The 72,089-nt window shown below is 40.5% G+C and overlaps 3 protein-coding genes and 1 long non-coding RNA gene across 5 annotated transcripts in view; 1 reads left to right on the forward strand and 3 right to left on the reverse strand.

Moving 5' to 3' along the window:
• Window positions 1-4,121: 4,121 nt before the first annotated feature.
• On the reverse strand, window positions 4,122-9,512 carry LOC124279923 (monocarboxylate transporter 14-like). Its single transcript, XM_046715803.1, has 3 exons — window positions 9,294-9,512; window positions 8,030-8,080; window positions 4,122-5,371 (listed from the first exon to the last, which is right to left on the reverse strand). Exons 1-3 carry the CDS (start codon window positions 9,505-9,507, stop codon window positions 5,223-5,225), a joined length of 414 nt encoding a protein of 137 aa, XP_046571759.1. The 5' UTR covers window positions 9,508-9,512; the 3' UTR covers window positions 4,122-5,222.
• Window positions 9,513-10,615: 1,103 nt separating this feature from the next.
• LOC124279932 lies at window positions 10,616-43,709 on the reverse strand. Of its 2 annotated transcripts, XR_006899532.1 has the most exons (4): window positions 43,633-43,709; window positions 28,336-28,431; window positions 25,281-25,499; window positions 10,616-10,699 (listed from the first exon to the last, which is right to left on the reverse strand). It is a non-coding gene; the product is annotated as an uncharacterized LOC124279932 (long non-coding RNA). The 2 variants fall into 2 exon arrangements; XR_006899533.1 differs by lacking the exon at window positions 28,336-28,431 and having other exon boundaries at window positions 43,633-43,697.
• LOC124279931 (putative nuclease HARBI1) lies at window positions 17,468-22,638 on the forward strand. Its single transcript, XM_046715808.1, has 3 exons — window positions 17,468-18,391; window positions 19,214-19,512; window positions 20,716-22,638. Coding segments are annotated over exons 1-3 (810 nt in total). The 5' UTR covers window positions 17,468-17,882; the 3' UTR covers window positions 20,718-22,638.
• A 24,465-nt stretch (window positions 43,710-68,174) lies between the features above and the next one.
• Window positions 68,175-72,089, reverse strand: part of LOC124279963 (monocarboxylate transporter 4-like) — a 20,741-nt gene continuing 16,826 nt past the window's right edge. Inside the window, exons 5-6 of the mRNA XM_046715847.1 lie at window positions 70,879-70,929; window positions 68,175-68,820 (exon numbers count right to left, since the gene is read on the reverse strand). Of these exons, the coding sequence (XP_046571803.1) occupies window positions 68,672-68,820; window positions 70,879-70,929 (200 nt within the window). The 3' untranslated portion in view covers window positions 68,175-68,671. The remainder of the gene's footprint in view (window positions 68,821-70,878; window positions 70,930-72,089) is intronic.

Here is a 72,089-nt window from a genome sequence, read left to right on the forward strand (position 1 = left end):
AATCGTGGGGGATACCATGGCTCCCTTACTGATGTATGTTCCGGTGTCGCGCCAGATGATGGAAGACAGCGTCGTGATCAAAACCCCTCAGCACCTAAGCTACATGGGATTGTCAGGGAACCACGGATGCCATTCGAATCTATTTAACGGATGACGTAGGACGTCTCGTGCCATTCCAGAGTGGGAAGACCATCGTGACACTTCATTACCGTCCCCGTCGCCTTGGTACGTACTGAGAATCAGCATGGTAGGACATCAGTGTATCAGACTCCGCAGCGGCAGCGGCTTGGGTGGACAGCAGCGAGGAGGAGGCGGCTTAACCGTGTACCGAGGACGCATTCATCAACGAGGGAGAGGTTTCGGTAACATCTTGGGAAACTTGGGACGTTCAGCACTCTCCATCCTCAAGACGGTGGGAAAATCAGCTCTCAAATCAGGCGTCAAGATGTTGCCGGGATTGGTGCATGATATCAGTTTAGGACACTGAAGTGTGGGGGACAGTTTGAAACATCATGGAAAACAAGCCTTACTCGCCACCTTGCGACAGCACCCACTACCACCACCAGGATCACCCGCTCGCAAACGAAAACGGAAACAGCCTGTGGGATCCACCAAGAAACGTAAACCCTTGTTTTGAGAGAAAGAGATAAAGGCCCACCCCGATGGGAAAGGAGTTCAGTTCAACACCAGACACCGTAGGGTCAAGACCTGTTGTGCAGACCTGTGGTCCAGACCTGTAGTCCAGATCAGCGGTCAAGATGATGCGCCGAGATGCCTGTGAATGCTCCAAGGCCCAACTGGATCTCTTTTCTGTGCCCCCTGTGGTGACTTCCGTCCAAGAAGGTCAGTGGATTCGATACAGCCCTCTGGCACCCCCTTCGGTCGCGGGCCCTGTCAATGCCTACATCGATTTGAGCCAGTGTTACCTCCGCATCTGCCTCAAAATCAAGAATACAGATGGTACGAATGCAGTTCATGATGGCGATGGGGCACTCGCCGTGTCCACGGTGAACAACATGATGCATTCCCTCTTTCGTGAAGTGCGTGTGCAAGTGGGACACAACCAACTGGAAATTACTCCTTCCATGGGTACCTATCCCTACCGAGCCTATTTGGAAACGTTGCTGAGTTATGGGAAGGCAGCCAAAGGGACCCATCTCCAGTGTCCAGGATGGTACACGATGAAGCTGGAAAAATGGAGCACTTTAATGCTGTCGCCAAGAATGCCAACGCCGGACTTGTCGCACGACGAGGGGTCATTCTACCCACCCGAGACGTGGAACTGACAGGACGTCTCCACTGTGACCTGTTTCTCCAAGACCGGTACCTGGTGGATGGAGTCCCCATGAAACTAGAACTGATTCGCAGCCCGAGTGATTTCTACTTGATGAGTGCTGGAGACGTCGAGTGTCGATTTGAACTGACCAAAGCCGAGTTTTACGTGCGCCAAGTCAACATTGATCCTACCATATGGGAACAACACGTGAAACACATGTCACCAGGAGTCACGGCCAAATATCCTTTGACCCGAGTCCAAGTCACAGCCCACGACATATCAGGAGGAGGACGCGATTTCCACAAAGATCAACTGATTGGAGGCCAACTGCCCAAACGAGTGGTGTTGGGATTGGTGGACAATGATGCTTTTGCCGGCAGCAAGGAATAGAACCCCTACCATTTCAAGCACAACAACGTGACCAGTCTCAAGCTGAAACTCAATGGGCAAGAAGTGCATGGCACCGAAATCAAAAGCGACTTTCAGGACAACAGTGCCTCGCTCAAACAGTTGTACATGAACCTGTTCCGCAACACGGGACACCTGTGGCAAGAACATCCCTGCAACCTCACCCTGGACGAATTCAGGAACGGATTCACTGTGTGGGTGGTGGATCTGACGGCGGATCTGGGCGCAGATGAAGGGTATAACTACCCACGACAGACGGGCAAGTTGGGACTTGAACTTCAGTTTGCAGAACCCCTACCACGCCCCGTCACGCTCGTCTGCTACGAGGAATACGAAAGCGTTTTGGAAATTGATCGGTTCCGCAACGCTCTGATGGTCTAAGGATGGACGACGACGACAGTGGCTTGACGACCAGACACTTGAACGCCTCACGCACAACAGGATCCCCTGCTGCGACCCCTCTACCAAGGTACCTTTGCCCGAGATCACTTTGCCACCACCGTGCTGTGTGAACAGCAGGAGGGACATTATCCTAAAGCCTACATTGTCAACACGGACCCCAGCCATCTCCCAGGACAACACTGGGTGTGTGTGTATCGTCCAGTACCAGGTGCCATGGACTACTTTGACAGTTATGGACTCCATCCTTACCAACAGCATCCAGACTTTCGAAATGTCATGACCTTCGCCGGATGGCTCCAACAACAGTGGAATCATCAATCACTTCAACCCTGGTTCAGTGCCTCTTGTGGGATGTACTGTTTGTATGTACTGGCTCATCGTGCCCGTGGATGGTCTTTTGACGAAGTGATGGAACAGTTTGATCCCTACAATACCCCCGTCAATGAAGATCGTGTAAGACGTTGGTTTCAACCCACACACCTGACAGACAACAACGCTGGCCATGATCCACACCCCTGCCAAAGGACACAACCTTATCGTTCTGATGTGATGATGTTACAGTGATGATGTTACAGTTATGATGTTACAGTTCATACCGTTTGTAAACAAAAGATCAGGGACGCCCCTAATCCTGTCTCTTTCGTCAAAGTGTTCTTGTTAGCGGGGGAAATAAAACGTTTGAAAAAATGTCAACCTAGTGTTGTTATTATTGTTGTTGGCATTGAAATGAACGCTTCTTTTGAGAGAGATGGATGGCCCTGAAAAGGGCCGTTTTTTTAGAGTGTACTTCACTCCAGGGACCACAGCTGGGTCATACATTGGCAGGGATGGATGGTCATCTTTGTTTTCACGGGGCACTTGCTCCCATGAGTTAAACGCCTGATATAAGTGTCCTTCAAGACAGTGCCACAGTAGACACATTGAAAGGTGGCATTGTACTCAATGGTGCCATTGGCGTAGACGGGTAGACAACCATAACATCGTTGGCACTGCCATGCCGGCAAGGGGGTTGGTGATGCTGTCTCCAACGACATGAGTTCCAGATCCCAGTTTTCTCCAGACATGATTGCTGGTTGTAACACTGCTTCCGTCACCCCTCTCATCATATATAGTGAGAGCTCACGATCATGACGTCACCGGTGCCACGTCATTACCCTCACGCGCGACCATGACGTCATCGATACCACGTCATTACCCTCACGCGCGACCATGACGTCATCGATACCACGTCATCGATACCACGTCATCGACGACACGTCATCGCTGTCTCGTCGCCCATATATAAACTCCAGCATGGATCAGTGAGGGCTATCTTCATGCAACATGGATACAAGAAAAGTGGAAGTCATGCGACCGGTGCCTTACAGGAAAAATTGTGGTAGACGGCAATGCTTGCGATGCAGCCCTACCTTACAAGGGAAGGCTGATATCAAAATGGAAGAGGCAGCAACAACACCTGCAGAACCGATACCCACAACGGTAACAGCAGCGGCACCCACCTCGCTCGAAAGAAGGCTACATCCAATGTTTTTTAACCACACACACACACACACACACTTCTCTACCCACGCCATCGTCCGCCTCACCCCCTCTCTCCCTCCTTCCCTCTCCTTTCCTCTCCTTCCCTTCCCTTCCCTCTCCGTCCCGTCACGTCCGCCGCTCGTCCGTTCCGCCATCTTGAAAGGCGTCTACGCTCGCGAGATCCCGCGAGAATCCACGAGATCTCGCGAGATCTCACCCGATCCCACCGGATGGGACGCCATCTTGAAACGCGTCCGCCATCTTGGCCCGGAGGTGACGTCATCGTCATGCGCTCGCACCCACCGGAACCGGACGTGACGTCATCGCCATGCGTACGCACCCACCGGAACCGGAACCCGAGTGATCTCCCCCTGATGGCGGCACATCCGGTCCCCGTGGGGGCGCCATTTTGATCCAAGATGGCGGCGCCCATGGGGACCGGATGTGCCGCCATCTTGAAAAACACGCCAGGGAGACACTGTACACTACTGTCACATCATATTTTGTAAAGTAATAGCAGTACAACAATACTTTCACTTACAATTTGTGTATGTAATATTAATGTTCAAGATGATGTCTGGCTAATATATAAAGGGCCTTAATACATGTACGTACTTATCATGAACGTGTCTCATCCATCTACTCCTCCGAAATAGCAGTTTTTGATTATATTTGTTCAAAACTTTACATATGATATACCATTATAGCTGAAGCATTACAATGTCTTCTTTCCTTAATTTGTTATACTTTACAATAAATACACATTTTCATTAACGATTGTATTGGATGTGAAGGTGTGTACACAATATTCTACTTGATCAACACCAACAGGTGCTATTTATATGTCACCACAATGTTTTCATTGGATTTCGAAGTATTGTGGTTTGTTATAATATTTCATTCTAATACACATCTGTTCAAATAGATTTCAACTCATTAACATCAGGTTTTACTGTATACCCGACAGTAATACGTCTTATCCCTCTCAATTGGTAATCTTTAGTTGCAAGTTTTAAACAATAAGGATGGTAGACGTAGGTAAGTAGTCTTATTGTATGAAGCGTACTATAAATACAAGCGTATACAGACGTCAGCACTGACGGGAGAGGAGTGTTCGTAAAGGTATACTTAATCTACAGCACGGTCGTCAACAAGTATTATATTACTTAATGGTTGTAAAGATAACACCAATTATTTGTTATAACATTTACGATACCGATATGTTATTAAGATTGGCAACAGTTAATTGGCATAAGGTCTCACTAAAATATTATACTTACTATCAAATAGTAAACTTTGATTTCTATTTGTAAGATTTACAGATGGCATAACTTAGGTGGGAGACGTCGGGTCATCAGTGTCATGCAGTGCAAGCTTAACTTGAGGAAGCCCCACGTCCCGATCCTTGATCACAATAATAATCACTGTTTGGGATGGTTTGCTAGATTTATCAATGCCAAGAGAAGATAGTTCACTATTTGCCTCAAAGGGCAGACTTCTGACCAATAATATTTATGCATGAGTTGGTCACAGTCATTTAAGGCTCAAGTGATTACGCAAAAAAACGTCTGTTTTAACTGTCTTCTAACAAAACAAAAACAATGGTAACAAACTATCACAGCATGCTGTCGTCCTTTGATTTGCGCTCTTCTAGGGTGATGGCTTCAACTTCACTTGGGTCCGCAGTGTCATGGAGAGTCTTTGGTGACTTTCTGAAGGTCGTAGAGAGGAATCCACAGAAGGTGCAAGAGAGGAACATCACACCTGATGGAACAAGAGGCACAGTGAGTGAGTGAGTGAGGGTGTGAGTGGGTGGGTGGGTGAGTGAGTGAATAAGTGGGCGGGTGGGTGAGTGGGTCGGTGGGTGTGTGAGTGAGTGAGTGAGTGAGTGTGTGAGTGTGTGAGTGTGTGAGTGAGTGAGTGAGTGAGTGAGTGAGTGGGTGGGTGGGTGAGTGAGTGAGTAGGTCGGTGGCTGGGTGAGTGAGTGAGTGAGGGTGTGAGTGGGTGGGTGAGTGAGTGTGTGGGTGGGTGCGTGGGTTGGTGGGTGGGTGGGTGAGTGAGTGAGGGTGTGAGTGGGTGGGTGAGTTGAGTGAGTGAGTGAGTGGATGGGTGCGTTGGGTGGTTGGTGGGTGGGTGAGTGAGTGAGGGTGTGAGTGGATGGGTGAGTGAGTGAGTGGGTCGGTGGGTGAATGAGTGAGGGAGGGTGTGAGTGGGTGAGTGAGTGTGGGGTGTGTGAGTGAACAGTATTCCAGTTCTATCACGGCGTGTCGCCGTTATGAATGGTGACATTCCGACGTGATGCGGGCGTTTAGCAATTTGATGAAAGCATTGTCAGAAAAGTGAGTGAGTGAGTGAATCATTGCAACGGTATCACACGTCAAACGAGCCAGGCAAATGCATCATTAAGAGGGAGGATCATTCAGTTTACTTGGGAGAGGAGTCATTAACCATTTCTTTGATGGTCAGACCTGACTGAGGGACACACACAGGTTACAAAATGTCCATATAAAGGACAAGCGTGGGCAGATTACAAAGTGAAACTCTTGAACAAGAGCTGACGACACGCAATAAAGTCAAAGCCACACATAGTTATGGTGTGCCCATTCTCTCTCATTCTTTTGGCGTTGTTGATTTTATGAAACAGGAAATGTAGGCACACGAGTTTATATGCAGTGTGGTGAAAAGCAGAGCGACCCTGCACTATACTTCGTTTGGATTAAGACGGCTGGCTTGAAAAGTGAAACAAAACGTTTTCTGTTTGCTGTTCAGGTCCGGTGTCGTAGCTGTCAGTGTATGATTTGGCATAAAAATGTTAATATGAAATGTAGATTATGTGATGAATGTAACGAGACTGTGCAACACCTTGTCAGTGAATTCCCAGTGTCTTCATCAAGTCATCTTAAGTGACCTGAAAGCAGTGGCTGGTTCCTTGTATTACCGTCTTTGCCATGCTTGTGGATTTGGCCCAGATGCACAACCCACAATGTGCAGAGGGCGTCATGGTAAATGACCATTATTTGGGCTACTACCATATACCGCATCAGACGTGTAAAAGGCAGCACAAATTTACTTCCCATCAAAAGTTTAGACTCACTTAAAGCAGTCACTATATGTTATGTATAAACATATGGTTACATCTAAGATAAATTTCGCCACTAACTTGGGGGAACCAACTGCAGACCTTATGCAGATGAATTGCACGAGGATCATCCATCAAATTGCTGAAAAGCATGTGCAAATATCGTACATGTGAACAGCTGCGTTTTGGTGTAAAGTTTTGTTAAGAAGCATAATCATTTATTGAACTCATGATAATAATCTTTTCGTTACGAATTTGTTTTACAATGCATCCTTCAACACTGGGATAACACTTAGACGTTTTGCTAATTTCACGTATTCTCAAGAATCGACTTACGACCTCTTTGACCTTTTGGGGTTTCGGGACGTTTTTATGTGCGTTAACGTTTTTATGTGCGTTAACGTTGTACAACATAATCGTTTCAGGTTTGGGTCAGTTATAGTATGGGGCGGCATCCCAATGACTGGCCGAACTGCGCTCAAAACTTTCCATTGGCAGAGTAACTGGATATTACTACCGAGACAACATCAGTGCACATCGTGTTGGGTGAGGTGAGGTGAGGTGAAATTGGGTTTATCGTCATGCTTGAGAATATTTCGCTCATATGACGACGTGCATGCGTGTGTATGTGCGGCTGCTTGTACTAGCCCAGAATGAAGCTGGTTTCATAGTGCTAGCCCACTGAGACACCATGCCGCAGTGAAGCATGGATACCCCACTCAGACACATTATACTGACTCCTAGCCGACCAATCCGTGTTGTACCAATTAATGCCGAGCTCAGGCAGAGACCAACAAGTACCATATTTTAACGTCTTTTGGTATGACGCGGTCGAGGATCGAACCCGCGACCTTCCGCTCTCCTGGCGGACGATCTACCCACTACACCACGGAAGCGGTTACATCGTGTTGGGCAGGACGTCATCTCTTAATATGCATGTACTCATCATGCCATGCCATGCCATATGCTATGACATGTCTTGGCATGGCCAGCACTCACAAGTTTAACCCCTCTGAACACGTCACCTTCTCGGTGACCTTTTGTCGCTCTCAGGGACAGAACAACATTGATCTATACATTGTCGTGAAGCATCGATCTACGCAACTGGGATACGATGACATGTGTCAACCAAGTCAGCGAGCCTGATCACCCGATCCCCTTAAGACAACCATGGGTTGTTGAAGACCAATTCTAACCCGGATCTTCACTGGTCTAACTGGGATTTCTATACATCACTTCCGGTTTACTCACATGTACCTGATTGACAACAGTTGATCAATCTGAAAAGTTTTAAAACAGTTCAATAGTCTTGGTTTATGGTTTATCTCCACTACACAACGTACCTGCAAATATGTAGATACCATAATATTCCTGGAATATTTTGAAGACATATCCTGGAAGACAGAAACATGAATGTAATGTATTGGTTTGGACATTAAGGAATGGTGTGTCACGGTTGCAGCTGATGCTAAGCAGCACTCAACAAGTATGTGACACCACGTCTAATCCCCTACACGAGCTATAAACCTATCGTTAGATGTTACAATTGAGATAAAAATGAAGTGTTACATCCAAGTAGGTATCAGTTCGTTATATTAAATTAATCCGACTTAGGATTATACTATCGGTTTCACTTATTTGGGTCGTCAGGCCAGATTTGAAAAGGTCATTATGCGACGATGTCGTATTGGCCATTCAAGCCATACTCACAGAATAATCCTCTGTAGCCCGTGCTTACCCCAATGGCTAACTCCTGAGGATCGAAGTCATTCAAGACATACTCATAGAGTAATCCTCAGAAGCCCGTGCTTACCCCAAGGGCTAACTGTTGAGGATCGAAGTCATTCAAGACATTCTCATAGAGTAATCCTCGGACGCCCGTGCTTACCCCAAGGGCTAAGTGTTGAGGATCGAAGTCATTCAAGACATACTCATAGAGTAATCCTCAGAAGCCCGTGCTTACCCCAAGGGCTAACTCATGAGGATCGAAGTCATTCAAGACATACTCATAGAGTAATCCTCGGAAGCCCGTGCTTACCTCAAGGGCTAACTCCTGAGGATCGAAGTCATTCAAGACATACTCATAGAGTAATCCTCAGAAGCCCGTGCTTACCCCAGGGGCTAACTGTTGAGGATCGAAGTCATTCAAGACATACTCATAGAGTAATCCTCGGAAGCCCGTGCTTACCCCAAGGGCTAACTCATGAGGATCGAAGTCATTCAAGACATACTCATAGAGTAATCCTCAGAAGCCCGTGCTTACCCCAAGGGCTAACTGCTGAGGATTTTGTTTTTAGGCCTGTGTGCTGTACAATAAACTACGAACTCAAAGGTACCACAAATGTTAGTTCGTTATAACCGTAGTTTGTCATTTCGGTTAACATATACAGTAAGTAGAACAGAAAACCTAGCTCGTTATATCAGTCAGTTCGTTATAAACAGGTACCTTTTATAGTGTAGTTTACAGTGCAGTTTACAGTACATTGGTGCCTGGGCAGTCAATCAAGTGCTGATTTACCGTCAAAATATTCTACACATGATGTAACTTAAACATGGTTTTAAAACAACTTTTCGTTTGTTATTTATCAAACGGTTATAATGTTGTACCTGCTAAAGGCGGGCCAATAAGAAATCCGATACCACAAGAACCCATCAGAGCTCCAAAGCCGGTTGCCATGAGTTCCACTCCAAGAATTTCAAATGTAATTGGATTGAACAGAGCCCAGCTGCTTCCAGTGTAGAGACCAACAAAGAAGCCATACACACACACTGTCACTGAGGTAGATGTAAATAGGGGGGTGAGGAACGATAACACCCCCATAAGGCCGTTCAGGGAAGCAAATATCAGTCCACTGCCTATGCCTGGATCTTGTGCTGCAAATCCTGTGAGAACACGCGACAGTACGCCACCTATACCGGAAGTAGAGACACTGAAAGATGCTGCTTGAAGAGATATTCCTTGTTTCCTTAAAAAGTCTGGGAGGTACAAATACATGGCCGATGTGCCCATGCCGAATGAACAACCACACAAAAGAAAGAACACAAATGATTTGTTCCTGAAAACCTTGGCATAACCAGAACAATCACCACACAACGCCATCAACAATGTAAGACATGTTGGACGACCATTGAATATCTTGGCACGGCGTTCCCTTTCGAATCTGGTCGGCTTCATAAGCATCCCAAAAACACACGAATTGAATGCTATTGCTCCAACGATGAGGAAGGCTTGGCGCAGTCCGTACGTATCTATGAGGAACTGGCATAAGAGCGGATGTACAAACACCCCAATGGCCATCCCACTCACCGCTATTCCGCACACCAGGCTCATGTTGTGTTTGAAATGGTAACCGAGAATTACTAGAGCACTCGTGTGAGACAAGCTGGTTCCAAGTCCTGAAAAAGATAAAGGTTTCACGTCATATACGAAATTTCTAAAACATATTTTGTTGTGATGAAATATACAGTGAAACACCCAACTTTGATGAGTCGAACTTACGATTGTCTCGAAGTAAGAGCTGAGTCCTTGTCTTTTCCTTTTCTAGATATCAGTTTACGGTTGTATCGAACCTTGAATAACTCGAAGTATTTACGTAGTTTCCTTCAATTTCGAAACAACGGTGTTCGACTGTCTGGTTATGGTTTCAGTTGTCCAGAATTAGAATTAGGTTATGTAGGGGCCCTATTTCGCTTGAATGTAGACTGCAGTTATTGTCCGTCTTTGGAATTGAAAACATTTAATGTTAAAATGTTGGGTTTTTTTTTAGTGAAACGTGGTCTCGTCCCTGTTAGGCTCATTATGTTGGGATGACAATATGTGGAATATAGCACCAGTGTTATACAACATCCATTTCCCCTCGCTATACCTACCTGCAAGTAGGGCATAGGTTACAAAAAGCCACTTGAGTCGTTTATGAACATATTTGCGGAGAAACCTACAAGGCCTAGTATCCCAGATATGACTACACAGGTGCGACAGTCTGTCATGTTGATGACGAAGCTTGCCACTGGACCTGCGAAAATAAAGGAATATACCAAATTAGAAATAGTCTTAAACATTACATTTCTCCCTTACTGTGTCATAGTTCTAATACTGATAATATTGAAATTTATCAGTGTATATTGTCTGCCAAATTTCTAATATTTGTTTTATGCCAATGTATTGTTGTAGTAAATATGTTACATGAATGGTAGTGAGAGTCTGGAAACGTTCATAACGTAAATAGTTCATAATTGGTTGTTAGGGATGTATTACTGTTTATGTAAGCAGTTGAGGGAAGTAATATTTTGGAGTATAGATTTATGCCGCATCCAGCAATATTCCACATATATGGCGGCGGTCTGTATATGAACGAGTCTGGACAAGACAATAAAGTATAAACAACATGAGTATCGATCTACACAACTGGGATACGATGACATACGAGCCTGACCACCTGATTCCGTTAGTCGCCTCTAACGACAAGCATGGTTCACTGAATATCAATTCTCTTGGAGCTAAATGCAGGGCTTCAAACGTGAAGAGAGAGGAAAGGTTCAGATGCCAGGGTCCAAGGGGTGCAGGCCCTGGTGGGTGGGGTGGGCCCTGGTAGGTGCTTCATATATTCCTTTCTCAGATATACTCAGATCTTTGTAACCCAGTTTGGCGTGAGACTTTTCAGTTTTGTCGTGAGATGAATAAAAAAGCGTGAGTCACAAGCCAAAGGCGTGAGAGTTGGCAGGCATTCACATGTAGTCCGAAATTATCCAGAACACTGTAGATTGAATCCAGTATTGTATTGAATTATTCCGACAATATAAGTGGGCAAACATCTCTCATCTCGCATTATGTCACCACCAGCGGTTCCACGAACATACTTCTTTTCGCCCTGTATTTTCCAGCCTAGGCTTATTGTGGATTCCTGTGCCGGAGCTGGATGGTACACAGGACCAAACACCGGATAGTAAACCATTGAAATAAACGTAAATACAGTAGGAAATATATGCCATGACCGGATTTACGTATGTTTCCAGAGACTTCCCAACTTCGGGCATATATTTCATATGAATCTATACCTGTGAAACATATGCTCGTCGTAAGTTTTCGTATGCACAAGGACCTCGTTCATGTATGCCATGACCGGATTGTCAAGTATTTCCAAACATGAATTGCAAAACAGATACCCCAGTAAATACATGATCATATAGTATTCCAGATACATTCCTTTGAATTTCAATGGGTGCTGAAATTTCCGATTTCGTTCTAAGTTTACTCAAACTTGCAAATGTTTACACACCTTAGATATGTATGCATCATACCGACTTTCAGGGGTATGTATATGAACGGTTCATACACCTTCATGTTACCTGTCCTCAAGCAAGATGATCATTTGTTTCCATCATGTGAATTACTTTGTTCATGTAATTTCATTTTCACACATTTTAGTACGTTTGAAATCAACGTTCACGTGACCTCATTATTCTTATCATCAAAAGAGCCTGACTAAGAAAGGAATATTACGCAAGCTAATTAAGCTGCACTCGCTCTTGCTACCAGTATCAGTTACGCTTTGTCTGCGGTGTTGGCAAATCTTGTGAGTGGTGAACAAAAGGGCGATGAGCTGCCCCTTTGTCCTTGCAAGTGTCCCTAGCTGTCCCAACAGAATAGCACTTTATCTCTCTTGGAGCGCGGCCAAATACGCTACACGAACCAACTCGTAATTTCTTAAGTCTCTTCAGCTCGCGCATCAGTACTGTAAATAGTTTTTGGCAGTACATAATTGGAATATTATTGCACTGCATTTGACCTTTCTTATTACTCTCACAGTGCCTGAACCATGTTTTTTCTCCTTCCGCTCAGCCTTTGCTGTAATAACGCCACACATAAACTTAAAATTGTCCACATTTGTTTCATTAACACAAACGTATATGATAACAAACATTGCCATATCAAATTATATATTCTGTGTGACATGAAATGAAAAATAGCTTTTATCGTGTAGCGATTATGACCGGATAGCACAGGCGGGTGCGTTCTCTGAGTATACCATAGGCATGTTGGACCCCTGTGCCTTTTGTGAAATTCGTCTTGATTGTCCTGTTTAATTTGACGAAGATCAAGAGAGAAAGGGGTACTGTGCGATGTATCTGGCAGACGTACATGGAGAAAGTTCGAAGAATGTTGCTGTATAAATACAATCATAGAAATACCGGTTATGTTTGAAAAGTACCCTCCATCTGATAGCCAGTGAGATTATTGTGAAAGATCGCAATATGTATGATCATAAACGGGCCCAGATAAAAGTACATGTCATTCATTCCCACATTATATCCCCTTCATAGACACAGTACATGGTTGTTACAGGTAGGGCAAACACCTTCTTCTATAGGCATCTGCCGGTTTCACGCTACATACATGTATTCAGATTATTGAGAAAAGTAGCGCCGCATATTCTCCTCCATCACACATATAATTGTATAGATACCCAGTGATTAGGGATAGCACTGAAGCAACTTAATGAAATTTACGACATACACTATCATCTGTAGTAGTACTGCCATACCTAGCATCGTATTTATTACCCTCTTACATAAGGTGAAATATCACAGGGTTGTCATGGTAACGATAATTGGCATATCATTTTTTGTCTTATTCTTTTATCTGCGATCAGAATATATATCAGTTTTGACGTGAGCATGTTAAGAGAAAAGAAGCTGTAAAAACGAATATTTATGTGATCGAACCTATTGGCCTTTTTAAAAGCGAATTTCAGGCCACTTACATAAAAAAAACCTTCATGATAAATATCTGCTAATCCGTGGCACGATTCCAACCATATCATGGGCATGTGTTTGTGAATCATATGAAATAGTGATGTTACAAGGCGTCCATGCCGCGTCAACAACACATGCAAACGCACGAGAATTACAATACGGGGCCCCTAAACCACTGATGCTCCATGACCTGGAGACACATGTGATTGAGCGTATGTAGGGACGGGTAGAAGACAAAAGACAAAATGGGTACTCGTGCGGTTATACTTTTGAATTATAAGCAAACATTCGTTCTTATAAATGCATACTTTCCAGTTTCAACCAAATGTACATTTGAAGGATATCTAAATCTAGGTGAAGTTGTTTGAATCATATTTACAATTAAAAGACCCAAACAATGGTCTGTTGTCAAAATATTTTGTTTTCCATATCATGTCCCAATCTGTATCCAGAGACCATATAATAGTCTATTATATGGTCTCTGCTGTATCATAGTCACAGAACGATATTATTTCCCCTTCCGCCCAGCCCTTACTGTAATGCTTACGCCCTAAATGAGGCATATCTAGATATTCCCAGGTTCAACGTTTGTTATAATCTGCAGGAAAACTCACTGCAGGGTTCGGGTTACAGAGTAAACATACCAAACACCCATGGCCGGCGGGGACCAACATCTTCAGTAACATTTACACCTGCCAACGCTCAATTCGCAAGTGGTGAGGCAATACGCTAATGAGGCTAAGGGTCCTGTACCATGTTTGTGAAATATCTATGATGCCTTATATGAAGTCTAAAATCTAAGCAAGTCTAGCTATGTATGACTTCAAGTCGATGCTTGAAGAAAGGCTCCTTTAGAATTTTGTTTGGTAAATATTAGCATTTCACTGACTTAATCATATTTGAAAACACATGGCAACCTATACTTCATTGTGACTATGATTAAGATCATTGTAAAACACAAGGGTTATTTTCTTTGAGTTAACTGACAGGCTTTCGGTATCAAATATTTGGAACTCCGGCCAAAGGTGATGTTATGCTGTCTGGAAATATAGTGTTTTTGTAATGCTTTGGTTGCACTTAATGATAAGTGATTGTTAAATGTACATATGATGTTTTTGAAGGATAATCTCAGTTGACTCAGGGACTTTGCACGTGTTTTCCCCCACTCTTTCCACACCTATCCTTCGGTTTTTATGTTTGTGACATGATCTGCACACTGATAATTTAAAACAGGTATATAAATAATAACTCTTTGCAATCTTTACCCAGTTTAGTTTTCCATTTATTTAGCAATTTTCAGTTTCTACTATTTTCTGGATTTTTTTTACGGAGGTGCATTTAACAGTTTTACCCAATAACAGTAAAGCATACAGATAATACGTTTCTGTAGTTTGATAGGTTAATAAGTTTACATTATATTTCATGATATTGGGATGTCAAAATGATTAACATTATTATATAATGTATAACAAATCAGACAGCAAAAAGCAAAAATTAAAAACGCATGAGCAACATAAATGATGTCAGGTAGTAAGCTTTCAATAATTACAGAAACTGCTTAGTTATCTAACTTTACAAACTAATTGCAGTCACCAGAGTTTTTCTATAATCTACCCCAGAGATGGACTCAAAATAGGTGTACAGTATATTCCGTCGGGTAACTAAAATTTGAGAAAACTTCCGTATGGGACAATATCTGTATTCCGAATCAAAAAGAGGCCATCCCAAGTAGTGGTGTAACGATTCATCGATAGTATCGATGTTTGCATAGTCAGCTATGCGATACGAATGCATCAATACAAAACACATTTAGGCAATACATCAGGATATTTATATCGCGAGGGTTCATGATACATCGATGTATCGCCACAAGAGACGATATATCCCGATACTACTTAAGTACTACTTAAAGTTGTAAGGAGTATTGCATTAGGAATAGGAAGGGAGTCTCTTTGAAGTCCTTCTGAAATTTAAATACAGATTGAGCCTTATAGGAATTTGTTTGTATCTGTTACATGAACGAAGGAGTTGGTGTAGAAGTGAAAGAGTGTGAACATGTTTCAAACTCTGTGAACTGTACAATACTTGTCTTCAAGTAGTTGAAATATGTTTTAGTTGTTTGACACATAACACGATTTATTCACAACTATGAATGGTGTCTTACCTTTGTTAAAAAAAGAGAACAAAGATAAGATGCAATTTAGACAGCAGCCTAAAGAGTTTTTTTCAGTGATTCTGATATAAATTGCATTGAATTGTTTGTGAAAGAAATGGTGTAGAAACACAACTTCCCAAAGGAAACTTCAGTTTCAAATTCATTTTCAGGAGTGCTGAACATGTTTGACTGAACATTCTTCAAAATGAAATGCTGAAATTTTATTAGCTCAACAGCTTTTTAAGTGTGTGTGTGTGTGTGTGTGTGTGTGTGTGTGTGTGTGTGTGTGTGTGTGTGTGTGTGTGTGTGTGAATGTAACACAGGTTTTAATGAATTTATAACCATTTTAAATCACGATATGGCTGAAATATTGCCACTATGACTATAAACTTTAACTCACTCACTCACTCATGATATATCGTCTCGTCTCATTAAACTGGTATCAGTATATATCGTCTCCCCGCTGAGGCTATGAAACACAGCTCTAATACCAAGTATGTGCATATTAACTCATTTACAACTGTTACAGAAATTTACATCGGGAATCAGTAATACATTGTAATCATCCTATTTTGAAAGCATAAATAGCTATGATCATGAGTATGACAAGTGTGCACTAAAATTAGGGCCCTACCGGTTCATGTCTGTGTGAACACACCTGTCTGTGTTTTATTGCAATAAGCAGTCTCTCCTTGTATGTCATATATAAGAAGTGTACCTAAGGTCAGTTATTTAAACTATAATGTAATTTCCATTGCAAAAAGTATAAACGGTATTACCTACAGATCAGAAAGGCTTATCAGTACCCCACAGCCACCACCCCACCCTATGCCTACCCTATCCCACACCCTCTCCCACTCACACACATGCACACACGTGCACACACTCCCTAACATACATATCACTCTGGCCCAAAGACCCAATATTGGAACCTCTTAAACAGACATCATGTGTGTGTCAAGAATGGCGGGCACGTTAATAGTGGTGCTCAGTCATAGCTATCACTTCGTCATGTGTTGCTAATGATCTCCGTGCATTATGGCGTAGTCCAACGCGCTAACGAATCCGATGTGACAGTTACATTACAGAATCATTGAAATACATGTTAAAGTAGTGTTAGTCTTGTAACACTATATTTACCAATTACCAACCATTTACGCGTGTACTAAATATATGACAAACCCAACCCTGGTCATACGAGATTTCAAAGGTATTAAATTGCATGTCCTATAATCACAGCATTTACATATGTTACACATGCTAGAAAACACATGAAAACAATGGCCAGATTTACACACCTGTGAAATACATGTAAATACAGAGTTGAGTGTTCGTTTATTTTAACATCCCTTTAAACGTGTGTAAATCTGACAGCCAGATGATACGTAAATTTCAAACGTTTGTTCATATGGACCCCGGATGAAACGTATATTTCCTAACGTTAGTAAATTTGGGTAATATAGTAATTTTGTGTGGTGGTAGTTGTTGATCCTATACAGACAGAATGGATCAAGTGACAAGTGTGGACTAATGCGAAGAAGCCTCGGCACCTCCCACTTACAGAGCGTGCCAACGGGCTTTCAGATGGACTTTACAAAACAAAGTTATGCCATTTGGGATCACGAACGCTCAAACGTTTTTTAATCAATATATGTCATTTAGCAACCCCTCCACAAGTTACCTTGGCAACAGGGTAAAAAGTTTGGCCGATTGGCAGTGACATTCGTACAGGAGAAAGTGAATCAGGCCTTTCTCATCATGTTTGTTATATTTCACCAACATTTGACATTGTCAGATAAGTTATTACAATAAAAAAGAAACTTACTCTTGCATAAAATGAAGATAACATACAGCGCCTAATGCGCTGGGGCGGTATTCATAAAGCTTCTAAGAATTTTCTTAAGAGTTAAGAATTCTTAAATCCACTAAGAATTCTTAGTTTCCATAACAACGTTCTTAACTTGTAAGAAAAAACTTAGACAAGTAATTTTGTTCTTAGTTTTGTTCTTAACTTTAAGAAACCTCATGAGGACACCTAACTAGTTAAGAAAATTCTTAGTTATCCAATATGGCTGCTCACGGAAACGCAAACTTTCACACTAGGAAGAATGTTTTTGATATGTACACCGACAGAGAGTTATTACGACGTTATCGTCTTGACAGAGGAGGGATAGAGTTTGTGACAGGCTTGATATCGGATGAAATCGATGCACTTACCTTTAGAAACCGGTCCTTACCAGCCCTATACAAAGTGCTTGTAACATTGAGGTTTTTTGGCTACAGGCAAAATGCAGCTTTGCAATGCAGATGACATGGATATTTCACAACCAACAGTAAGTCGGGCTGTAGCGCAGACGTTAGCTGCTCTAAATGCACCTCATATTGTGCAGAGATTTGTCTCGTTTCCATTGTGTCAAAGACAATTAACCGATAACGCTAATGAGTTCGCTCACGTTGCAAACTTCCCAAATGTGGCCGGTGTCATTGATGGGACACATGTTCAAATAATCGCACCACACGTGAACGAACCTGCGTTTGTGAACCGAAAACACTACCACTCAATCAACACCCAACTAGTTTTTGATGCGCATTACCGGATTACCGACGTCGTCGCCAAGTGGCCAGGATCAACACATGATGCACGGATCCTTCGAGAAAGTGGCCTCCAAGTTCTCTTTGAAACAAGGAGGGTACCAGGCAACTTTCATTTATTAGGAGACAGTGGGTATCCCTCAAAAACTTGGCTTCTGACACCATACCTCCGGCCGAACAACGCTAACCAACTTGCGTATAACCGGTAAGTTAATTCAATTAGACTTACTTCCCTTATTTTAGGAATGTCAAAAGTTGAAATGGGTTGTTGCAAAATTATGATCTCGAAATGAAATGTGAACTTGTTCAAATAAAATGAATACAATCCAGTGTTTAATTTGAGTGTAATTGATTTATTACTGAGTCAGTATATTGTCAAAGCTTTATTAGACATTTCACGCCAATAGAATTCCATTATGATTTGAAGAAATATGTTTTTTCCACATGTCTGTATATTCAACTTTGAATTGTCAAAATTATTTATGAGACACCCTTACCAATTATTTGGAACATTTACTCATATGCATTTTGTTATCCCATGAATAATACCTGAACGTGATAAAATACAGTACAATGCATTTATTGGTGTTCACAAGGATACATATAGATGTTTCTTTACTAGACAATATAAACTGGAGGCCATACAAAAAGTCCTGCTTTATATCACTGTTTAAAGATAATATTGGTCAGGCAAACTAGTTTTAATTTGTATTGATTATTATATTTTTGGGGTCATCTTGAATGAGCATTTTTACCTTTTCCTCAAAGAAAAATAAACAAAGGTCTGAAGTGGAAAAATCCATGTCCATTTTAGGAATGACAGGTTTCTCTAGTGTAGCAAAAATGTGATCAAGGAACAGTAATGTGACACAAGAACATATTTACACGTGGCCATATTATCAATTCATGATGTCACATTGATATGTAAGTGCTTTGCAGGTATATTGAATTGTTTCATTGTGTGAAATGCATGCTAAATTATTGATGTGTTTTTCTAGTCCTATTGCAATTTGATTTTTTTCAACAGTTCCCACAAGAGAACCCGCAGCATCGTTGAAAGGGGAATCGGGCAGTTGAAGAGGCGATTTCATGCTCTTCATGTTGAGCTGAGGCTCAGTCCCCATAAAGCCTGTCAGGTGATTGTGGCCTGTGCTGTGCTACATAACATTTGTAAAACCAGGAACATCCCTGACCCAGAAGAAAGCAATGACATTCCCCCAGGCACCCCACAGCCAGAAACGCTACCACATCCCCCCACACCAAGCAGCAGCAGTGTGACTTCAGGTGTTGCTTACAGAGATCAGTTTGCAAGAGTACATTTCTCATGTGAGTACATTATAACAATACTCTGATGTGGTCCACAAAAAAGTTTATTGTTGCTTCTCAAACAACTTTAGCATGTAAAAACAACAACCCAATAATCAAAATTTCATTTTGATCCTAAAACATCAGTGTCATTAAAAATGAAATGTTGTGACAATAATAGTTATATTCAGGTTATATTAGAGTGTTATAATGACAAGAAAAAGAAGCAAAAGTCCTGTACCTGATGGTTTTAGTTCTGAATTTTACAAATTTTTCTGGAAGTAGATTTTGAAAAAACCTTTGATACAGTTGTTTGGAAATATATTGATAAAGTACTAAGTTTTTTTTCAATTCTGGCCCAGTAATAAAAAAATGGATAAACATACTCTACAAAGATATACATTCTTGTGTCCTTGTGAATGGATTTGCTGATCCTTTCTTTCCAATATCACGTGTAAGTTTCTTTGAAATTGGCCCAAATCAAATAAGAGAATAATCAAAGACTATAAACCAATATACATATATGTTCATAGCTGTATAGACTCTGATATTAGCATCTTTACATACTAGTAAATACATATTCTCTTGAAGGTGTTAAGAACATGCAAATTGTTAATCTAATGGCTCACTAACACCCCCGACCCTCAGCATGCTGACTACTTGAATTGTGTACTTAAGCTCATGAGTGTAGTAGGTTCCTAAGAATACATATAGTTCTATAGACTAAGACGTTATCAATTTTGTAAAGTAACACAACACTACTGGATTACAAAAAAGATTGAATGAAAACATTGGGATGAATATTTTTTTCTAATCTCAAAAATTCTTCACATCTCAAAAATGCCTAAGTCCAAAAATAAAAAAAATTCAAATAAAATTCAAAAACTGGCATAATCACTTGAAAGTTGGCACTGTACCTCTATCATTAGTGCGGAAGGCTTGGGCAAATATGAAAAGAATGAGATGAATAGTTTTCCACAATCAGTAAGACAAATTTATAACTCTGAAAGGACAAAATACCCCAAAATTCACATAAAATTACACAATCGGTGAAATTACATGAAAATCATTACTGCCCCATTAGCATTAGTGCGAAAGTCATGTGCAAAATTTACTCCTCCCCAGTATTTTTCAGCTCTTTCACTAAGACTGCTTTCCTTAGTTTGAGAACTTCAATTTCCAGTTTTAATTTTTCAATCGTTGATTCTGCATGTTCCTTTGCAGAGGCCTGGCAAGTATGACAGCTTGAGGATGGAGCAGTTGGAGTTGAGACTGGTGGACACACTCTGACTAGGGGCTCGCTCACTGTTGTCGGCATGACTGGGACCTGCACCCCGGAGAAATCCAGCCTCCTCAGATCAACCTCACTGAAAGTGTCTAATCTGTTAAAAAAAACAGAAATTGTTAGTCATGTCGTAAATAAATGTCCTACTATGCCATTGGTCCGAGTAACCATAATAACTGTTTACTAGCCTTAGAAAATAATAGGACCAACTGTCTGATCAGCTACAAATGGAGTGCTTTCTTTGGATGTGTCACTAATGCTGACTTGGCTGTTGCAAATCTATCAGTATTCATAAAAATAACACTCAAATATTTTTATTGGTTCAGTTTCAAGCATTGTACCTTTTGATGAAATATTATATTGCATGCATCTTAATCCAAAAACCATAATTTCTAAACTGTTTGTAACGTCCTTTACATTATCAGCAAACATTTCTGTGTCATTAGCATACTTTATGATAATTACAGTTTTACATATGGCAATGGCTTCATTAGCTAATTCAAAACCCTTACATCCATGGAAAGATAATCTTTTCAGTCATTTACATACAAGGAAAATAAAATTGGGTAGTAATATCGTTGTTTCATGTTTTTAATGGTTTTAATGATTTCATCTTAACTTATGTCCTGATTCAATACAGAGTTATCTCCCATGCCAAAGTCATTTAGCTAACTGTCTCAATATTATCACATTAATTTCTCTGAAATGCTCAGAAATCTATAAGTGTTGCAGTGTTGCTATCTGTCTTGTTAATCCTATCAGATTTATTCAAAATCTTCCAATAGTCCAAAAGGGACTTTGATTTAATGATTCTTAATCTGTTATTTGTTAACAAAGCCATGTCACTCTCAGTTTGGGGGTATTGCATATATGATAATATGATAAATAAATGTCAAATGCCATGTGTATCTCATTTCTCCAAATATGAGCTGCATCACTTGTGGAAATATCAAAGTCCACTATTTATATTAATTTGTGTATATTTGTATGTTTTCCCCATGAAACTACCTGTTTGCAATGAGTAACATAACATGTTATTGTACTAACTCAGGGAAATATCATATGATGACCAGAAAATAAATACCTGTTTGCTTCAAAGCTGGGTGACATCGCCAGTACTTGCAGCATGCTGGAGTCAGTGCTGTTCGGGACCCCCGAAATGACCATATTGTCATCGCCCAGGATGTCCCGAACCACTTCCGTCACTGTTGACAGGGGGGTGCAGGATGGACCACCTCCTTTTTTAAACATATCAAATTGATAATCACCATGAACAGATTCAAGAGTTTTTAGGATTTTCGCAGGAAAAGTCTTGTGTTTTTACTTCAAATGCCTATTAAACATATATATACAAATTCAGATTAAAGAGCCAGATAATATTTTATTTTTGTAAAATCCTTATTGAGTTTTGTTTATGACAATGTTTTATTAAAGGAAAACCATTAAATGTATAAATATGAAAGTGGATCTGAATAAAGATAATTCATTAAAATGTATATTGATTTGCCAAAATAGTATTACATTACACATATTTAAGTAACTTTAGAAATTATCATTCAACCACAAACAGTTTCATAAATATACATAACATATATTAAGTGATTGAGTAGTGTAGTATGAATAATAGATGTCTTACTGTTTCCTTTTCCACTTCCATGTGTTACATTTCACTTCTGTTATTTCATGATTACCTGTGGTGCTTGTTGACCTTTTATAGGCTGATATGTCACACTTGGCTTTGGATTGAATATTGTGCCACTTCTTCTCCACCTCTTCCACAGATCTAGTTACATCTAGAAAAAAACATGAAAGTTATCAATATATGCTCTATTTGTTACAATAAATATCCACTCTTACACTTTTATTTGTACTTATTGTGTTATTTTGTCATAAACCTGGATACACACAAACCTGGATACACACAATTCATGGATCAATGATGTAATTACATTACTGTAAAATAATCATCTAATGTTTTGAGTGAAAACCGATGGATTTATAACTCATCATAATTCAACATTTCCAAATGAATGAAGGCACAATAATTACAATGATAGAAACTACAATTGGCCAGAAAAAGTGTGCTTTAATATATTGAAAAGATGGAAACATCAATACAGCAAGAATCAATTAAATGAGACATGAACATTTTATAATTTTATAATTATTTGAAATGAGTGTATGGAAATGTACAGCAACAGTGTGGATATATGAGCGTCGTCGATAGAGGAAAATTCAATTTCATTTGAAAACTCATGTCAAATTGATGTCTTTCAACCATATATTTGATTTTTATAAACATAATGATGGAATATTCTCAAAAGTAATTGGCTAAAGAAATGCATTAATTATCAATATTTCAAACCTGCTTCAATAAATCAATCAATTCATTCTGTTAAAGATCAGTTATTTAGTTGCTGAAACATTTTTTTAATAAAATAAACGTCACTCACTTTGGAAGGTGGAATTGATTTCAGCGCATATGTCTGCTCATTTTTCCTTTTTCTTTTGTGCTGTTACACCCGCGCCAAATTTGCCTAGTAAGAGACTCTTGTTTTGCTCCACAAGGCGGGTTAGAAGCAAATTCTGCTCCTCCGTCCAGTTAGGTTTTCTTGACTTTTTTGTCGGTGGTTCCATTTTGCTGTCGTCTGCCTTAAAAGGTTTTCCTATCTTTTCGGCTGAAGAGTTCGTTTCCGTTACTAAAATTAGACTTGGGGTTTTCCGAAACGTCATTCGTGTACCACTAATACCGGTACGTACGATCCCATCATGCTTTATGATTTCTTCTTAGAAGATTCTAAGTTGTAAGAACATTTTTAGCTAAGATTTTTTCTTAGTTTGGGTTAATAAAGAAACTAAGAATTTTTCTTAAACTTAAGAATTTTTAAGGAAACTTAAGTAAAAAACTAAGAAAATTCTTAGAAGCTTTATGAATACCGCCCCTGGAGTCAGTATTCACGGGAATTGGACCCATACAATCATATTTAATGCAAAAACATCACATGTTCATCAATGGCAGGGGCGGTTGGGTTCCCCACATGGGTAGAATATGTGAAGCCCATTTCTGGTGTCCCCCGCCGGGATATTGCTGGAATATTGCTAAAAGCGGCGTAAAACTGAACTCACTCACTCACTCATCATTGGTACGAGTACCTTGAATATGATCAGTGCCAACTGCAAACGTGGCTAGGTATGTTTATTACAATATTTCATAATGATCACGTTTAATGTTTATTTCTGTTTACCATACTTCGCTTTAATGTGATGTGTTGTGACTGCAAATATGATTCGCGCTGATACATACAACCCTTATGTTTAGTACGTGGAATGTTTCCTGTATATAACATACTTATCAGATTTTGACAAGACATTAGCAGCAAACGTTCTGTGTTCACACTTCCTTTGTCTGAAGGAGAGTGTTTATTGCAGTGTAATATTTCTTAAGATAGTTCCCTGATTGTATTTTATTGGTATTGTTATCATTCAATAGAAGGCCATAACAGTGTGTTTAAAGAATAATATGTTGTCAGGAATGCATCTCTATCTACTGGAAGTACTGACGTTTCAGTGCTATCGCCTCTTCATACTGTAATGCTAACTAATGGCTCTGTTATTCTTACTGTTAAACTTATAAGTATTCCTAACTCAGTCATGTGGAAATGTTTAGAATTATCAGTATTAATTAATTTATAACATTTTCTAATAATGGTAGTAGCAAATATTCAAATATGTTTCAATAAGGTTTTAGTTGGCTTGTAGCGCCTACGAACATTAGCCTGTTTGTAGTGTTGTATTCAGCCGAACATGGCTTCAAGTCACAAGATTTCCACAATCAAAATTGTCTCTGTATTCATTATTTAGCTTCGATTTCTAATGAATGAATTATTCATCGACGTCAACATCCATAACGAAATAGGAACATCTGTTACTTCTGTTCTGTTTATGTTAGAACGAGTTTTCAGCTTTAACATCTGGGCAGTCACATGTAGAACGCACTATTTACGCGAACACACGCGCTCCAAACGTATTAGTGAGTGGGGTTTAACGGGTGTGTGAACGTATTCCGGTTAAAAAAGGCGGGTGCTAACTGAACGAGTGGGGAGAGCCCGATGTGATGGAAGTGTCAGATGTTTACCGCACGAACACCATGAGCACGGCCCGTGATGACAAACCTTGAAATCATAATCGAGGCATTTTGGGTGTGACCAACGGACGCAACCTTCCACAGCAAACTCAACCCAACGGAAGTTAAAAAGATTATTCCAAATCTGCATCCTCGTGAGCATCTGGTTAGAGTTGATCTTCCTTGTCGCGGATGGCGACTGACGGGATTGGGTGGACTTGGTTAATGAGTCAGATCATCATATTCCAGTGGCGCAGATCGTTGCTCGTGTTGTCAAATAGTGGATTGTCTGCTTACAATCAGCCATCGTATGGCCAGAATAAAGCTTACGTTAAAGAAACAGATATAAAAAAATCATGTAATGAACACAAACAAACAAACCTGCAAGTGAGGACATGCTGAAGAATAACGAACCAAGCCAGACCGTAACGTCAACATCAGCGCGGTACGTCTCCAGTAACGCTACGTGGAACACTCCATAACAGAGACTTGAGTTGAGGAACAACGTCATGAACGACAGGGCGATAATGAAGTAGGAATACCAGCCTTGTTTCTGGACGTCGCCATCCTTGTCCATCATCTTGACCACAACGACCACCCCTGAAACAGCACATTGCCAAGAAACAGCACATTGCCAAGTAGAATATCGGCCTGTGGGCGAGATAACAACCTAATTGAATGCAACCCTTACCTCCACCACAGATACGCCCACATCTACAGTGACATCCTTGAAATAGCCAACAATGAAAGGGGAATATCGTGACGCTGCGTGATGTGGCGGTATCGATCGAGCATCCCCCTGTCGTTACTATCCACTTACTCTACCTGGTATTAGAAGCTGATCCGGGTCATAGACGGGACATCCTGTGAGCCGGGGCTATTCGGTGCTCGTAGTGTAGTGTGTCTGGCATTCATATCAGATCAGATCATCAGTTATTCGAATCACAAATTTACTCTGATTAATTATATCCTATTATTAGTACCATTTGTTTGTTTGTTTGTCAACACCGCACTCATCAGTATTCCAGCTATATGGCGGCGGTCTGTAAATAATCGAGTCTGGACCAGACAATCCAGGGATTGACATCATGATCATCGATCTACGTAACTGGGATACAATGACATGTGTTCACCAAGTCAGCGAGCCTGACCACCTTATCCCGTTAGTCGCCTCTTATGACAAGCAAGGGTTGCTGAAGATCAATTCTTGAACCAGTAACATACCCATGATCGTTGATTTCATTGAAATATTATCATCACTCCGTGTTTTATAAAGCCTATAGCCAAATCACGAGTATTTACAGTATCTTTACAAAGATATATCATTGACTGTGGGTAAAACACATTGCTTTGTCTAAATGTAGTCAATAAGTAATGGAATGGTATTGTTTCATCTTGTTTTATAAACGTAATGTCGCTTTATATGTATAGCAAAAGTTTTGTTAATATTTAATTTAAGCAAATAAGTTGATTAGTTCTTGATGATTTATTTCGGAAATAATGCAATTACATTCTTTCTTTCTTTCCTTGGTTAAATTAAAGAAAAAAAACTACGATTCACACTATCAAAAGCATAACATAGAGTAAGTTTGAATTTTTCTGGAAAAGAAACTTACCTCTTAAATACGGTTTCAATCCCTAGTTTGTCCATATAAATCTGCTATTCATAATTGTATATAACTGTCACATCACACAAATTGACATAATTCCATTAGCAATAGAGGAAGTAAGAACAATTGATTTAATAGGGGAAGTACAGGGTTACAAACAGCCACTGCGAGATGAGTACACAGACTCCCTTCACCGATTAACTTCGTCGACCCTCTACTCTTACTCGCCTCACTGTTCTGTCTCTTTTATTACAGTAGGAAGCCACTGTATGGCATCCCGATATTGCCTGTAGCGTGTTGCTACCATCCGCCCGACTGTGATTCAGTTAACAGAGGGTGACGAGAGTGCTGGTAAACTTACCCCGTCATGTGGGTCGTCACCCCAGCGCGCGCCACACGAGCTCGTGTTTGAACAGTACATTATAAAACAGTATATCATCTGTATGTACACACACCAGAGCTATCAGAAAAAGTGTCGGAGAGATTCTAAAGGCGATATCGGATACACCTTTAGAAATGCATCTGTGAGGAGTACCGTATACAATAAAAATGCTTTAAGTTACAGAAATAGTTGTCCACGGCAACGCCATCACGTATGGCGGGACGCTTAACCCACAATCGCACTTCCACACAACACAGTATTTGCTTAGCCACTGCAAAATATGTTTACAGAGAAGTTTGAGGTTGTCAGTGAGTATTTTTTGGGGTCGCGAACATGGGGTTACTTTGTTTGCGTGTGTGGAGTGGAAGACGGGGAGAGAGTTTATAAACTCCCCCTGACCAGAATAGAGACATGTATCCTGACACAATCTATAGTAAATTTAATATTTACAGATTTGACTGATATACCGCACAGGTCAGTTGATGTAAATAAAAGCAACAAAATAATTTCAGTAAATATAAATAGAGCGTCAGTTTAAACAAATATAAATATATATATAGTTATCATACAGAACAAATTTATTGGATGTGAAAGGCTAACAAGCAATGGAATTTATATGAATGGGTCTATGAATATAATGAAATTGATATTTAGCAATAATATGAAATAATCCTTAACGTATATAAATACAAACATAGGCATATACTGCCAATCATGTAAGAATATATCCTGTGACGAATTCCGCAGTGACAAACAGATTGACAGCATGTATATTTATATCGTTGGTACGCCATGGCAAAATAAACCCTTCTTCGCTGAATTAAATGTTACATTCATAAAGCACATATTTGTTACACCTTTGAGGCTTATTGTCATGAACACCTAAAACTTATGTGAATTCACCATAGCGCCAGGTTATGTATGGTAGCAGGCCAGCACTCATGACCTAATTTAGTGTGTTCCTCAAGGGAAAGATGTTACACATATATATTGAATATTTATGTTACATTTTCTTAACGACTTAATACATTTCGATCACCTGCGATCGGCAAATTCGGCTACAAAGTCTAGGGAAAAAGAATATTTCGTGTGATACCATTGAATGGAAAATAGTCTCTAAGAGAAAATTCCTATATTTAGCACAAGCGAAGGAATTGATCGCACACGGAACTATAGGGATGTGTGGCAGGCCGACCATAGATCCCAGCGACTATGGTTCATCGAGCAGTGTGAAGTACACACAAACGTTAGGCTAGCAGCCCTTAATGTTCTTCCTCGGCCCGTCCAGACAGCTCATATATGTTATCATGTACAGGCCGCATTCCAAAAGGAACCGTTTGTTTCAGTGAACCCTGCTGTTGGCAGATTGTCAAACGTGTGTTCTACGCTTCTAATATATATGGCTCTCTCATCTTCTATTCAGAAGACAGATCGAGTTGCTTACCTCAAGAGAAGTTTCGATCGACAGGCAAGTCTCACATCGGAAGTAATACGTCACATGATCGCCAAGGGTAACCGCTGGTTCAGCGTGCGTGTGTATCTGAATATGGAGCAGATCGATTAAGTTATGATTGCAATAATCTGTTGTCTGTCACTGCAGATTTTATGTGTTATACATCTGTGCAATATACAGTGGGTTCGAAAGTTGTTTTGACATGTTTTCTGATCGTGCCACCTGTTGGCAGGATACGCTCATTTTTTCGCAAACACCTGGTATTATTAGAATTTGACTTATGATTGAGGTTGCACATTTTTTGAAAAGATGACATTGGTCTGAGCCAGGTAGAATATCATAGTCTTGGATACTACTCCCTGTAGAGGTTTAAATGATTTACAGTTACCATTTCAACATTTGTTTCGATTCAATTCCTTATTACAGAAGTGTAGACCATCGGCTCATAACTACAGAGGTTACATTGTACATGGTGTGTACAGTACAAATTAATAATATTAACAGCTTAGATACATTGCTAAATAAATAAAGCTTGCTAAAATATTGATAAGGTTACAATGTGATGATGATTGAAGAATTTGAATTTGGCTTTTCCTGGATTGGTACAATTGGTTTTAGGTAAATTTGCTACCTTTAATCGTTTAAAGTACGCTTGAATTCAGAGATCGTGTTGGTTCAATCAGTTGTTTACGGATACTGTACTCACAAATGGTTAATTAAATAAAGATAGAACATATAGATTATTAAAGTGTCCCAGAGTACGCACTAGCTATTACGGAGAGATTAAAACGAAGTCTACTGGCAGAATTCAGATATGGCCCACGTCCTCCAGAGTAGAACTAAGCCGCTCCTCTGGTCCGAAAACTCATTTAGATAATAGGGTACGTATCTTCCCCTGCTCTGTTAATGAGGAAGAATTGCAATTTTCTTAATTCACGTGAGCGTCATTCAGACTACAGGCTGTGTCTATTTGGCTTTCCCGTAAGAGGCGATTAACGGGATCGGGTGGTCAGGCTTGCTGAATTGGTTGACACATATCATCGGTTCCCAGTTGCGCAGATCGATGCTCATGCTGTTGATCACTGGATTGTCTGGTCCAGACTCGATTACTTACAGACCGACGCCATATAGCTGGAATATTGCGGAGTGCAGCGTAAAACTAAACACACTCACTCACTAAAACGTATTCTCACATACGTGTATTTAAAACATATTGTCTCATAAGCCAGTATATTTTATTCCGTAGCTCATATAATGACTAATATTTTAGAGATAGAGAGATATATTTATTCAGTAATTCGGCCTAATAGCCTAGAATGCAATTGCATTTCGATAGTAAACGTTTTGTACAATACCAGGCGCGTAGCAAGCCATCTTTTTCGTGTAAGCTTTATATTTAGATAATGTTGAGGGCTGATTCAACATTCATGTGTAAGCCCGGGCTTTTTTATAATGGTAGCTACGCCCCTGAATGCAACATTATTGTATGCATTCTATGTGACATGTTAATATAATATATCTTCTCTGTAACTTATAGACAAGAAAATAAGGCGAAGTGGGTTGACACAAAATGAAAACGACAATTAATAAGTCATAAGTCAATAAGTCATTATGCGCAATATGATTGGCTATGCTTCAGGTCCCTATTCTCCACCTCCCCTTTATGTCGCCATTGGTACACGAGAGCATGCTCTTTCTTCTACCCTTGCTGAAACGCTGCTTGATCAAAGTGAAAACACCCAAGGTCTTGAGGGGGCTTTCTAATGATTTTATTGCAGAGACATTGAGGTCATGTCCAGTGACAAAATACCTTATTTTGACTTGTACCATATGTTCCCGTGTGCCTTTTTCAGACGAACAATTAATTTGCCTTTGCGCATGTTTGTAACGGATGCCAGTGGTGGAACAGGATACGCTCACATGTCTTGAATCGATGAAACAACAAAAGACTCCAGCTATCGTCTTAAATCAATCCTATAATCACTGTATGTTTGTAACTAGTCATGTTCAGCTGACTTTTTTCCGTTGATATTCAGTCTACCATATACTTTGTTGGTGTTGAAAATGCGATGAGATGTGTACAAGTCCGCCATGTCTTACTTCATTCTTGACAACAGGGATTCCAAAAGGTCGCCTCATAACAGGACAAGGTAGCTGTCATTCACAAAATATCTTGATTTATCACCATCTTTGTGTCTTTAACATGTAAAATGCCATTCAAAGTAGATCTTTAGTTATTAATTCAAAGAGTTCATGACAATAATATTAGGGCAGGACACAAACCTGATATTCCTTCAAAAACCATTTGTTTTTGATATCTGAGAGAGGTATACACAATCTATACATGAAATGAAAGCTTGTGATCTGAGCATTAAGAAAAAAAATGATGTGGTGAAATTTATGTGGACATTTTCTTATAAAAACGTTTTTATGACAAACCAATAAAGTCTGTAGAGAAACTCTGCTGTAAAATGAGTCATCAAGAAAACAGTACTACCAGTACTTCCTGCAGTCTGCTGAGACCACTTCCTGTCCTAGCAGTGTTGACATTTGGAACTTGACAGCTTGTTAGATCTTTTTCCAAAGATTTTCATTCGAAGCATTGACAAGTCTTCAGATTTCTTCAATATCATTATTGAGGTAAGTTGTTTTCTAATTGTGTACATTTCCACAGAACCTTATGTTTCATTGATACAAATTACAGAAGATTACCAGTGGGTTAGTTATGCACTAATCTTGTTTGATGATAAAATTTTGAAATGGATTTCAAATAGGTAATTTGTTATTGTACCTGATATTCTAAGGTATTTTCATTGCATTTTACATGTTTAAAGTCAACTGTTTCATTGACAGATTTCAAGATAACTAACACTAAAGTTTTAACTGATGAAACTCCTTGAGAGGCCATTTTAAGGATGAAAATATTCATCAAATCCTATTCAGAGAATCTTATGCTTTATCTTTCTATTATTGGTCCAATTATATTTCAGATATTATAAAATTATGATTTTATTAGGTTTTTGATGATTCTTTTCAAAGAAGTTTTGAAAAAATGTACAGATAACATTCTGAAACCCTGAGAGGGCCACCCTGTATAAAATGCCTTGTCAGTGTAAGCAATTTTCCCTACAACTTAATATTACCCGATTGTGATCCTCAACTAAAAACACACACCAATCTTAGCAATAAATATCTTTTGAAGTGATTTTTAAAGAAGATATGTTGATTATAAAAATGTAGAAATGAAATAATTTCTTTCTTAACGTATATAATTTCCCCAAACATAATTTTTTTATATATGTATTTTTTTTTTCACCAAAATATAAACACTACCTTATAATTTGACAGGACAATTTCTTCTAAAATATTTATTAGATTGAATTATATTTATAAACATAGATATAATTCAATATGTGCATGCTGTCCAAAATTATTTTCACTAAAATACCTTTGAATTTTTATTTGAATTTTTGGGGTAAAATATAACAAGAAAATTGATTGCAAAGGTTTTTTCAAAACTGCGAATTAGATTTCTTTATTTGTTAAACTTTTACCTTTAATAGTTTCACATACATTCTTTTATTTATAAATAATATCTTGATGTTTTAAAATACAATGTACATATTTAAAAGAAAATTGCTATCATTTTCATGTAGCATCATAATGAAAGCTTGTATGTTTAAAAAAAGACATTTCCCTTTTTGAAATAGTTTTTCTCTTGTTTTTATTGATACATTACGAATGTAAACAAATTTAATGATTAAACTTAAACTTATACAGATACATAAGTGCCCAATTCTGTCAAGATAGGTCAAGTCCAAAATTGAACACTTTCACGTACCTTTTAGGTATGTATGTATTTCACAGTAGTTTCGCATACAGTCACATATATTCAGTGATGAGATCCTAACTTTTTTTTATAATGAATATTAAACATAACAAAAAGCTCTTATTTTGTTGTGTCAAAATGAAATTTTGTGTTTAAGAAGGGCATTTCTTTTCATGAAATGTTTTCCTCCCTGAAACAATGATATATTATAAATCTTTGAAGATTTCATGTTTAATTTTATTTTCATTCAGGTATATTTCTGAAAAACTTAAGCAATGGAGCCAAAGCCAGTGAAGTTTGGACAAGTCCAAAAAAGATCACTCTCTCATGAGCCTTTTAGACATATATATCTCTATATATACATGTAGTATCACAGAAGTTACACATACATTGACTTATGTATTGATAAAATCCTACCTTTATTTGTAAGACATTTTTACTTTAAATGTTGCTCTTAACCCAAATCATAATGACCTTTCATGTTTAAGAAAGGAATTCTCTTTATGAGTGAGTTTAGTTTTACACCGTTTTTAGCAACATTTCAGCACTATCACGGCGGGGGACACCTGAAATGGACTTCACACATTGTACCCAGGTGGGGAATCGAACCAGAGTCTTCAGCGTGATGAGCGAACGCCTTAACCACTGTACTACCCCACCACCCATCTCTTTATGAACTATGTTCTACTGTTAATAAATGTAAGAAGATTTAATGATGAAACTTTCCTTATTTCAGGTTAACTTCAAAGAGAACTGGACTTAAAGGGACCAAGTCCAAAAGAGTAAACATCCATCTGCCGAGTACAGCATCATAATGAGTGCTCGAACAAATTTATCACCTGGAGAATTACAATCACTGCCCAATTGAGCCAAGACGATGTTTTTACCAGACTTGTTTGGAAATGATCTTTGTGGTCAGGATTTGCTTTATCATAGATGTTTCTTAGTGAAGATGGGACTGTTCGACTTGTGCATTTGCATGCAGAAATGGTCTTTAGAAGACCATTATGTCTGACAGATTGTCATGATGTCACAATTGCCAAGGTTCTCGCACATCCCATAGGATCAGTTCCTACATTACTTTTCAATGAAGATGGATCAAGGAGGAAGACATCCAATGCCGATTTGACAGACAAATTAGAAGAAATTGTACAGAATGTTGACACTTTACCAGACTTTGACAAAAAGACACTGTCCACATTCGCGATACAATGGCAATATTGATAAGTATGAAACCTGCCATTCCCTCCGCGTTTGATAGAGTCGCTGACAGTTATATGCAAAATATGAAGAAGTGTTTCACAAGGGCAGATACTGTCATAGATATGTTCGACCAGTATGACAATCGCAACTCCACTAAGTCTGCAGAACGTTCACGGAGAGCTGATCTCAACACCGGCAAGAAGTATCAAGTGTCATCAGGCAGACAGATTCCACAGTGGAACAAGTTTCTTGGTGTATCTGAGAACATGTCAGAGTTAACAACGTTTTGTGTACCAAAGTCCAAGTTGCTACAATGTCAACAGAACAGGAGGATTGTATCTCTCAGGAAGATATGAAGATGGAATGGTGACCAAGTTGATCCCTCCCACTGGTGATGCTTGCATTGAAGCACTTGAATGTTCTCGAGAAGAAGTTGATACATGCATGCTCCTCAACGCCATGTACTGCAATGGTGAGTTTGAAGAGAGGCATACCCAAGGAAGTATCATCATCAAGCCCCCTGATACAGATGTTCTCATACTATATATCTGCTATTGTCCACAAATGGAGCATGTCCATGAAAACTGGAGTGTCTTCTGAAGTCACGGACAAGCACCGGTTCAATCCTGTCCATAACATATGCCATCTTCTTGGATCATCATTTGCTTTGCCAGGAATCCATGCCTTTACTGGCTGAGATACGTCATCAGCATTATTTTCATGTTTGCAAGAAGACAAAGACAAAGATGAAAGACAAAGATCTGTTTTCAAGTCATCAAGTCTTATCTTCAGGAAACCTTGATGCAGCAGTGGAGGTCTGCAGGCAATCTAACGTCAGCCTTGTATGACCCCAGGAAGAAGGTTAAACAGCGTCACTCTTTGAATGACATGAGATTTCAACGATGTCGACTAAGAGAAGACAGCTTTCGACAGCACGTTAAGCGTGTGATGCGGCAAACTAGCATCTGGACAAGTTCTCATTGTGGTAAACCAGAGTTTGGTAACCTTGAAGATTTTGCCTGGACTAGGGTGAATGGATTGCTCAACCCCACATTGTTTGAACATCAAACTGCTTCGGAAGTTCTTGACTGCCTTATTTGCACCTGCTGCAAGTCCCCATGCTCCTTAGTGTGGTGCATTTGTAGACAGAGCAATCTGTATTGAACTGTGTCCTTGCAAGCGTGGACAGAATTGCACTAACACCATGAATGATCTTGGTGAAGATAACCAGTGACAATGAAGAATGACCTGTGTAATAATCATATTCCTTTTCCAAGTTGTTAGTTTTTACAATAACCTTTAACACAAGACATATTATTGCTTTACAAAAAGAACAGCAAGTGAATCTAGTTTGAAGGATTGTTGGTTCCTAACACATTACACTTATATTTCAGTATCTTTAACAATGTTCTATTTTAGAGATATTAATGTATCTTAACCTGTAATGATGATAGTGATGAGTGATTAAAAGGTAATTTTGAAATTATGCCAATTAGATTTATTATTCTTCTACTATATCATACCTGACAAAAAAAGGAGGACCGAAAATTACATTTTTTACCCAAATTTTCAATCATGCAATTAAAATTTTATGTCTAAATATTGCAATCACTATTATTTTTCTATTGTACAGAGAACAACCTTTCATTTGATGGTGAATTTGTTTGAATGGGGTCAATAGTTTGAAAATTAATAAAGATATTTGGAAAATTATGATTTTTAGTGCTTTTGACCCAAAATCCGGTTTTACCAGAAAGTGTCCACGCGAATATTTCCACATCATGTCTAATATTATTCTATAGGTCTTCAGCTTTAATTTGATATATAGATCATGTATACCTCTCAATTTGATCAAATCACCCCCCAAAAATGGGTTTGTTTCCTGCCCTGTATATATATGGGTCAAGATGATTAATCTGTCGGGAGCTAATATTATCGTATTCTGATAAAGGAAAACATCCTTTCAATTGTAAAACAACTCTGACTCCTACAGCAGACCTTGAAATCAATGCCTATATAGTCAAGGAGGTTCAATCCAGAAAACATTCATGACTTTTTCACTAAATTATTATGCCTCTGAGTCAAAAAAGATATAAAACAGAGAGTTAATTTATTTAACATTTGTTTCTCTTTCCAATCATGCCTACTGTACCAGATAACAAAAGATAAACCAGCGTCTTCACTTTGCGAGGGACGGTTGGGTAGCCTAATGGTTAAACCGTTCACTTGTCACTCTGAAGATCCGGGTTCGATTCCCAACATGGGTACAATGTGTGCAGCCCATTTCTGATGTCCGCCAACACTGATATTTCTGGAATAATGGTAATAAAACTTCACTCACTCCCATGGACGTAGCCACGAGGGTTTAGTTTGTGTCGGTGTACTGCCCCTTCCCTAGTGGACTACCGTCAGCTTTATTTATATCTCTCCTATATTGATCTTTGATGCCGGTTGATGTGACACAATATAGCCTGACTGTTTATAGCTAGATTGTCTACTAAATATACTGCTGGTTACATACGCTCATTAGAAACTGTGTATATTATGATATGCAAATAACTTTTCTTGTTCTGCTATTATGCTGTGGTGTTCAGCCTAATCAAGGCACAGTTGAGATTAAGATTGTGCGCAGTTTAAAAAATAAAGTCGACTTAGTTAAAACAAAAATAGACTCATATGATGTTGACATTACGATTGTTCAACGTGCGCAGTTTAAGATAAAGTAGACTTAGGTAAAGCAGAACTAGACTCATATGATGTTGACATTAAGATTGTTGAACGTGCGCAGTATTAGAGATAAAGTAGACTTAGGTAAAGCAGAACTAGACTCATATGATGTTGACATAAAGATTGTTCAACGTGCGCAGTTTAAGATAAAGTAGACTTAGGTAAAGCAGAACTAGACTCATATGATGTTGACATCAAGATTGTTCAACGTGCGCAGTATAAGACATAAAGTAGACTTTGGTAAAGCAGAACTAGACTCATATGATGTTGACATTAAGATTGTTCAACGTGCGCAGTATAAGAGATAAAGTAGAGTTAGGTAAAGCAGAACTAGACTCATATGATGTTGACATTAAGATTGTTCAATGTGCGCAGTATTAGAGACAAAGGAGACTTAGGTAAAGCAGAACTAGACTCATATGATGTTGACATTAAGATTGTTCAACGTGCGCAGTTTAAGATAAAGTAGACTTAGGTAAAGCAGAACTAGACTCATATGATGTTGACATTAAGATTGTTGAACGTGCGCAGTATTAGAGATAAAGTAGACTTAGGTAAAGCAGAACTAGACTCATATGATGTTGACATTAAGATTGTTCAACGTGCGCAGTATAAGACATAAAGTAGACTTAGGTAAAGCAGAACTAGACTCATATGATGTTGACATTAAGATTGTTCAATGTGCGCAGTTTAAAATAAAGTCGACTTAGGTAAAGCAGAACTAGACTCATATGATGTTGACATTAAGATTGTTCAACGTGCGCAGTATTAGAGATAAAGTAGACTTAGGTAAAGCAGAACTAGACTCATCTGATGTTGACATTAAGATTGTTCAACGTGCGCAGTTTTAAAAGATAAAGTAGACTTATGTGACATTAAGATTGTTCAAAGCAGAACTAGACTCATATGATGTTGACATTAAGATTGTTCAACGTGCGCAGTTTAAGATAAAGTAGACTTAGGTAGAAAGCTCATTTGAACTAGACTCATAAGATAAAGTAGATTTGACATTATATGAAGTAATATTACATAATGGTTAACCAATACTAGATCTATGCATGGTTCCTCCTACCTTCCAGGAAAGATAGGGTAGGGCGGAGGCGTTTTCAATTATGTCAGGGATATACCATGTGTACATCAAATGGATCATGTAGATATAGTTGAGCTTGCGGCAATATGGGTCCATATCAGTTGCAAAACAGACAATATTTAATAGGTACTTTCTACTGTGCGGCTGATAAAATCCAGCCGTACTGCCATGTTATTGAACCGTCGGTTGGCAATGCTATTGATATGCATATAACTCTTCGAACGAAATACCTAAAGCCATACTATTATAAGCATCCGAATGTAAGAACATTAATGTCCTTGTTAACAGATACTACCACATTATTATTACAGAATCTGGCAATGTACAGCTATTTCATTATGAGTTTTAAAAAAAGGATTGTTATAGAAAAGAATTGGAAATGACATCTAACTACTCATGTAAACGTATAATGTACTACATGCCTGCGACCTTTATAAGTACTGAATAAAGGTTGATTGAATATGCATGTAAGCACTGTTATTGCTGGTGACTTGATATGATATGACAAATGACAACAGACAAACAATAGATCAGTTGATGGCGACATATGGTTTGATATCGCTACGTTCAAGTACGCTGACCCACTACGTGTTTCAGATACAGATATCGTTTTGTAGTGACAATTTACCACTCTATGTTATAAAAGATGTCATACTCCTCTCTCTCCAAGCCACACCCCCCACCCCACTAATCAAAGAAAACAACAGAAAACAAACAAACGAAGCACACAAAAACACCCTGGGACATATATATGCGAAAAACAAGGATGACGTATCAGGTATAAACTGGAATAGTATTATTGATAACGGTGATGTAGACAAGTTTCACATTTATATCCACAATTTATGTAGGTAATATGTGAAAGTGTGAAATATCTGTTAAACCAAGTTCGGCCTAACTACAGTCTCAGTGGTAGGGAGGTAGGAAACGTTAAAAAAGGACTTTACTGAGGAGAGATTAGTGCAGAAATGAACAATGTGTTTTTTTCTAAGTCCAAGTCGACTTATTTGGAACAGACCTTGGCTTTATGCAAATTAGTGTGCGATGATATTGTATTACAAAGGACACTTTTTAAATCCCCATTTTGAAGTTAGACTTAGCTTCATTATCAACGATAGCTGACATACAAAAACATATTTTTATTTGTGAAACTCTTAAGGATGTAGCTGCCATGGAGTCTCACTACCACTATCAAAACAAACAGACATCGGGGTCGTCTCAAAATCAAAAACAGGTCGGGTGTCGCAGAAGGTGGTTGGGGTCGGGCTTGGGGATAGAGATATCAGCTAAGATAAGATAATCCTTTTAGGGGAATTAAACTGGGCGAGTAACAATTTACAAATAAAATCCAGTCCTGTCGATCTTCGGGTGGCCATCATAGGCGGATCTAGAAATTTTCAAAGGGGGAGTTCAGGGGGTTCCAACCCCCTGAACCCCACCTTGGCTCCGCCATTGCAAAGCATTAACTTCAATGTGCCGTGGTCTTTAGTTATTTTCAAAAGAGGGGGTTGGAACCCCCCCTCTGGATCCGCCACTGGCCATGCTATCTATATATTTTGAGACATATACTATTTTACATATCTCAACATCAACTTTATGAAAGAGAGACAAGTTAGATGTTACTCAACATGTGAGACATATTCAACACACAAGAAAACGCTTATAATATCTTTGAGATGACCCCTTGTGCCTGTAGGTAGCACGAGCATTTCATGCGAGGTGTGTCGACGTTCCGTCATACCTGGCTGAGCGACCTAATTGCCCGATTTTACGAGTAAACAAGTTTTACTGGATATCCTATTACGCATCCAACTGAACTCCCAGTTAGGCCGATGTGGGTTATTTCGACATATGCTATGCATGTGTGTAAATTTTAGGTATACAGAGTAACAACCAAAATACAGTTGTTTTCTATTTCCGACAGTACTTTAGTTCTGCATGCCTAAGGAATATGTGTGACAGAAACATACCTAGCCGAATAGCTCCTACGGCATGAGGAATATTCCACCTGTGCCCATTCTTCTGGAGTGGTAGGGATGATGGTAACCTCATCCTTGTATTCCTCTACAATGACCTGACATACTTCTCGGATGATCCGGCTGATTGCGTTCCTTGCCACGCGGAAACTGTACATGATGCTGGGGTATCTATCACCTGGAGCCAGGGACCTCAATGTGATGGCTAGCTTCAAGCCTGGAGGTAGCGCCTGTCTCAAATAATATGTATTCTGCTTCTGTATTCTTGGTCCCACGCTCTGCACAAACTCATCAAACATGGCAGGTTCCATGCTAAGGTAGTTGAAGAATGACTGCGTGTCCTCAACTCTGAGCTCTTCCATTAGTCTTGTGTAATGCCCATACAGCCTCCTCCTTTCCTCTGTCAGCCATGGTCTGGTCTGGAACGTCCGGGATCTCCTCCTGGTCTTCTCCACATTTCTTTCAATCAGATCTTGCTGGAGGACAGCAATCTGGTCCAGGGGTCCATACTGTATAGGAGTTGGGCAGAAACTGATGAATAGTACAGATTCAACAGGTTTTTATACCCCTTCGTGGAACATTCTGGCAGCATTCTCGATGCGTTTCGGACATTCGTGTTACATTCTAAGTGCATTTGAAGGACATTTGAAATATTCGAACTGCATTCTGTTTTAATTCTTTAACATTCGATCCATATTCGGGGTTCATTACAAGAGCGTTCTGAATGCATTCTATGTAAGTTCGTACAGCATTCGGGGTACGTTCCAACTGAAATTCGAGTGCTATTCACGCAGCAATCGAACCGGACTCGTACGGCAGTCGATATTCATTTTAAGTATTCTTAGTGTATTCTAACGGCATCCTAATTATTCCTACAGTATTCCGATTCATTCGGATCGCATTAATGACATTTGGAAAGAGTAAGAAACATTCGAGGTTTGTTCGAAGTGCGTTCTAAGTATTCCAACAGCATTCTTACAAAGCTTGAAAAAAATTGTTTATTTTGACATTCTCTCCCGAATGCGGTTCGAATTTTTGCCAAAAAAAATTCTGGGTGATTCTCCTTGATTCCTATCTATTCGAAATAAGCGTGAAGGAGCCTTTAAGCTTCATACTATTTCTGACATGTGGAAAGAGGCCTCCGTCATTTGAACCCATTCAAGATGTAGTATCAATGACTGCAAAAACTAGACCTGTCGCACTTACAAGCTGTATTTCTAACCTTTTGAAAAGTGTCTTTTTAAGCACGTTTTTAATTATCTTAGTGATAACAAAAAACGTTCATAAAATTTTACAGTCTGGTTTTATGCCAGGTAATTATACTGTTTATCAATTGACTTACTTATATGTTTTATTGCAAGTACGCTCGATTAAAGGTAAATAAGGTATTCTGTGATGTAGGGTAAACTCTTGATAAAGTATGGCATAAAGGATGTTTAATTGAACTTAAGGCATATGGTATAAATGGAAATGTATATGAAATGGTTTAACAATTACCCACAAAACCGTAAACTGGGTAGTAATCGAAGGCTCCAAATCTGACTTAAACCTTGTATTAAAAAAGATTTCGTAATGGGTAGATACATGCCAAGTTCGTTTTAATCTACAAAAAAAATCCCCGGAAACAATCTTGTTTTCAAAGGAATTATAAACCCCAGTACAAAACCTGCTTTACAAATGAAAGTTGCTGATATAACATGAGTTAAATGCCACAAACATTTAAGTTTGATCATTAGAACGGGAATCTTTGGAATAAACATATTAAAGAACGTATTGTACCCGATGATAAATTGCTTTTGAAGTTTTATATACCGTACGCGTCTATCTCGGAAAACTCTAGGGGCTGTGTACACTGTAAAAATCATTTATGATTTAATCGTATTTTAATCAGAAACTGAATAGGGACCGGTATGATACTTTATGGATAGGTTATTCATCAACTTCTAAAATGCCAATTAAACAGAAACAAGAAGACAAAGGCATCAATGTACCCAGCAATGGCAAAATACTCTTCATAAATATGTCAGTTAGTTATGATTATGTCAAATCTTTTGGAGAGTATATAGCAGTGAGTGAGTTTAGTTTTATGCCACACTCAGCAATATTCAAGCTATATGGCAGCGGTATGTAGATAATAGAATCTGGACCAGATAATCCTGTGATCAACAGCATGAGCATCGATCTACACAATTGGTATGTGTCAACCAAGTCAGTGACTATATTGCAAAGTTGAAGGAGAGTACTGAAAGGTTTTTAAGTTCTGTTCCGGAAAAGAACACTACCACCAAGTCAAACTTGTTGCCATGGAAACGCAAAGTATGTTTTATTTAGAAATCCATACCTACCAAAAGGCACCAGTACAACACCAGACCTATCTAGGTGCCAGGTTTTGTGAAGAAATATAGAACAGTTTTAAAGTTCTGCTCCGGAAAATACAAATGTGCATTTTAATAATGAGTAGGGATTGATGAACAAGTCAGAACATGATATGCATTATCATACAAGTAAACAACTTCATGCTAAACAGAAGCACAGAAGTATGGTGAAAACAAATTGGTGTATTTTGTAGTTGTACTTGTATTTAAATCTATCAAATGAACACAGGTATAAGTAATTAGTCAGGTAAAATTTGGTGTGTCTGAAGAGTAAATGGAATTGAGGAACATGTGTAGCTTAATTGGTGATGCGTTGTTTTTATACACTTTCATGTTTCATGTGTCGAGGCGAAATTTTATAAAAACAAGGGGATACTATTAACATGGAGAAAATGAATGCAGTTCAGAAATATTGTTCACGGATTATGTTGTTGGAAATTGGAAAGAAAATCTCCATGTTAGTAGTAACATACGACCGTGTGGACAAAACGACTTTCTGGTTTATCGTATAGAGCGGCAATTCCATGTACATTCTTACACCGTTATCAAACACTTTTACATCGAAACGTCTCTCTCTATAACAGCATGGAGTTGTTAGTGTATGCTTCATTATTTATAAATAAATTTGAAAATAGAAAAAAGTGTTGGTAATAGCAGTCAAAAGTATAATGGAAGATTGAAAATCTGGGATGTTCGTGAAGAGGGTAAGCAGTCATGTAAATGTACACGCAACGGTATTGTTTGCCTCAAGTCGCATAGCAACACAGAAAAAACGACTGATGCTTATCACAGCTGTTGTTTCACTCGGTTGCCGCACCGTACTGCACATATCGTCACTTGCACGATTGGCAAGGGACAATAAACTAGTAGCAAACAGTACATATCCCAGTGCCTCTTTTGTACATGATTCTTTCGCCAATGTAAATAATACAATTCACATCTGGATGCGTGATATTTTCATTTAAGTATATTATTCATTATCTACGTGGAAGTAGAAACATACTGCTCTACAACAAAATCAAGGAGTTACTAATCACAAAACTAACACTGAATATGAGAATGTATTGACGTAAATGAGGGGAGTGTCAATCGATGTCATCCGCGATAGTGATATGTCAAGACGATGTTTACAAACTGCACATATGTATTCTATTCAGTGTCCCGAGTTAGGGATTCATATGAAATTTCCGTTTGGTTGCCTTAACAAACAAAATATCACTGCAAGTGTATATACAGTCAGTATATGACTGCAACACATGCAGTGTACCGTAATTCAAGCGTAATGCAAAGAGGCAGCTGCATGATATGGCTACCGAATGTATGTCTTTTGTGTTGATGTAACAACAAAGTGCCAGTCGATATGACCTACGATAGTTCATGAATGTTTCTTAAAACTGAACATAAGTTTTAGAATTCCGATTCAAGGATTCCAGTCAGGTTTCCGTTTGGATGTTTGAATAACTTTCAACAGAAAATATTCAGCTCTCGTAGATATACACCTGTATAGTTGCCTCTGTTAGACACCTATATAGTCAGCTCTGGTAGATAGACACCTGTGTAGTGACCTCTGTTAGACCTATGTAGTCAGCTCTGGTAGATAGACACCTGTATAGTGACCTCTGTTAGACTTATATATTCAGCTCTCGTAGATAGACACCTGTATAGTTACCACTGTTAGACACCTATATAGTCAGCTCTGGTAGATAGACACCTGTGTAGTGACCTCTGTTAGACTTATATATTCAGCTCTCGTAGATAGACACCTGTATAGTTACCTCTGTTAGACACCTATATTGTCACCTCTGGTAGATAGACACCTGTGTAGTTACCTCTGTTAGACCTATATAGTCAGCTCTGGTAGACAGACACCTGTGTAGTTACCTCTGTTAGACACCTTTATTGTCACCTCGGGTAGATAGACACCTGTATAGTTACCTCTGTTAGACACCTATATGGTAAGCTCTGAGAAATGAACACCTGAACACTCTCTGTCCACCCATATCTCTCTCACTCTCCTTCTCCGTCCCTCAGACATAGTGTGTGAATCGTATATTACATGCGGTAGTGAATATAGATTTGTTTACGTACCTCACGTATACCATAAGGAGTGTGATAATTTGTTTTCACAGTGGCCTCAGAGTACGGGTTCCTCGTTACACGCTAAAAGGCAATGTCATTCCAAAGCACGGGCAGCTTCAGCTGTGTTGCATGGTGAGAACAGGTCCCAGGTAAACCGTTAATAGGCAGTGCGGAGCTATAGTTTGATTGTTTTCTGCGGGCTTTGTGCCGCGCATACTTGCACTTTATACAAATGATCGTGTACATGCGCAGTAGTGTGAATATGTTCTCTTGTGACAGTGGCGTGTAAGGTACGCCTGTGTCTGCGCGTGTGTCTGTTTCTATGTAGAACACGTGTCTGTGTCTGCGTCTGTTCTTGTCTTTTGCTTTGTATATGTGTCTATCTGTGTATGTCCTTATCGGTGTCTCCATAAGTCATGCATCTGCGTCCGTGTCTGTGTCTGTTCGTATAACATGTATCCGCGTCTGTGTCTGTGTCTGTACATGTCATGTTTCCGCGTCTGTGTCTGTACATATGTCATGTATCCGCGTCTGTGTCTGTACGTATGTCATGTAGACGCGTCTGTGTCTGTGTCTGTACATATGTCATGTATCCGTGTCTGTGTCTGTACGTAAGTCAGGTATCAACGTCTGTGTCTGTACATATGTCATGTATCCGTGTCTGTGTCTGTACATATTTCATGTATCCGCGTCCGTGTCTGTACATATGTCATGTATCCGTGTCTGTGTCTGTACGTATGTCAGGTATCAACGTCTGTGTCTGTGTCTGTACATATGTCATGTATCCGTGTCTGTGTTTCTACATATATCATGTATCCGCGTCTGTGTCTGTACATATGTCATGTGTCCGCGTCTGTGTCTGTGTCTGTACATGTCATGTATCTGCGTCTGTGTCTGTACATATGTCATGTGTCCACGTCTGTGTCTGTGTCTGTACATGTCATGTTTCCGCGTCTGTGTCTGTACATATGTCATGTTTCCGCGTCTGTGTCTGTACATATGTCATGTAACCGCGTCTGTGTCTGTGTCAGTACATATGTCAGGTATCCGCGTCTGTGTCTGTACATATGTCAGGTATCCGCGTCTGTGTCTGTACGTAAGTTAGGTATCAACGTCTGTGTCTGTACATATGTCATGTATCCGTGTCTGTGTCTGTACGTATGTCAGGTATCAACGTCTGTGTTTTTACATATGTCATGTAGACCCGTCTGTGTCTTTGTCTGCACATATGTCATGTATCCACGTCTTGTCTGTACATATGTCATGTATCCGTGTCTGTACGTATGTCAGGTATCAACGTCTGTGTCTGTGTCTGTACATATGTCATGTCATGTAGCCCCGTCTGTGTCTGTGTATGTACATATGTCAGGTATCAACGTCTGTGTCTGTAAATATGTCAGGTATCCGCGTCTGTGTCTGTACATATGTCATGTATCCGTGTCTGTGTCTGTACTTATGTCAGGTATCCGTGTCCGTGTCTGTACGTATGTCAGGTATCAACGTCTGTGTCTGTACATATGTCATGTATCAACGTCTGTGTCTGTACATATGTCATGTATCTGTGTCTGTGTCTGTGTCTGTACATATGTCATGTATCTGCGCCTGTGTGTGTACGTATGTCAGGTATCCGTGTCTGTGTCTGTACGTATGTCAGGTATCAACGTCTGTGTCTGTAAATATGTCATGTATCCGCGTCTGTGTCTGTACATATGTCATGCATCCACGTCTGTGTCTGTACATATGTCTTGTAGCCCCGTCTGTGTCTCTTGATATGTCATGTAGCCGCGTCTGTGTATGTACATATGTCATGTATCCGCGTCTGTGTCTGTACATATGTCATGTAGCCGCGTCTGTGTCTGTTTGTATCTCATGTATCCGGGTCTGTGGCTGTACATATGTCATGTATCAGCATCTGTGTCTGTACATGTCATTACGCCGCGTCTGTGTCTGTACATATGTCATGTATCAGCGTCTGTGCATGTACATATGTCATGTATCAGCGTCTGTGTCTGTACATATGTCATGTATCAGCGTCTGTGTCTGTTCATGTCATGTATTGGCGTCTCGGTCTCTACATGTCATGTATCCCTGTCTGTGTCTGTACATGTTATGTAGCCGCGTCTGTGTCTGTTCGTATGTCATGTATCCGCGTCTGGTCAGTGTCTGTTCGTTTGTCATGTATCCGCGTCTGTGTCTGTGCATGTCATGTATCCGAGTCTGTATCTTTACAAGTCATGTTTCCGCGTCTCTGTCTGTGCATGGGCACCCATGAAGGGCCACCTCCTCGTGGTGGGTGCTGGGTAACGCCAAGCGCCCTTCAACCCCCCGTTGTGGACCCGGGGGGATATTTGGTCCACCAACCCGTTTGCCGTGGGTTGCGCCCCTGTGTCGGTGGAGGACGGGAGGTTGGTGGTTGAGGGCACTGGTCCCAGGAATAGCGTTCCTTTGCCCAACACACCACTTTGCCCCTTACTTCACCTAGACGGGTGGTTGAATGGGCCCGGTTCAACCAATCGGCTGGTCATGCCGAGCCTTGAGCACTAAAATTTCATTGCTCTATTATTATTTGGCTTGGTTTTTTGGAAACATTACTGACTTGTTCGTTTCTCTATGTTATATGATAAATAGATTTTCAAATTTGAAAAATTGCCTAGATGCTGGTGCCAGAAGGCGGTGGCTCATGGGCCAATCCGGTAGGACATATACTTTTCAAGATATATTCCTGCTTGAGTATACCTTCCTAGTATCCTTGGTGCCGTCTGCTGGAGACCCACAGACTTAAGGCATCGTCCCTGTAGACACTCCATGGTGGGTGGGGAGCTGGGAGGGTGAATCATATTTGATATAACCATGGCACCCCCACAAAAAAAACGTTCGCACGAATCTGATGATTCGTGCTCTTCAGATGATGATATTGTATTATCTCAAAACAACATTGATCATTGGGCACGATTTCTTGTTATGTGTTCCCCTGATGGCAGTCATCTCAAACTAAATCCCTTTGCCATCGCAAAGGGCATTGAAGGCTTAGCTGGTGAAGTACAAGAGGTTAAAAAGCTTCGATCGGGACATCTGCTTATCGAATGCAAAAAAGCAAATCCAGTCTCAAATTCTACTTTCAACGAAATCACTGGCCAACGTTTCTGTTGAGGTTTCACCTCATAGAACTTTAAACACCTGTAAAGGGATTGTCCGCGATGTTGGGCGATGCCTGTCAGATATGGATGTATGTGATATAATTTCAGAACTACATTCACAAGGTGTTCTTGATGTAAAACGATTTACTATCAAGAAAGACAATGAAATCACAAAAACTAATACCTACTTATTCACATTTGGTGTTCCAACACGTCCCGACTCACTCAAAGCAGGTTATTGTCGTTTAAGGGTCGATGCCTTTATTCCAAATCCTCTAAGGTGCTACTGTTGTAAAAGTATGGACACGGCTCTCGATCATGCCGCAACCCAGCTGCCTGCCATAGATGTGGTGGAACATGTGCAGACAGCGCATTATGTGACAAATCCCCTTCTTGTGTCAACTGTTCTGGCAATCATCCTTCTTCATCCAAAGATTGCCCAGCGTGGAAACAACAATCCAAAATTTCCCGAGTCAAGCATGAAAGCAACATCTCTTTCCAAGATGCAAAAAGATTGTTCTCGCCCAAGAAACACCAGGGCCATCGTATGCTGCTGCTGTTTCCATTTGTTCTCCAGCTCCTAATACAGCTTCTAGAATAATTTCAGTCCATTCAGTAGGTTGTCAGACGGACTTCACATGGACTGAATCCACTTTCTGCTCCAGTATTACTTTCTGCTAAAATCCCAGAAAAAACGTCTCATCGGACATCTGCTTCACAAACAACGATTCAGCCTTCTAAAGGAAAGAAACCCAATGCAAATGTCAATTATTCGAAGCAAACTCAGCGTTCTGATCGTGAACCCAAAGCACAGAAAAATACTGTTTCTCTGTTCAATAAGTTTGGGGTGTTTGAGGACATGGATATTTCCTCTCCTCAGAGCACCCGCTCCCGGAGTCATTCTCCAAAGAAAAAAGACCGTGAGCGGTCTCCTATAACTCCACCATAATGTCTAACCATACATTAGTACAGTGGAATTGTAGAGGTCTTAGGAACAATTTTAATGATTTACAACTCTTAATTCAAGATTTTAAACCATCGGCTATCTGCTTACAAGAAACATACTATAGAGACACTGACAAATTTGATGTGAGGGGGTATACTTCTTATAATGTCTTTTCACCTCCTGGAGCTAAAGCTACTGGAGGTTCTTCAATCCTGATGAAACGTGGTGTCATCCATAGCCCTGTCCCTCTTACTACTCCCCTTCAAGCTGTTGCTGTCCGTGTAACTTTGCACGTTGTTATTACATTGTGTTCTCTGTATCTTCCACCGTCCTCGTCTCTCCAACAGTCTGAACTTCAAGCTCTCTATGACCAACTCCCCAAGCCCTGTATTATCATGGGCGATTTAAATGGACACAATCCTCTTTGGGGTAGTTCTCAGACTAATACAAAGGGGAAGCTCTTGGAAGATTTTATTTCTAATAATAACTTATGTATATTTAATGATGGATCAGCCACTTACTTACATCCTGGATTTGGAACTTATTCTGCACTTGATCTGTCTCTTACAGATCCCAATATTTATAACGAATTTGAATGGTCAGTCCACGTTGACCTGTGTGGAAGTGACCATTTCCCCACAATACTTTCAGCTATTAACCCGACTGTTGATCCACCTGCCACAAGGTGGATTTTTAGAAAGGCCAACTGGCCTTTATTTCAAACACTGTGTACTGACAACTTGAAATCTGAATTTTTGTGCAATGCTCTAGATCCAATCCAGTTATTCTCTGATACACTAAAGACTATTGCTGATGAAACCATACCTAAGTCCTCTGCAATTCCTCATATTCGTAAACCATGGTTTAATAATGACTGTAAACAGGCCAGAAAGAATAGGAAAAAGGCAGAAAAATATTTTCGCCGACATCCTACAGTCCATAATTTAGATAGAGTTAAAATTTTAAATGCTAAGGCTCGACGCGAATTTAAACAAAATAAGCGTCAGTCTTGGCGAAACTATGTTTCAAAAATTAATTCCCGCACACCGATGTCAAAGGTGTGGAACATGATTCAACGAATAAAAGGCAAAGGCTCAAAATCTACTGTCCACCATTTGAAGGATGGTGATAATTTATTGACGGATAAGGCTGATATTGCCAATAAGCTTGGTGACACTCTCGCCAAACATTCTTCTTCGTCCAATTATGTCCCCGAATTTCAAACATACCAGAAACAACAGGAGAAGAAGCGACTTAATTTTACGTCGGATAATGGCGAAGACTATAATGAATTATTTTCATTAAATGAGCTCCACACTGCCCTTGAGCAAGCTCATGATACGGCAACAGGGGCTGATGATATCCATTATCAGCTCTTGAAGCATTTGCCAGAATCATGTCTGGAAACGCTGCTAAATATCTTTGATACAATATGGACCTCAGGAAATTTCCCGACTTCCTGGCGTAATGCCATTGTAGTCCCAATTCCAAAACCTGGCCGGGATCATACTGATCCGTCTAATTACAGACCAATCTCTTTAACGAGTTGTGTTTGTAAAACCATGGAACGAATGGTAAATAATAGATTAACATGGTATCTTGAAACCAACAACCTTATAACCAATATTCAATGTGGTTTCAGAAAAAATCGTAGTACCATTGATCATTTGGTACGCTTGGAATCCTTTGTTAAAAATGCCATAGTGAATAAACAACACGCAGTGTCAATTTTCTTTGATCTCGAGAAAGCATACGATACCACCTGGAAGCATGGCATTTTAAAGGATTTACATGATTTTGGTTTAAGGGGCCGTTTACCTCTTTTTATATCACAGTTTTTAACAGACAGGCAATTTCAAGTCCGAGTGGGTTCTACCCTGTCTGACCATTACAATCAGGATCAGGGTGTCCCACAAGGCAGTCTTTTGTCTGTCACATTGTTTAGTATCAAGATCAACAGTTTATCCAAGGTTTTAAGTGATTCAATTGATGGATCACTTTTTGTGGATGATTTTAACATTTCTTGTCGCGGTAAGAATATGCATACTATTGAACGGCAAATGCAGTTGTGTTTAAATAAAATACATAAATGGTGTCTTCAAAACGGCTTTAAATTTTCTAAATCAAAAACTAATTGCATACATTTCTGCCGTAAATATAAACCACATAAAGACCCAGAACTGTATTTAAATGGCACTTCCATCAAGGTTGTAAAAGAGGCCAAGTTCTTAGGTCTCATTTTCGACTCCCATTTAACTTTTCTTCCGCATATCAAATCTCTAAAAACTAAATGCATGAAGGCACTCGATTTATTGAAAGTCGTGTCTAATTCAAGGTGGGGAAGGGATCAAGCTACGCTCCTACACCTTTACAGATCACTTGTCCGCTCGAAGCTTGATTATGGCTCCATCGTATATGGTGGAGCCTGTAAAAGCAACCTAAAACTCTTAGATTCAGTCCACCATCAAGGTCTGAGACTTTGTCTTGGGTCCTTCAGAACTTCTCCTGTTGACAGTCTTTACGTCGAGGCAGATGAACCTTCTCTTAACCAACGACGTATAAAATTATCTTTACAATATGTTACAAAATTATATTCTAATGAGTCTAATCCTGCATTTCACTGTGTCTTTAATCCTCTTTATGAGGATTTGTATAACAAAAAAATCTTCTCTTGTTCCGCCTCTTGGGCTCAGAATTAAGCCATTTGTTGCTGCTGCCGTCCTTCCCGTCTTCTTTCTTCTCCTCCTTGGCAGTTAGTTCGACCAGAAGTTGACTTAACACTTACAACATTTAAAACAAATCGGAAACAAATGAATTACAGTATAAACAAGAATATAATCAATTAAAAAGTAAATATAATACATATAAATCCTTATTTACAGATGGGTCCAAGGATGGTGGCGCGGTTGCTTGTGCCACTGTCATTGGGTCCAAAACAATATCTTCCAGATTACCCGATGACAGTTCAATTTTCACAGCAGAAGCAAACGCAATACTAACAGCTCTTAAATATATTAATAAACACCGTAAATATAAACAATATATCATCTTTTCCGATTCTCTTTCGTGTCTTCAGGCTATTAAAAATCTTTCTAGCAAACATCCACTTTTATTAGAAATTATTGAATTGTACAATGAACTTGCTACTGGCCAATGCGACATCGTCTTTTGTTGGTTACCCAGCCACGTTGGCATTTCTGGGAACACAATGGCTGATATTGCTGCTAAGGCAGCACTCAACAAATCTGTGACACCACTTCTTATCCCATACTCTGATTGCAGAGCTGCTATAAGATCTTATATCCGTGATCTGATGCAAAAGAAGTGGGACACCCAAGTAGGTATCAATAAATTGCATGCAATAAAGCCCTATATTGGTTACACTTACTTGGGTTGTCAGTCCAGATTTGAAGAGGTCATTATGCGACGATGTCGTATTGGCCACACTAGATATACGCATGAGTACCTATTAAAAGGTGAGGATCCTCCGTTTTGTATCCCTTGTGATGAGAGAATCACGGTCAAGCATGTCTTGCTTGACTGTGTTGAGTACTCCATCACAAGGGATATCTATTTCAAATCCCGAACTATGAAGGATCGTTTTACTAATATAAGTCCTCATTTAATTATTGCTTTTTTAAAAGAATTAAATTTGTTAACAGATTTGTAAATAGCTAAATATTTTATGATTGGAAGTTTGAATTAGTAACATAGATTGTAAGTGGCTGTATCCTTGAGGGGGGTTAAAGTACTGTAAAATTATTGTCCTCCTGAGAGGGTACGTAAGTCCCAAAACATTCAAAGTAAATTTCAACTTTCCGTTTTTTAATCGTAGAATATTTGTAATTTTAATGTATGGCTAGATATGTCTTAATTGCTAACGGCTGAGGGGATGATATAAATCCAACTAGGGTCCATGCAGGAAGCAAATGTACTGTAAGTCCCCATGGTCCCTAGTATGGTGATCTACCTTCAGTTGTTAGCGATCTATAGCCCATTTTTAGATTGTGTTGTCCCCTATAGTTAAAATGTTTTAGATTCAATTACTAGTTTTACAAATATATATCTGTGATACTCTAGTTGCTTTACTGTCCTTCGATGACAGGTTTTATAATATATACATATTCCATTACAATGTAAAATGTTCTCGTCACGATATGGCTGAAATATTGCCGATGTGACGTTAAATATTAACTCACTCACTCACTCACTGTCTGTGCATGCCAGGTATCAGCGTATGTGTATGTACGTATGTCATGTATCCGCGTATGTCTCTGTGCATGTCATGTATCCGTGTCTCTATCTTTACATGTCATGTTTCCGCGTCTGTGTCTGTGCATGTCAGGTATCAGCGTATGTGTCTGTACATATGTCATGTAGGCGCGTCTGTGTCTGTTTGTATGTCAGGTATCAGCGTCGGTATCTGTACGTATGTCAAGTATCCACCTCTGTGTCTGTGCATGTCATGTATCCGTGTCTGTGTCTTTTCGTAGGTCATGTATCAGCGTCTGTGTCTGTACACATGCTATGTATCCGCGTCTGTGTCTGTACATGTCATGTAACCGCGTCTGTGTCTGTTCGTATGTCATGTATCCGCGTCTGTGTCTGTACATATATCATGTATCCGCGTCTGTGTCTGTGTCTGTATATGTCATGTTTCCGCGTCTGTGTCTGTACATATGTCATGTATCCGCGTCTGTGTCTGTACGTATGTCATGAAGCCGCGTCTTTGTCTGTGTCTGCACATGTCATGTATCCGTGTCTGTGTTTGTACATATATCATGTATCCGCGTCCGTGTCTGTACATAAATCATGTGTCCGCGTCTGTGTCTGTACGTATGTCATGTAGCCGCGTCTGTGTCTTTGTTTGCACATATGTCAGGTATCCGCGTCTTGTCTGTACATATGTCATGTATCCGTGTCTGTACGTATGTCAGGTATCAACGTCTGTGTCTGTGTCTGTACATATGTCATGTAGCCCCGTCTGTGTCTGTGTCTGTACATATGTCAGGTATCCGCGTCTGTGTCTGTACATATGTCATGTATCCGTGTCTATGTCTGTACGTATGTCAGGTATCCGTGTCTGTGTCTGTACGTATGTCAGGTATCAACGTCTGTGTCTGTACATATGTCATGTATGAGTGTCTGTGTCTGTACATATGTCATGTAGCCTCGTCTGTGTCTGTGTCTGTACATATGTCATGTATCTGCGCCTTTGTCTGTAGATATGTCAGGTATCAACGTCTGTGTCTGTACATATGTCATGTATCAGCGTCTGTGTCTGTAGATATGTCATGTATCCGCGTCTGTGTCTGTACGTATCTCATGTATCTGCGTCTGTGTCTGTATATGTCTTGTAGCCGCGTCTGTGTCTGTGTCTGTACATATGTCATGTATCCGCGTCTGTGTCTGCACATATGTCGTGTATCCCCGTCTGTGTCTGTACGTAACTCATGTATCAGCGTCTGTGTCTGTACATATGTAATGTATCTGCGTATGTGTGTGTACGTATGTCAGGTATCCGTGACTGTGTGTGTACGTGTGTCATGTAGCCGCGTCTGTGTCTGTACATATGTCATGTATCCGCGTCTGTGTATGTACATATGTCATGTAGCCCCGTCTGTGTCTCTGAATATGTCATGTAGCCGCGTCTGTGTCTGTTCGTATCTCATGTATCCGGGTCTGTGTCTGTACATATGTCATGTATCAGCATCTGTGTCTGTACATGTCATTACGCCGCGTCTGTGTCTGTACATTTGTCATGTATCAGCGTCTGTGCATGTACATATGTCATGTATCAGCGTCTGTGTCTGTACATATGTCATGTATCAGCGTCTGTGTCTGTTCATGTCATGTATCGGCGTCTCGGTCTCTACATATCATGTATCCGTGTCTGTGTCTGTACATGTTATGTAGCCGCGTCTGGGTCTGTTCGTATGTCATGTATCCGCGTCTGGTCAGTTCCTGTTCGTTTGTCATGTATCCGCGTCTGTGTCTGTGCATGTCATGTATCCGAGTCTGTATCTTTGCATGTCATGTTTCCGCGTCTCTGTCTGTGCATGTCATGTATCCGCGTCTGTGTCTGTGCATGTCATGTATCCGTGTCTCTATCTTTACATGTCATGTTTCCGCGTCTGTGTCTGTGCATGTCAGGTATCACCGTATGTGTCTGTACATATGTCATGTAGGCGCGTCTGTGTCTGTTTGTATGTCAGGTATCAGCGTCTGTGTCTGTACGTATGTCAAGTATCCGCCTCTGTGTGTGTGCATGTCATGTATCCGTGTCTGTGTCTGTTTGTATGTCATGTATCAGCGTCTGTGTCTGTACACATGCCATGTATCCGCGTCTGTGTCTGTACATGTCATGTATCCGCGTCTGTGTCTGTTCGTATGTCATGTAGCCGCGTCTGTGTCTGTACGCATGTCAAGTATCCGCCTCTGTGTCTGTGCATATGTCATGTATCCGCGTCTGTGTCTGTACGTATCTCATGTATCCGCGTCTGTGTATGTACGTATGTCAGGTATCTACGTCTGTGTACATGTCTGTACGTATGTCATGTATCAGCGTCTGTGTCTGTTCGTATGTCAGGTATCAGCGTCTGTGTCTGTTCGTATGTCATGTATCCGCGTCTGTGTTTGTACATGTCATGTATCAGCGTCTGTGTCTGTGCATCTCATGTATCCGTGTCTGTACATATGTCATATATCCGCGTCTATGTCTGTGCATGTCAGCTATCAGCGTCTTTGTCTGTGCATGTCATGTATCTATGTCTGTGCCTTTTCGTATATCATGTATCCGCGCCTGTGTCTGTGTCTGTACATATGTCATGTATCAGCGTCAGTGTGTGTAAGTATGTCGTGTCTGTTCGTGGCGCAGACTCAGAGCAGTCCACCTCCGTTGTCGTCGTCTAGCTCGACGTCCTATCCTCACACCGAGACATCGTCAGAATCGTCTGCAGTGGGGTACGTGCATCAAAACTGGCGTCAACAACAGTGCTGACTGACATTGTTCTCAGATGAAAGTCGGTTTTGCATTTCTCATGCTGACGGCCGAGTTCGAATATGGCGAAGACAAGGTGAACGCTTTTTCCTGACTAATGTGTAATGGAAGTTGATGCATGGGGAGGTCCGAGCGTTATGGAATGGGCAGCGATTGGCCTGAATCAGAGATAAGGGCCAGTATTCTTCCAGAATATTGGGCCAGGTGGGGGAAATGGAGTCACTGCCCAACGTTATATCGACCAGATCCTCCGACTCAAGGTTGTGCCATTTTTCGTCCGACACCAGCAACATATTTTCAAGCAAGATAATTCCAGGTCCCACACTGCTAGAGTCACTCAGGCATTTTCCAACAGCACAACATCCGACTACTGCCATGGCCTGCGGTCAGTCCCGATTTAAACCCGATCGAACATTTTTGGAACGAGCTGCAGAAACGACCCGAATGAACTCCAGGCAGTCTCCATCCGGACATGTGCGGCAATCCCTAGGGCCTTTGTCAACCGTCTGATTCACTCCATGTTCAGGCGGTGCACAGCTGTAGTGAATGCACGAGGTGGACATACGCGCTACTGACTTGTTGGATCAATTTTGATTTTGTCTTCAATGCAAAGTAAACCAACAATGTTTCCATGCATTGACTGACATGTCCCAATCATCAGGCAATAAGTGTTGATTTATTTTTGTTATTATGTACCTGTTTTCATGCATTATCTGTCAAAAGTAAAGTTTTTCTAAATCTGGATTTTGACATCCCTTGTCATAAACAATACTGGCACAACCTATCTCCATACAATGTAGAAGAGTATCTTCCCTTATTAACAGCAATTCTAAAGTTACTACATCTAAATATTAAACTGTAATGGTAAGGATGACATAAGATATGTTTCAACTTGTATTTGAGATTTAAACTGTGTGTATAAAAAGCATCTGACACATTATCAACTTGCATATGCCATTCCTGCTTATGGTTATCAGCTAATATCTGACTGAAGGTACAAATAGACATGTCAACATCACCCACTTCCTGAGATACCCATACAAAACCAAATCCATATTTGAAAAGAGTATTCTTAATATGACTAGCCCAAGTGATTCTACCTCCCTCATGTAATGATAAAAGCATCCTGTAACACTGGTAAGGTAGACGAGATTGATCCATATACAATAATTTACACAATATTTGACAGCCCTTGTCATATAAGATAACAGCAGAGGCATCCTGTCACACTCACCCAGAAACATTACATTAGAAGTATTCATTTTTCCTTCAATATCCTTTTACACATCTTAATCTGAACACTTTCAATAGTTTTACAAAAGGAAGTACCCCATATTTCTGCCCCATAACACAAGATTGGTTTCACAATGGTATCAAATACTTTTAAAAAATCATTACATTTTGATAAAGAGCCAAACTTATTCTGAAATGTATTAACAGCCATCATCGCCTTAGTTCCCTGTGCTGGTAAACGACTTTGAGCTTGGGACCAATTTAACCTAGGTGAAAACACAATACCCAGATATCTATAAATAGACACAACTTCAATAGCATTACCATTACAATTTCACCTTTCATAGCTTCTCAATGGACCACCATTTCTGAGCACCATTACTCAAGTTTTACTCAAGTTTACTTTCATACCAGTTAATTCACAAAATACCCCTAAAGCATTAATTTTCTTCTGTAGTTGTAATGGACTATCAGCAAATGATGGGACATCATCAGCAAACATAATGGCAAATATATCCTTAAAATCATTTGATTCAAAGACACCTTTACTACCAACGATGAATCCTTCAGTGTCTTCGTGCCCTACACCAGTCTCTTCTTACAGCCATGTGACGATCAGTCAAGGGTTCCGTCGAGCATACAAGTGAGCTGCATGGAGTCGATTCCTAATCGTCTGAACCGTAACTCGAACACCAGTAGTCTGATACAGATGTGTTGCAATTTGAGCTCGACATTTTGGGTTTGCTGATATCTGTTCCAAAGTTTGCTAATGACTTCGAAACATTGAAAATGGCCACTTCACGCGGGATAGTGCCTGTTTGCAATATGCCAATTGCACGGAAACGTACAACACGTTGCATAGGCCGCATTGCAAATTCATAAATACCTAGAAACAGACACTAACGACTGTATGATCAACAGTTGCAAGATGATTGTCAAAATCAATGGTCTGCAGTGAATTATCGAAAATATGATACCCCATGCACGTGTATGGGGTTACTGCGTTGTGCACGTGCATCCCATTCGTTGTGTTTAGGGGTGGTGATCAAGAGAAATGGTCGTGCGTTCATAAGATGTCTGTCTTTGAAAGGTTTGTTAGTAGAGGATACCAAACGACCTTCCGTGTAATACCAATTTTATGAAACGAGTTAATGATTTAGTATCAAACAACCCATCGCTCGTTTGATACTAAATTTTTCACGAGTTTGATACAAAATGTAATGGTATTTCACGGAAGCGAGTTTAGTATTCCGTTTATTACTCTTTAACATACATGTATATTGATAACAGTGTGATGACGCTCATATAAATATTCCGCGAGTCAAGCAAGGTCTAATACCACTGAGACAGAGGCATTAGCATTGTGACGTCATAACTGTAACCATTATGACGTCATATGTCTAGCGGTATTACACTAGTGTAATGTTGCCGTAAAAATATTACACTGCAGTATCTTCTACGGGCAAGTAATAAACGCTTATATCTCCTATCCAATTGAAAGTTCACGGTGCCGTTCCACTAACCGATCTTAGCCCTACGCCAATCGTAAACCCCTAAAATCCCAATGTTTGCGTGACGTTACGATCGGTAATATCGTTCCACTAACCAATCTTACCTAAGTCAATCGTAAAGTTAAGATTCAAAGTCTAAGTTGCTCATGACCAGCTTAGGATAGCTAAAATCAATCGTAGAGAAACCAAAATGGTGGCTTTCCTATTCTATGTGAAAAATAAGAGCGAGCATTTCACCGTGAGCGTCCCCTAAAATCCCCGATGAAATGAATTTGTATGTTTCTGTGATGTAAACAAACACTGCACTGAAGCCTTACAAATGTCAGGCCAGTCTGACCACTGTCGTCATGGGAACACAACCAAGCGAGTCGGTGTAACACATTTGTACAACAATATTGCAACGTCACGGTTAAGAATAGGGACAGCCGTGAAGTGAACAATGTTCTGAAGCAAAAAGATACAAATATGCTTGATTTCACTGCGCATATTTGGTGGGGGATTCTAAAGGCAGACCACTGACAGATTCTACATACGTTATAGCCTCGTCACGCCTTGTTTATTCTGATTGACAAGGTTCAGGCACATATTAAAAGCTCTCACACAATTGACATTTTTAAAGTCCAGACTTAGAACCTGTTCTCAGTCAGTATATTACTTATAATCTCGGCTGTAAATATTCTCGTGTAAATTATCTGTAAACAGCGCTTTGAGCATGCCCAAGGATGTGGAATAGGCGCACTATAAATATGCATTTATTATTATTATATTATGCCTGATACCCAGCGTTCACACGCACTTGCACCTGAAACCAAGGTGCTCACTACCCTAATATTTTGCTCTAGGTTTTTTCTCCACGTTTACACTTGGTTGAAAAAATACCCATGAAGGCCCGGGTTAGAATATTGAACTTCAATAACCCATGCTTGTAGTAAGAGGCAACTAAGGGATCGGGTGGTCAGGCTCGCTGACTTGGTTGACACATGTCATCGGTTCCCAAATGCGCAGATCGATGCTCATGGTGTTGATCACTGGATTGTCTGGTCCAGATTCGATTATTTATAGCTAAGATACATAGCGTTCACTAACATGAACGCTCATGTTAGTGAACGCTATGCATCTTAGCTCGATTATTTACAGACCGCCGCCATATAGCTGGACTATTGCTGAATGCGGCGTAAATCTAAACTCACTCACTCACTCAGTTGGTTCGTAAACTACTTCCATCATTTGCTAGACTATGCAAAGGGAGATAACTCGTGCCTCGCATTCCCCTATCTCTCGCACAAAAGAGTCTCGATCTAAGCTTGGATCGGATCGTAAGATCGGGACCGGCTACGATCGGCATAAGATCGGTTAGTGGAACGGGTGTAACTTTTAGCTAAGACGATTGTAAAATTGGCGTAACTTGCTAAGATTGATCTTAGATAAGATCGGTTAGTGGAACGGTACCCAGGTTCCCTTACTTTTTTAAAACGTTTTTCGGTTTGAGTCATGGTTATTAAGAGAATGTTCACCATCACAGCTCCCAACCAGGGTTGGCTTGGAAGTTGTCGGCTATGGCGGATTTGGAGTCTTTTTTCTGGACTGAAGTTTTGTGTTTTTTAATTCGTAGTGGGAGAGGGCGGGACGTTTCACCTATGTAAGAGTCTCCACATTGGCAATTGATCTGGTAGACTACTCCTGTGGGGTCTTCTTTAGTTGTTGATGAGGGTTTGCCTGTGGCTGTGAGGAGGTTTTGGATGGACTTGCCTTTCTGGAACAGAACGTCTGTACCTGCTTGCTGCTGAAGTAGTCGTCTTATCTGGTGGCTGACTGCTGGGACATACGGGATACTTATTACGAAGGGTGCTGATTGCCGACGGGGTGATTTATCTCTTGGGTTGAGGGTAGATCTGATGACGTTGTTAACTAACTTCTGGGGTGCTGGTTGTAATGGATGAAGACATGGCGGAGGTGGTTTAGTTCGATTTCTAGGGCTTCTGATGTCGAGCAGATGTTCTTGGCTCTTCGGGTAAGGGTGGAAATGATGCCTTTCTTAACGTGCAGAGGGTGATCGGAGGTGAAGTGGAGATATTGGTCGGTATGAGTGGTGAAGAGCTTGTTTTTCTTGTTTATGTACCAGGACATCGAGGAAAGGGAGTTTGGAGTTTGTTATTAGATTCTTCTTCCACTGTGAACTGCATACGGGGATGTTGAGAATTGAGGTAGTCGAGGAGGTGTTCAGGGTCGTCGTCGGGGTTGAGGACTACATAGGTGTCGTCTACTTTCCTGTACCAGCATATTGGAGTGATGGGTGATGACAGCAGGGCCTTATCTTCAAGTTCCGTCATGTATATCTCAGTGATGATAGGGGAGAGAGGAGAACCCACGGGTAGCCCATGGGTTTGTAGAAAGATCTTGTCAGACCAGGTAAAATAGGTTGAGCTGATGCAGGAGTTGATGAGGCGGATTATACTGTCAATGCTGAGGTGGGTGTCTAGATCGGGGTGGAGGTCTTCAAGTCTTCTGCCTATGATGGTGAGGGCTTCATCTCTGGGAACATTCGTGAAGAGGTCTACAAAATCGTAGCTGATTAGCTTGCTAGGCTGGGTGATTGAGCTGATCTTAGTGCAGAATTCGGCAGAGTCGGCGACGAAGGATGAGGCTGATTTACCTAGGGGGGCGAGGAGTCGGGCAATGTGCTGGGCGGTGTTGTAGTGGACGGTGTTCCTGGAGCAGACTAGTAGGCGGGCCTTGACTGGGACTTTGTGTACTTTGATGGTAGTGCGGGCGTAGGGTGGTCGTGGGTGAGGAACTGTGAGCTGCTTCTGAAGAGTGGGGCCCATCTCGTTGTTTTCCCGGAGTTCTTTAAGTAGGACTTTGTGGTCACGTTGGAGGCTGTTGGTCGGGTATTTCTTCAACTGTTTATAGGTGGTAGGGTCGTTCAGGATGTTGTTAGTTAAGTGGTAAAAGCGGTGGTGTCCATGATGACGGTGGCTCTCCCCTTGTCTGTTGGGGCGTTGGTGATGGCTGGGTCAGACTACAATTGTTTTAAGGTGGCCTTGTTTTCATTAGTTAAATTATCTTTTATTTTAGCATTGGTGTTGTTCTTCTTTCCCAGAATGTTAGCTTTCTGGTGTCTCGACATCATCATCATCATTTGATATTCTACGTACGCTTCGAGCTGTAGCCTATGACGCTGACAGGGCAGGTGGGTTTACATCAATTACATCTATATCTATATATATGATTCATAGGAGATAAAGCATCGTACCCTGGAACCACAGCTTCATTACGTGAAAACAGTGAATACACAAGAAGACAGCAATCACATGTTCAACTACCCGTGAAGATCCGGGCTAGAATTGATCTTCAGTAACCCATGCTTGTCGTAGGAGGCGACTAACGGGATCGGGTGGTCAGGCTCGCTGACTTGATTGACATTTGTCTTTGGTTCCCAATTGCTGTTGATCACGAAGGTCTAGTCTAAAATGCGTCACATTAATTAATGCGAGCTCAGGAATCTGTGTTGATGATAAAATGTGACACCCTGAATCTTTGATATTGTTCATTTTCTTTTCACACTTGTTATTTACCAAATAACCGTGAGCTTGTTAAGTAATAACTGGAAATGAGCTGACGATGTTTTGATTATTTATTTAGTATTAAGCAGTGTCCGCATTAAAGAGCTATTCCAATTAACTACCTATATAAGATGTAGTTCTTTCACGTACTAGAATTAGGTAAGTTTACTGTATGTTTATGTTAGTGTAATTGATGTCGGAAGCGCAAAAACCCGCGTGCTTGGCACTTGTTTAAGTACGTTTTAGCCTAACCCTAACCCTAGCCTATACAAGTTGAGGTAACGGTGAGTGTTAGGGTTATAGCTAGGGTTAGGTCATTTCGGACCCTTTTGGTCGATTTGGGTGCGGTTTTTGCCTTTGGGCATGTGCGGGGGTGCGGGCGGATGTCGGAAGCGCAGAAATCCGCGTGCTTGGCACTTAATTTGGCCCGTTTTAGCCTAACCCTAACCCTAGCCTATACAAGTTGAGGTAACGGTGAGTGTTAGGGTTATAGCTAGCCTAGCACTATTACAGCTTCAGATCATACAAAGATATATGAACCTTACCCATGGCACTGATTAATATTGAGGATGGCACTCACTGGTGAGAGACCGCCTCCGTGGTGTAGTGGGTAGAGCGTCCGCCAGGAGAGCGGAAGGTCGCTTGTTCGATCCCCGGCCGCGTCATACCAAAAGACGTTAAACTATGTTACTTGTTGGTCCCTGCCTGGCGCTCGGCATTAATGGGTACAACAAGAACTGGTCGGCTCGGAGTCAGTATAATGTGTCTGAGTGGGGTATTCATGCTTCACTGCGGCATGGTATCTCAGTGGGCTAGCACTATAAAACCAGCTTCAGTTTGGGATAGTACAAGCAGCCGCACATACACATACACACGCATGCACGTCGTCATTTGAGCGAAATATTCTCAAGCACGACGTTAAACCCAATTTCACCTCACCTCACCTCACTGGTGAACCTATTTAATCAGGTTATTAGGCACTGGTTATTAGAGAGTGATGTCAAATAATATTTTTTAAAGTAATAGCAGTACAACAATACTTTCACTTACAATTTGTGTATGTAATATTAATGTTCAAGATGATGTCTGGCTAATATATAAAGGGCCTTAATACATGTACGTACTTATCATGAACGTGTCTCATCCATCTACTCCTCCGAAATAGCAGTTTTTGATTATATTTGTTCAAAACTTTACAGATGATATACCATTATAGCTGAAGCATTACAATGTCTTCTTTCCTTAATTTGGTATACTTTACAATAAATACACATTTTCATCAACGATTGTATTGGATGTGAAGGTGTGTACACAATAGTCTACTTGATCAACACCAACAGGTGCTATTTATAGGTCACCACAATATATGTTTTCTTTGGATTTCGAAGTATTGTGGTTTGTGTTAATATTTCATTCTAATACACATCTGTTCAAATAGATTTCAACTCATTAACATCAGGTTTTACTGTATACCCGACAGTAATACGTCTTATCCCTCTCAATTGGTAATCTTTATTCCTCCAAAGGAGAGTTACAAGAGTAATATTTTATGACAAATTTACATTATAAAAGCATGCAATGTTATGATTACTTGTAGCTTTAGAAACGGTGATTATAATATTCCTTTTCGATAACAGTTACTCTTTGGAATTGATGTAAGCCTTTTATTGCTACTTCAGAAAATGTGAGTTCAATGTCCGGATCTGGCACAGGAGGATGGCAGGACAGGAGACAGCTTACCAATTCCACATCAGGCTTCTGGTGTAGAGCCACACTGACCTCCACAGAACATCTGTCCACTATGTTGCACCAGAGCTTGTCTCTGATACCATGTCTTGTAGATGGGATTTGACTGGTGATATCAAAGTTATATCGTCTGCCTGGGTTGGAGCTGTTACACTGATGTCAATTATGATTAATCCTTTCCCGCTCTTGTGGAAGTTTCTCAGAAGTTCATCTATATAAAGTAGATACAGTTTAGCAGACAGAATGCTTCCTTGGCGAACTCATCTATGAAGATGGAACCAGTCAGATTTCTCGTTATTTGCTAGGACACAACTCTTCATGTTCTGATAGATGTGATCTAGTACTGACCATACGTGGTGAGGTATGTTCATCTGATGGAGCTTCAGCAGGAGACCAGGCTGGTATACAGTGTCGAAAGCCTTAGAGCTATCCAGACAGGCTACATGTACGGAGTCCGAGCGCTCTGAATAATGGTGTGCAGTTTCCTGTACTACAAACGAGGTGTGAATCGCTGACATGCCTTTCTGACATCCAAATTGTTGTTTGGACTGAAAGCTGTCTGATTCAGTTATTTGTGGAAGTCTTTTAGAGATGACGAGTCCAAAAAGCTTAAATATTGCTGGTAGGAGAGTGACGCCCCTGTACGAGTCTGGATTCATTCTAGATTTGTCTCCCTCTTTATAAATTGGTACTATTACTCCATTTTCCCATGCCCTTGGGATAAAGCCGGTTTGCAAAACACAGTTGAACAGTACTGAGAGACATTTGGATAAGTATTTACCGCCATGCTTTAAGTGTCCGTACGTAATTCCATCTTCTCCAGCAGCCTTGTTGTTCTTTAGGGATCGGGACAACTGATTTATCTCCTCTTTGGTGGTGAGAACAATGTCTGACACATTCTTTTCTGTCTCTATTTTCTGACGTATATCTTGACTTCTTTTACAATATTTAGCTTGAAGGTGTCACTGAAGTGTGGTTCTGGACTTCAAACATGTTATTTGGTGTTTTGTGCTACCTCGTCGCAGCAGGGACCAAAACAGCTTTTGGTCGACATCACCAAGTTTGTCCAGCTTGCTGAACTCATCAGTCTCAAATTGCAGGGCCGCCGTCTTGAGTGCAGTTCTAAAAGCATCCTTGTTCCTCTTGTACTGACGGAGTTCTTCATGATGCATTTCCCGAGGACGTCCACTCTTGATCCACGTATCTCTTGCCCTCATCATAGAACGCTGATGATCTTTGACCACACCTTTCCAATAAGGCTTTAAATGTTTTGAGAAGCAGGATTGTGGGATGAATTCGTCTGACGATCTCTTTAAGCAGCTAACAATTTCAGTGTAGAACATTTCGACTTCTTCTGAATCGCCCTCACTTGATGGAAAATGAATTGTCCAGAGAAGATTGGAAACACTGCAGGTGTAGTCAGTCAGTGTGCCATCACATATTGCCTTATCCCAGGATGGTCTGGAGAAGCTGCACTTTGGAGGAACATCACCATTGATGACGCTGAGTACTGAACATATGGCTGGGTGGTGGTCAGATATGTTGTATGGGTTGTCTCCCTTCACTTGAACACTCTGGGTAACACTGGCTACGTCTTCTGGGACCAGAATATAGTCTAAAACCGTACTGGGTCCATCTTCATAAGCTTGGAAGGTAGATATTGGTCCATTACAGTTGTTCTGCATGTTTACCGGGATCAGTCTGTTCCTCTGGACAAATGCAACTCCTCGATTGTCCAGCATTCTGCTGTGCCTGGGTCCAGAGAGACCTGTGTTAAAATCCCCAAGGAAATAAACTCGTCCTCTGAGTGAGTAGGCGTTATATGTATCTTGTAGCTGTTGAAGATAGTGTATGAACACGCCAAGTGATCTGTTTGAAGGAGGTAAGTAAACAGATATGAAGTACATGTATGTATAACTGTTGTTTTGGTTGTCGATTTCTACTCCTGTTATGCGACCACTTTCACAGTCAAGTTTTAAATCAGAGACATATTTCTGCAGTCTTCTGTGGATCAGTAGTGCTGTTCCTCCACTTGCACAGGCACTATGTATGTTGTGAGTTGGTTCTGGAGCTGGACTTGCAATGGCGTGGTAGTTTTCACTCAGGGCATCAATAAAGGCCAGGTTATACTCCCTGAGTTAGTGATCTGCTATAGCACATATGCCAATACAATGTTCTTCTAAGCACGTGTTGAGGTATGGTACACTAGACATGATGACTCTTGCATTCCAACACATCAGATTTAACATATTACTTCTGTTCATGAGCAGAGTTTGGTGATGTCCTTTCTCTTTTGTGGATCTTCAGTCAGAACTGATCTCTGGACAGCCATGGTTTAACCACAATATTTTCAGGCCAAAAGGAAGCATCTTCAAGTTTTTCTTTGTCATGTTTAAGAACATTTACTTGGGCTGAAGCGAAACGTTTGTCTGGCCGGTTGCAGAACCTTAAAAACGTAGTGTGTACTGTTCTATTTTCCAAGTACCGCTTGAGTGATTCCATGGTGTTGGATTTGTTGATTTCACTTACGTAGAAGCGTGCTGTTCTTATCCTTGGAGGAGCAGCACAGAATTCTTCAGTTACGTCTCGAGTAGCAGGACACTGGTCTCTGCTCACAATAAGTTTTGATGTGTGATACTGCCTGGTCAGACTTTCTATATTGTTCAGGCTGTGGATGAGTTGGAGTCTGGGTCTTGCCTGGGTTTGACTGCAAGCACTCACTGTAGGAGGGAATGTGGGTGGACTCTCGGACTTCCGGAATCAAATATAATGGCTGAGTTTTGTCTTTTGTGTGTTCATTGTTGATAGGCTGTGCACTTCTTGAGGTTGATTCTGTCGACTTCCTTATTACCTGTGATGCAACATTGTCAGAAATGTATTGTACTCCTCTGTCAATAGAATCCTTCTTATTCGCACACTTTTCACTTGCAGTTTGTTTCAGCTGTTTTTCTAGAGCCACTCCTTTCTTCCTGAGGTCATCCATAACATGTTCTATTGATTTGCATGACTTGTCTCCTTCTGCTATATCACTCTCCAGCGAATTAACTCCATTGGTTAGTAAGGAAACTTTTGATTTCAAGTTTGTGATACCAAGGCTTCTGTCATCGGAAAAAACGTGTTATCTCTAAGCTCTTCTCTTCCAATTTCATATTAGCATCAGACACATGTTTTCGGAGGTCAGTTACTCTTTTGTCCAATCTTATATTTGAGGTGTTTAATTCCTCTACGCTTTATTGTTCTTGGATGCTTCTGTTACAATTTCATTTTGAAATTTTACGCACTTATCCAGTTCTTTTCTAAGTGACGACACATCTGTATGAACGGATTGTAACTGTGACTTACATGCTTCAACTTCTGTTACCCTGTCATTGTTGTCCTTGCGCGTGCGTTCAGCAGCCTTCACAGTACTTTGTTTAAGTTTTTCCAGGTAGTCGTTTGTTTTCTTAAGCTCATTGTTTACACAGTCTCTGTCGCGCGCCAGTTACTTATTGACATACTGGAGTTGTGTAATCTTCTGATTGAGACAATCAATTTCTTGTATGAGTTCACCCCTCAAGTCGGTAAGGTCCCGCTCGAACTTGGCCTTTATCTCCTTGATTGGTCCTAATGTTTCCGCTTGGTGTGTTTCACTTATGTAGCCGTGTGATAATATTTCATTCTGCTAAAAAAGAAAGTGTGGTATATTTGTACATAGTTTGGGCATATTTCAGTTCATGCATATTTTATTATATTTAAAAAAATTAAAAATGTAAACAAAACAAAAACAATATAACTTTTCCATAAAATATTAAAATTACCTGAAGTGCCATTTGGGTGCTGTAATAGCAGTCATGTCATTTCATTGTCTGGTCTTGCTTGTTTACTAACACTGGTCACCATCTTGGTTCTTCTGTTCTTCCAATTTTCACCTTCTTCTTTTTCTGAATTGGGAATCATCCCAATTCACTTCAATTCTTCTTTTCTATAAGTAGACTCACCTTATTGTCACTTACCTGCCACTGATTGGTTTCTTATGCCAAACAATCCTCTTCTTGGCTGTGATTGGCCCTATTGGTTTGCCATAGTTTTCTTTTTGCTCACCTGCAGATCGTCCCTCAGTGTGTGTGCCTGTCCCCACTGAGAGACATTCTCCTTCATATGCAGGTGAGTCAACCTTTCACAGTTTCATTGAAGATAAGTAAGGCATAAGTTTACTAAATTTATTAAACATGTTAAACATTTGTTCAATATATTAACTATCAACTAACTTAAATTAAAGTATCTGGTTATTTATTCTAAGATAAGCTAGTCAACTTATAAACTTGACAATGGACATGTGCTTGTTGGTGTCGGCCATGACAGTTTTTCCATTATATCATTCAAAGTCATAGTTGGCACATGTATTTGTTACAGTAACATACTGTTCACTGATGTAATGCTTGTGATGTTAATGTAATGTTACTAGATATATTTATGGTTGGCCAAACTGTATTGTTTATAAATGTTGTTAAATGTGACAGTGTGTGTGCCTGTCCCCACTGAGAGACATTCTCCTTTATATGCAGGTACACGCGATCATCTCACCATCAACAATAATCTATATTCTTGTTGGCTGTGGTTAACTGTTGTTCATACAGCGTCGTCCAGAGACTCGAATCAATTACATCCCTGGACCACGGTCTCACTTACATTGTCTTGTAATCCCTTTTTCTTTGACCCAGATAAAACTTCATATAAATCATCATTGTGATTTTCCAAATATCCCCTGAATAAAGTGAATATATATTTTGCTAATTTCTTGAAGAGAGGTTCACCAAATCTTGATCTCTTATAAATTCTTCTTTTTAAACAGCCCGTGGGGTGAGGAAAATCTTCCCGCTGTTTACACATATTCAACAAGACATGTCTGAGAGCATCTAAATCTATTGTTTGTCCTTTCTAACAATTTTGACACAAAATCTTCCTTCGGAACAGAGGATAACTCAGAAATGATATATTCAATAACATCAGCATATCCATTTTGGTTGTGTAAATCGGGTGCAACAAGAAGTTCACACTCACCACTGTTGGTTGAATCGTTTCTCGAGTTTGTCATCACAACAGAGTCTAAAACTTCACCAATATGCACATCTTGAGTTTGTGACGGGTCACCAGCCATATCCGCCACTACCGTGGTCATTTGGTACACTTTGTACACCTTCTTCGTTAGTATAACCATTTAAAACACGATTTGAGTCAGAGACAGTTTACACAGGTCTACCCCTGACGCCATCTTGGATCATAAAACATCAGGTTTTACTATATACCCGACAGTAATACGTCTTATCCCTCTCAACTGGTAATCTTTAGTTGCAAGTTTTAAACAATAAGGATGGTAGACGTAGGTAAGTAGTCTTATTGTATGAAGCGTACTATAAATACAAGCGTATACAGACGTCAGCACTGGCGGGAGAGGAGTGTTCGTAAAAGTATACTTAATCTACAGCACGGTCGTCAACAAGTATTATATTACTTAATAGTTGTAAAGATACCGATATGTTATTAAGATTGGCAACAGTTCATTGGCACCAGGTCTTACTAAAATATTATACTTACTAACAAATAGTAAACTTTGATTTCTTTTTGTAAGATTTACAGATGGCATAAACAGCTTAGATGGGAGACGTCGTGTCATCAGTGTTATGCAGTGCAAGCTTAACTTGAGGAAGCCCGACGTCCCGATCCTTGATCACAATAATAATCACTGGTTGGGATGGTTTGGAAGATTTATCAATGCCAAGAGAAGATAGTTCACTATTTGCCTCACAGGGCAGACTTTTGACCAATAATATTTATGCATGAGTTGGTCACAGTCATTCAAGGCCCAAGTGATTACGCAAAAAACGTCTGTTTTAACTGTCTTCTAACAAAGCAATAACAATGGTAACAAACTATCACAGCTTGCTGTCGTCCTTTGATTTGCGCTCTTCTAGGGTGATGGCTTCAACTTTACTTGGGTCCGCAGTGTCATGGAGAGTCTTCGGTGACTTTCTGAAGGTTGTAGAGAGGAATCCACAGAAGGTGCAAGAGAGGAACATCACACCTGATGGAACAAGAGGCACAGTGAGTGACGGAGTGGGTCGGTGGGCGAGTGCGTCGGTGGATGAGTGAGTGAGGGTGTGAGTGGGTGGGTGAGTGAGTGGGTTGGTGGGTGGGTGAGTGAGTGAGGGTGTGATTGGGTAGGTGAGTGAGTAAGTGGGTGGGTGCGTGGGTGGGTGGGTGTGTGGGTGAGTGAGTGATGGTGTGTGTTGGTGAGTGAGCGAGTGAGTGACTGAGTAAGTGGGTGAGTGGGTGGGTGAGTGGGTGGGTGAGTCGGTGGGTGAATGAGTGAGTGTGGGGTGAGTGAGTGAGTGAACAGTATTCCAGTTCTATCACGGCGTGTCACCGTTATGAATGGTGACATTCCGACGTGATGTGGGCGTTTAGCAATTTGATGAAAGCATTGTCAGAAAAGTGAGTGAGTGAGTGAATCATTGCAACGGTATCACACGTCACACGAGCCAGACAAATGCAACATTAAGAGGGAGGATCATTCAGTTCACTTGGGAGAGGAGTCATTGACCATTTCTTGGATGGTCAGACCTGACTGAGGGACACACACAGGTTACAAAATGTCCATATATAGGACAAGCATGGGCAGATTACAAAGTGAAACTCTTGAACAAGAGCTGACGACACGCAATAAAGTCAAAGCCACAAATAGTTATGTTGTGCCCATTCTCTCTCATTCTTTTGGCGTTGTTGATTTTATCAAACAGGAAATGTAGGGCACACGAGTTTATGTGCAGTGTGGTGAAAAAAAGGGCGACCCTGCACTATACTTCGTTTGGATTAAGACGGCTGGCCTGAAAAGTGAAACAAAACGTTTTCTGTTTGCTGTTCAGGTCTGGTGTCGTAGCTGTCAGTGTATGATTTGGCATAAAAATGTTAATATGAAATGTAGATTATGTGATGAATGTAACGAGACTGTGCAACACCTTGTCAGTGAATACCCAGTGTCTTCACCAAGTCATCTTAAGTGACCTGAAACCAGTGGCTGGTTCCTTGTATTACCGTCTTTGCCATGCTTGTGGATTTGGCCCAGATGCACAGCCCACAATGTGCAGAGGGCGTCATGGTAAATGACCATTAGTTGGGCTACTCCCATATACAGCATCAGACGTGTAAGAGGCAGCACAAATATACTACCCATCAAAAGTTTAGACTCACTTAAAGCAGTCACTATATGTTATGTATAAACATATGGTTACATCGAAGATGAATTTCGCCACTAACTTGGGGGAACCAACTGCAGACGTTATGCAGATGAATTGCACGAGGATCATCCATCAAATTACTGAAAAGCATGTGCACATAACGTACATGTGAACAGCTGCGTTTTGGTGTAAAGCTTTGTTAAGAATTTGCCAATTTTCATCGAGTTTCATCATTTATTGAACTCATGATAATTATCATTTCAACGTTACGAATTTGTTTTACAATGCATCCTTCAACTTTGAAGCATCTGTGGTGTAGGGAACTTCAACACTGGGATAACACTTAGACGTTTTGCTAATTTCACGTATGACGACGTGCATGCGTGTGTATGTGTATGTTCGGCTGCTTGTACTAGCCAAGGCTGAAGCTGGTTTTATAGTGCTAGCCCACTGAGATACCAAGCCGCAGTGAAGCATGAATACCCCACTCAGTCACATTATACTGACTCCGAGCCGACCAGTCCTTGTTGTACCCATTAATGCCGAGCGCCAGGCAGGGACCAACAAGTACCATATTTTAACGTCTTTTGGTATGACGCGGTCGGGGATCGAACCCGCGACCTTCCGCTCTCTGGGCAGTGGCGTTATCAGCATCGATCTACGCAACTGGGATACGATTACATGTGTCAACCGAGTCAGCGAGCCTGATCACCCGATCCCCTAACGACAAGCATGGGTTGTTGAAGACCAATTCTAACCCGGATCTTCACTGGTCTAACTGGGATTTCTATACATCACTTCCGGTTTACTCACATGTACCTGATTGACAACAGTTGTTCAATCTGAAAAGTTTTAAAACAGTTCAATAGTCTTGGTTTATGGTTTATCTCCACTACACAACGTACCTGCAAATATGTAGACACCATAATATTCCTGGAATATTTTGAAGACATATCCTGGAAGACAGAAACATGAATGTAATGTATTGGTGTGGACGTTAAGGAATGGTGTGTCACGGTTGCTGCTGATGGTAAGCAGCACTCAACAAGTATGTGACACCACGTCTACTCCCCTACACGAGCTATAAACCAATCGTTAGATGTTACAATTGCGATACAATAAAAATGAAGTGTTACATCCAAGTAGGTATCAGTTCGTTACATGAAATTAATCCGACTTAGGATTATACTATCGGTTTCACTTATTTGGGTCGTCAGGCCAGATTTGAAAAGGTCATTATGCGACGATGTCGTATTGGCCATTCAAGCCATACTCACAGAATAATCCTCTGTAGCCCGTGCTTACCCCAAGGGCTAATTCCTGAGGATCGAAGTCATTCAAGACATACTCATAGAGTAATCCTCAGAAGCCCGTGCTTACCCCAGGGGCTAACTGTTGAGGATCGAAGTCATTCAAGACATACTCATACAGTAATCCTCAGAAACCCGTGCTTACCCCAAGGGCTAACTCCTGAGGATCGAAGTCATTCAAGACATACTCATATAGTAATCCTCAGAAGCCCGTGCTTACACCAGGGGCTAACTCCTGAGGATCGAAGTCATTCAAGACATACTCATAGAGTAATCCTCAGAAGCCCGTGCTTACCCCAGTGGATAACTCCTAAGGATCGAAGTCATTCAAGACATACTCATAGAACAATCCACAGAAGCCCGTGCTTACCCCAGGGGCTAACTGTTGAGGATCGAAGTCATTCAAGACATACTCATAGAGTATTCCTCAGAAGACCGTGCTTACCCCAGGGGCTAACTCCTGAGGATCGAAGTCCTTCAAGACATACTCATAGAGCAATCCTCAGAAGCCCGTGCTTACCCCAGGGGCTAACTGTTGAGGATCGAAGTAATTCAAGACATACTCATAGAGTAATCCTCAGAAGCTCGTGCTTACCCCAGGGGTTACTGTTGAGGATCGAAGTCATTCAAGACATACTCATAGAGTAATCCTCAGAAGCCCGTGCTTACCCCAGGGGCTAACTGTTGAAGATCGAAGTCATTCAAGACATACTCATAGAGTAATCCTCGGAAGCCCGTGCTTACCCCAGGGGCTAACTGTTGAGGATTTTGTTATTAGGCCTGTGTGCTGTACAATAAACTACGAA

Source organism: Haliotis rubra, unplaced genomic scaffold, assembly GCF_003918875.1.
Source record: "Haliotis rubra isolate DU_JTF1 unplaced genomic scaffold, ASM391887v1 Scf259, whole genome shotgun sequence".
Lineage (NCBI taxonomy): Eukaryota > Metazoa > Mollusca > Gastropoda > Lepetellida > Haliotidae > Haliotis > Haliotis rubra.

What these genes read in the sequence shown, in the direction of transcription:
- LOC124279923 (XM_046715803.1), bottom strand. Translation starts at nt 9,507, where the DNA reads ATGGGGGTGTTATCGTTCCTCACCCCCCTATTTACATCTACCTCAGTG. An exon ending in TATTGGCCCGCCTTTAGCAG is followed by an intron (nt 8,081 to 9,293) that starts GTACAACATTAT and finishes TCTGTCTTCCAG; the next exon opens with GATATGTCTTCAAAATATTC. An exon ending in TGGTATCTACATATTTGCAG is followed by an intron (nt 5,372 to 8,029) that starts GTACGTTGTGTA and finishes TTGTTCCATCAG; the next exon opens with GTGTGATGTTCCTCTCTTGC.
- LOC124279931 (XM_046715808.1), top strand. Translation starts at nt 17,883, where the DNA reads ATGCAGCTTTGCAATGCAGATGACATGGATATTTCACAACCAACAGTA. An exon ending in AACCAACTTGCGTATAACCG is followed by an intron (nt 18,392 to 19,213) that starts GTAAGTTAATTC and finishes TTTTTTCAACAG; the next exon opens with TTCCCACAAGAGAACCCGCA.